Consider the following 72,089-nt stretch of genomic DNA (forward strand, 5'->3'; position numbering starts at 1 on the left):
CAACACTTGTTGTATTCATTAACCCATTAGCTTCACCTTCATCTTTGATCTCTTTTAACTTTTCATATCTCAAACACCTAATCAATAGGTGTTATGGGTTAAAACAACCAACCACTGTGATCCGGATACATTTTGGGATCTACAATTTGGTATCAGAGCCTTTGTGCTCTTGGTTGTTGTGTTCTTGTTGAGATTTTTCATTGTTTTGAAGGTTTTTCAAAGTTTCAAGGTTTTTCAAATTTTTGAACTTAAAATGGATTGATTTGGTGTGTTTAATCGATAGGTTGTTGTTAATACTTGATTAGGGAGTCATTTTGGACATTTTGATTCATCAAAACATGGTTTTTGAGCTGTTTTTGAGTGATTAGAGGGTTTTAGTTCGTGTTAAACCCTCTGTCCAGCGAAATTAGCTTGAAGTCAGCGAACAATTTTTGAATATAGCGAAATAATTTTTGAAGATAGCGAACATAGCGATTGAATACAGCGAATTAAAACAAATCTTTGAGAAACTTATCGCTGAATCACTAAATTCGCCGACCATCATTCGAGCGAAATCACTGATTATTAGCGAAATAGTGTCCAGTGTCCCTTGAGCGAACTTATCGAAGGCGACTTCGAGAACTGTGATACTGAACCACAGCGTTCTTATCACGGTTATCGGCGGAATTAACCTAACTGCTGTCTGTGTTGTGTTTTGTCAGCGAAATTACCGTGCTCGCTCGTGCAGGACTCCCCAAGATACTAGCGAAGGTTGAGGATCTGTCAGCGAGGTTGATCAAGCGTCTTCGGTCATCAGCGAAATTAAGTTCATCACCGGTTTTCTGTGATTTGTCAGCGATTTTAACTCCTGATCAGCTCAAATTTGTCTAACACAAGCAAAGATGTCGTTGAATCAACTAAGTCCAATTGCTCAAGCGGAACTTGAGACTAGAACTACCACTCGACCACCAAAGTTGAAAGGTGCTGAAGATTTTAGCACTTGGAAGACTCGCATTCAATCATTCTTCGAGTACACGGACTACAATCTGTGGCTGTCTATCACCGCTGGACCCCACATACCAACGGTTGTTCGAGGAGATGCAGTAGTTGCTAACAATGATGCAACTACCTTCACTGATGAAGACAAGGCACTCATCCAACGTGATCGTCGTGCTCATGCTGCCTTAACCATGGCACTATCAACCAACGACTGCAACATGTTTGAAGAACACCGAACTGCAAATGCACTCTGGAATGCATTAATTGAGTACTATGAAGGAAATGAAGAGTTGATCGAAAGCAAGAGAGACATGGTGCAGAAACAATATGACATGTTCTGTGGAGTTCGTGGAGAAAGCCTTTCTGACCACATCAGTCGCTTTCTGAATATGATGACCAAAATGAAGAAGGCGGGAAATCCTGTCACAAATCGTGCTGCAATAAAGAAGCTACTAGATTCACTTCCCAAGGAATGGAGCCTACAATGCATGATGATCAAAAAGGATTTCCTCAACAATCCAAATCCTGTCACTTTGTCCGATCTGATCAATACCCTAAGAGCCTTTGAAATGGATGTCAACAAAAGAGAAATGAACACCGCTGGCTACCAACCAAAGTCAACTCAAACCTCCGTTGGATTGAAAAATGTTGCATTCCTTGCTTCAGGGGGTTCTACTCCACAAGCTTCCGACTTAATCTATGCAAATGCTTCCGCAAGCGCCTCAAAAGCTCCACAACTTGTTGAAAAGACTATCACTGTTGACCCTCAAGCATTGAAAGTGTCCACTGAAAATGTGGCACTTTTCAACACATTTCTGAGCAGCTATGAAGCCCTGATGTCTGGGGAACTGAAAAAGGAGATGTTCACTGCTGAAGACATGTATCAGGTTGATCCAGATGATATGGAGGAAATGGATCTGAAATGGCAAATGTCGATGATCACTTTGAGACTAAAGAAATTTCAAGACAAGACAGGAAAGCGTTTGGGTCTTGGAAAAGCTGGCTTTGACAAGTCTAAACTCAGGTGCTACAACTGCAAAAATCTAGGACATTTCAAGCGTGATTGTCCTCTGTTGAAAGAAGGAAACAGTGAAACCACTTCAACTGTTAAACAAATCACAGTTGAAGAAAACAAGAACAATGCATCTCCTAGCACGCCAAAAGCCTTAGTCGTCGAAGACTATGATTGGAGTGAAGAAATTACTGAAGCAAAGGAGCAAGTCAACAAAGCCCTGATGGCCAAAATCTCAGGAGAATCCTCTTCAAGGCAGTTTGAGAAGCAGACAGCTGGAATTCCAAAAGGAGACAACACTGCTGACAAAGGTTTGAAAAGCATTCTGACTTCAATGGAGCCTGAAAGGGAAGAAAAGTGTGGTCAAGCTGAGGAGAATGTTTCGAAAGAGGCTTCTAAGAAGGGCAAGGAAAAGGTCCCGGCAACCGCGATGAAAGCAGACTCATCAAAGGAGAAGGCTGACAAGGACTTGGTAAACAGTATTCCACTTAGTTTCAAAGAAAAGTTATGCACACCTGCATGCGTTGATGTCGTGGCACATTATAAATTCTTAAATCTAGAATTCGAAAGACAAAAAGATAAAGCTTTAAAATTTAACAACGAGCTTAAACAGAACGAGGCTGCATATCAGAGAAAGTTGAATTCAACTTTGGCTGAAATGCAAACTCTTAAAGAATTTGTGTTTAGAAAAGATTTTATCATTAACGATCTTACAGAAAGGTTAGAAAAAGCTTTGAACGAAAACAATAAATTACAGATTATAATAGATAAATGGAATGTCAGTCAAAAGGCCTTCACTGACATTAAAAACTGCCAACGACCAACGTTTGTGAAAGACAGGATTGGGTATAAGGACAGGCACGGAAATGAAAGAAAACTTTTCTTTCCTCCGCATAGCAAAAACTATGTGCCCATGCCAACTCCTCATCCCAAAAACGATCTTATCAATGAAAAGGCCTCTGTTGAACAGAATGATCTTTGTGAAAATGAGACTAACTGTTTTAAAAGCAATGCAGATCCCATTGTCTGTAAAGAAGATGTGTGCGATGAGGATGGAGACTGCGGCGGGTCTAAAATAGGAATTGGATGCTCAGGCGACAGTTATTCCACCGTTAACTGGTTCGCCTGGAACTGTTCTAGGAAAAACATTGTTAAGGATGATTGTAATAGTTTAATTAGGATGGATGACTGTAATGGCCGAGTGCCTAAAGTTAAATCTTCGGATGACTGTAAGGGCCATGTGCCTACATTTGAGACCCGTGATCGTGAACATTGTGTGTCTAAATGTCATGATTTAAATTATGCGTTTTGTGATGATAAAGTTGCTTGTGAATCTCCTGTATTTGTGCCAGAATTGAAAAAGAATAGTTTCGGAAAATTCCTCATTGAGGAAATTCCCGAATTTATTCCTTCTAGAACAGGTGTGATAGATTCAGAAAAGAGTGTCACTGAAGATCATAGCAATGAAGATTCAAACCTTATAGCCTCAGAAGACGAGCAACGATCAGAAAGTTCAAGTGAAGATTTAATCGACCAATGATGAAAGCTTCGAATGTTCAAGTTCTGAAACCATTGAAGATCAAGATTCAGAAGGTCTAAACAAAGATCAAAGTTACAATGAGTCAAGTTACGAAGCAAGTGAAGAGCAGAGCTCAAGTGAGGACAACATGTCTGAAAGCTCATCCGATTCAGATAATGATGACAAACACTCAGAAGATGAAAGTAGAGTGGACAAGAAAATGAAGAAAGCAGAAAGCTCAAGACTCTCATCACATACATCATCTTCTAACACCAAACGACCCAGACATAAAAGATGCTTTCGCTGCGGTCATTTAGGACATACAGCGAAACATTGTAAAACCAAGAAGTTTTCTAAACCAGAACATGATTTTCTTACAAACGTCACATATCAATTAAATTATCTTAAGAAATCTGTTAAAAATCTGGTGGAGTCAAATGCCTATTTTTGGAAACAAAAAGAGGGCAAAGCGGGTCAAAACCATGATAGATTCGAAATGAAGCAAATCTGGGTTCCTAAAATGAACTAATTTGTACATATGTATATTTGTGTATGTCAGAATAAACTCCAGAAATGGCTCCGCATGCTCATGGAATATATCTGGCATGTGGACAGCGGATGTTCAAGACACATGACTGGATTGAAGGATCTTCTGAAGAACTTTCGCTTCATCGATGGCGATTTCGTATCTTTCGCTGGAGATGAGAAAGGCGGAAAGATTGTTGGAGTGGGAGACGTTGTGTCTGAAGCACTCATGCTGGAGAATGTAAATTATGTTCCGGAACTGTGCTACAATCTCATGAGTGTCTCACAAGTCTGTGATAAAGGAATATCGGTGCTCTTCAATGACATGGAATGCTTATTTCTGAAGCCCGGCTAAGTTGTTCCAGCTGAAATGATCATGCTTGCTGCTCCAAGACAAAACAACACATACGTGCTCAATATGAAGAATCCCAAGACAAATGACAATCTAACCTGCTTGATTTCTAAGGCATCAGAATCGGAGTCACTGCTTTGGCACAGGCGATTGGGGCATGTTAATTTTAAAAATATGAATAAACTCTCTAAGTTAAACTTAGTAAGAGGTCTTTCGGTTAAAGAATTCCCGTTTTCTGAAAAATGTATAGCATGCGCCCAGGGAAAGCAACACAAGAAATCGCACAAGTCCAAAGCAGTGAATACGATCACTGCGCCTCTTCAATTGTTGCACATGGATCTTTTTGGTCCAATTAGTTTTAAAAGTCTTGCTAAAAGTTCTTACTGTTTGGTAATCACAGATGATTTCTCTCGTTTTTCATGGGTCTATTTTCTTAAAGCAAAAAGCGAGACAGCTGAAGTCCTCAAAACATTCATCCCGCTGATTGAAAATGTGACCAAACTGAAAGTGAAGTCGATCAGAAGTGACAATGGGTCCGAGTTCAAAAATCAGACCTTCATATCATTCTGTGCTGAAAAGGGAATTCATCTCCAATACAGTGCTGCCAGAACTCCTCAACAAAATGGAGTCGCTGAACGCAAGAATAGAACGCTGAACGAAGCTGCACGAACCATGTTGGTGGACTCAAAGCTTCCAATCATCTTCTAGGCAGAAGCTGTAAATACGGCATGCTATGTTCTAAACAGGGTATTAATTGTAAAACCACACGGAAAGACTGCATACGAACTTCTTTTCAAAAGAAAGCCGCCCATTGACTTCTTCAGACCATTTGGCTGTTCGTACACCCTTCTTAACACACAGGAAAATCTCATCAAATTTGAAGCAGTGGGTGATATCTGCTACTTTATGGGATATTCATCTACACAGAAGGCCTACCGTGTTTACAACAAAAGAACAAAGATGGTGATTGAACCCGACTATGTCGATTTTCAAGAAGGAAACTACACCAACACCGGAAGTACGCCTGACTGGTTCTATGATGTGGGGGTAATTTTTAACACCTTTGAAATTCCAGATATAGTTCCGGAAACTGAGCCTGTTGAAGACACTCAAGTTGAACCACTGTTTGACTCATCTGACATTGGTTTAACTCCATTTACCACCCGCTTATCTCCATCATCCGCTGACCCTATTCTGGCTGTCAATGAAGCAACTGGTGACACTTCGCCTGAGAACACCAAAGACAATGGTGCTTCTTCACAGGCGAATGTGAATGAGCCAACTCAAGAAGATGATCCACCAGTGATTTACGTGGACGAACATTTCACCAACCTTCCGCAACAGATTGAATCTCTGACAAATGCCGGATACAAGACAAATAGAAATCATCCTCTTGAAAACGTTATCGGCGCTGTAGAAGGAGTACGTACACGCGGGTAGCCGTCAAGCATCAACAAAGGTCTCTTCGCAGCTTTTCTATCACAATCAGTTCCACGTGACATCGAAGACGCTATTCAAGACTCCAGTTGGGTTCAGGCAATGCAAGAAGAGCTATCTCAATTTAGGAAGCTAAAAGTTTGGGAACTAGTAGATTTACCTGAAGGAAAGTTTCCAGTTGGCACTAAATGGGTCTTTCGAAACAAGATGGATGATCGTGGAGTGATGATCAAGAACAAGGCCAGATTGGTGGTACAGGGTTTTCGTCAAGAAGAAGGAATCGATTACGAAGAAGTATTTGCTCCGGTTGCAAGACTAGAAGAAATCAGAATATTCCTGGCATATGCATCTTATAGAAATTTCAAAGTTTTCCAAATGTATGTCAAGAGTGCTTTTCTTTATGGGAAAGTAAAGGAAGAAGTGTATGTATGTCAGCCTCCAGGGTTCGAAGACCCTCATTTTCCAGGACGATACTTCAAGTTGGACAAAGTGCTCTATGGTCTTCACCAAGCTCCACGTGCTTGGTACGAGACTTTGTCCACATACCTGTTAGAGTGTGGATACACCAGAGGAAAGATCGACATAACTCTCTTTACCAAAAAGATTGGGGAGGATGTAATGCTGGTTCAAATCTATGTCGATGATATTATCTTCGGGTCAACTAACGAGGCGCTGTGCAGAGAATTCGAGACCGTCATGAAGGCAAAATTCGAAATGAGCATGATGGGAGAGCTGAATTTCTTCCTAGGGCTAGAAGTGAAGCAAAAGGAGGATGGGATTCTTATTCATCAGGCAAAGTACATTCGGGATATTCTCACGAAGTACAACATGAACGATTGTAAAGTTGCAAGCACCCCGTTCGCCTCTCAGACAGAGCTCACTCTAGATCCTCAAGGAAAACTAGTAAACAAATCCTTTTATCGCTCGATGATCGGTTCTCTGATGTACTTGACGGCTAGCAGGCCGGACATTATGTGGGCAGTCTGTCTTTGCGCTCGATTTCAGACAAATCCCAAGGAATCTCATGAAATTGCTGTAAAGCGCATCTTCCGCTATCTCAAAGGAACTCCGAAACTAGGTCTTTGGTATCCTAAAGATAGCAACTTTGATCTTATTGCTTATTCTGACAGTGATCATGCAGGTTGTAAAGTAGATCGCAGGTCCGTATCAGGAGGATGTCAATTCTTGGGAAATCGTTTGATCTCATGGCAAAGCAAGAAGCAAACAACGGTGTCCACCTCGACCGCTCAAGCAGAATACACCGCGGCCTACAGCTGCTGTTCACAAGTTCTCTGGATACAAAATCAGTTGCTGGATTATGGAATCAACATCATGAAGACTCCTATATTCATCGACAATGAAGCGTGTCTAGGAATTGTGAAGAATCCCATACACCACTCAAGAACAACGCACATCGAGATTCGAATTCACGCAATTCGAGACGCTTACGAAAAGGGATATATTCAAGTGGTGCCAGTGGATACAACACAGCAGCGGGCCGACATTTTCACGAAAGCCTTCGATAAAACCCGATTCAACCAGTTGGTAACCTGGTTGGAAATGGTCAATTTCCTTGACTGGAAATGAATCTTGTGATCAAAATGTTGTTAAAAAAAACGTTTGTTGAAAGTAAAACAAGTATCGGAAAACGTTGCCCACCAAAAATATTTTCTTATTAAAATTTTATTTTCGGGCAAATGGACTCACGAAAATAAAAATAGGGGGGATATATTCAGAAAATCCAAAAACGAATGCTTATGTCTGACTCCTGCTAGAGGAAGTGATAGAAAATTGCTAACACTTTGTCATTTCTTGCAAACACAGAAAACAAAAGGAAATCAGGGTACCAAGCAACGACGTGTCGGTAGATTCAGCAACACCAACGAGTAAATTGCTGTTAGGGAGCAAAACATAATATCTACACAAGAATTCTGGCTTTTCTCAGGCATTACGCATCTGAGTGGGTAACACGTTGCGGCATATGGCTTAATGGTCTTGAATCTTGCTTTGATAGATTGCCAAAATCTGAGATTTCGGGTCTTTATATTGGTATTTCATTCGGAGGATATCATAGTCGTTCTTCTGCTGCATCCAGATACATGCTGACCTAGACGCTATGATATTCTTTTAATAATAAGTGCCTTAAAAAAAAGGAAAGGCCAAACCCTTCCTAATAAGCGCCATTTTTGGCCAAAATCCATAATAAGCGCCATCTTTGGCCAAAATCCTTTGATAGATTAGTTTGGTAACTCTGCTGTACGGTGGTACTGACCTGTTCACCGAACTATCTATCTTAACCCTCGATAGCTCTTGGGATCTCTGTTGTACAAAAGTACAGACCTGATCTCCGTTCTATCGTTGAAGAGAATGAAACCAATATACTCACCCGTTATGAGGAATCTTTGTGCATACCTTGATCGCGGGGGTATGTCCTGATGTGGGACTCACGAGGGCGTAATGATTCTATTCTCAATAGCTTGTGTGGGGGCCATCGAAGACTTGTCAATATTACCGAAAACATGATAAAAGCGCTCTCCGAAGGCACGTTGAAAGAAGGATGCATGGATTTAAGTGGACAAACATACTGGCAGCTTTTCTTGTGCCCTGGTTAGTAAGACTCCCACTGAAGTTCGCCAATTTTTGGGTTTGGCAGGCTACTACCGCAGATTCATTCAGGGATTCTCAAAGATTGCACAACCCCTCACTACACTTACTCAGAAAGGCATCGCCTACAAGTGGAATGAAGCGCAGGAATCTGCTTTTCAGAGGCTTAAGGATAACCTCTGTAGCGCTCCTATTCTCTCGCTACCTGAAGGTACTGACAACTTTGTGGTTTACTGCGATGCGTCTATTCATGGGCTCGGTTGCGTGTTGATGCAACGCGAGAAAGTTATTGCCTACGCCTCTCGACAACTTAAGACGCACGAAAGGAACTACACGACGCATGACTTGGAACTAGGAGCAGTGGTTTTTGCTCTTAAGATATGGAGACATTACCTGTACGGTACCAGGTGCACCATTTACACCGATCACAGGAGCCTTGAGCATATCTTTAGGCAAAAGGAATTGAACATGAGACAACGTCGATGGGTCGAGCTCTTGAATGACTACGAATGCGCCATCAAATACCATCCGGGCAAAGCCAATGTCGTGGCAGACGCCCTCAGCCGAAAGGACACTATACCAAAGCGCGTGCGAGCACTACAACTTACCATCCAGTCTAACCTCCCTACCCAGATTCGAAATGCTCAAGTTGAAGCATTGAAGCCGGAAAACATCAGGGCTGAGTCTCTGCGAGGATCGAGACAGCAACTAGAACAGAAAGAAGATGGTGCTTACTATGTAACAGGGCGTATCTGGGTTCCACTCTATGGAGATTTACGTGAACTTGTGATGGATGAAGCCCACAAGTCCCGCTACTCAGTACATCCTGGTTCGGACAAGATGTACCACGACTTGAAAACTACATATTGGTGGCCTGGTATGAAGGCCCACATAGCAACATACGTCAGCAAATGTTTGACTTGCGCGAGAGTCAAGACAGAATACCAGAAGCCGGCAGGCCTACTCCAACAACCAGAAATCCCGAAATGGAAATGGGAGCAAATTTCCATGGATTTTGTTACAGGGCTACCTAGGTCTCAACACGGAAATGATACTATTTGGGTAATCGTAGATCGACTGACCAAGTCCGCGCACTTTCTGGCTATTAAGGAAACAGACAAGTTTTCTACCCTGGCGGAGATCTACTTAAAGGAAGTAGTTTCGAGGCACGGAGTGCCAACCTCAATTATTTCAGACCGAGATGCTCGATTTACCTCGGAGTTGTGGCAAGCTATGCACAAATGCTTTGGCTCACGTTTGGACATGAGCACTGCTTATCACCCGCAAACGGATGGACAGTCCGAACGTACCATCCAAACTCTAGAAGACATGCTTAGAGCGTGTGTGATCGATTTTGGCAAGAACTGGGAGAAGCATCTACCGCTAGTAGAGTTCTCTTACAACAACAGCTACCACACTAGTATTCAGGCAGCACCTTTTGAGGCATTGTACGGTCGTAAATGCCGGTCACCTCTCTGCTGGGCAGAAATCGGTGATAGTCAAATCACGGGCCCAGAGATGGTGGTAGATACAACGGAAAAGATTGCCCAGATCAGACAACGCATGGCGGCAGCCCGTGACCGTCAGAAGAGCTACGCTGATAAGCGTAGGAAACCATTGGAATTCCAGGTCGGTGACCGGGTTCTACTTAAAGTCTCACCCTGGAAGGGTGTGGTTCGCTTTGGTAAACGGGGCAAGCTTAATCCGCGATATATCGGACCATTCGAAATTACCGAAAAGATCGGTAAGGTTGCTTATAGATTGAACCTGCCCGAAGAGCTGAGCGCGGTACACAACGTTTTCCACGTATCTAACCTGAAGAAGTGTTTGTCGGATGAAACACTTGTGATTCCTTTTAAGGAACTAACGATTGACGAACAGCTACACTTTACTGAGGAACCGATTGAGATCACGGATCGAGAGATCAAAATCCTCAAACGTAGCCAGATACCTCTTGTACGAGTTCGTTGGAACTCGCGACGTGGCCCAGAGTATACCTGGGAGCGGGAAGACCAGATGAAGCACAAGTATCCCCAGCTGTTCCCTAACGAAAATCCCAGCACTGAAGCTACAAACGAATTTCGGGACGAAATTCCAAACTAACGGGGGGATGATGTGACACCCCGTTGAAACGCTTTCACTTACACTAGCTTGACAGTGGCTGCCTTAACTTTCGGGACGAAAGTTCCTAAAACTTGGGGATAATGTGACACTTCGGAATTTCCCGGACGATCTTTCGATGTAACATGCGTGTACGTATACTATTAAATGAAAAAGTTGTGTATTGTTTTGATGTTCTATGTGATCCTTGCTTTGTGTGTATGTATGCTATGTATATATATATATATAGGTATGGGTGTGCGTTATATATGTGTAGGCCGAGACCTCTAAGAACCCGACTCGAGACCACGGTCTCGAGTGAACAGTAGCAATGGGCCGGTTTGGGCCTTGTGACCGAGAAACCCAAGCCGGAATCCCCACTAGCCCAATTCGGAACCTTATATAAACCAACCCACCCCTCCCTTAACCATTTTTACAACACTCATTTCACTACACTCTAACACTCTCCTCTCATCTCTCTCACTAAAACCCTAAAACCCTCAAAGAATCACCTTCCTCTCCTTTCCTTCTCCTTCTCGGATCCGACCAACAAGAGCACCCTTTGGATTAGCTTGGAATCATCACTCGAAGGCTTCAATACATCACCAACTTGAACACCTTTGTGTCACTCTTGAACCGGTTAGTGATGATGATGTTGTTTATAATTGCTTGTTACTAAATGATGCTTGATTATTGTTGTTGTTGTTGTTCTTGCTAGACAAAATAGAGTGTTTTTCCGGTTGTTATGATGTTTGGTTAGATTGGTTATATGTTTCGGACTAAGTGCTAGCTATGTGATTCATGTACTAATAAGAGGATATGTTATATTGTTTAGGTTAAATGGTCTCCTTTGTTTATTGTCCGATTGATATTAAGGGCTCGGGTCGGGGACTTTAGGCATGATTTTGGGTTATAAATGAGGAATGTGGTTTTGAATATTGTTTGAACATTGTTTGAATAAATGAAGAACATATATGAAGATGTTATGAACATTCAAATATTATGGTTTTTGATCTGTTTTGTGCACATTATAGACAAACAAACATGTTTAGTGGGTATAGTACATAATTCTCATGAAAATGAAATCCTATTGGCTAGTACTGTTTTGCAGGTTCTAGAAACTGTTTCATGTGCACGTAATCACGGTTGCGAGTCGCAACCTTTGGTTGCTACTCGAAACCACAGCAGGATTTGTCGAGACCTCCCGGTTGCGAGTCGTAATCAACGCGTATCGATCCGATTGCGAGTCGTAACCACAACTGCTTTGTCGGAACCGCCGGTTGCGAGTCGGAATCTCTGATTGCGAGTCGCAACCAAAGCATGACGAACCGAGACCTCGGTTGCGAGTCGCAACCTTGGTTGCGAGTCACCTCTGTCTCGACTGGGCTGTTATTGGGCCAATGTACTTGTTGGATTGTCTGTTAACTGGATTGCTTGTGTAACTGTTACTGTTTAGGCCCAATACCCCACTGTTTGTATATTGCATGATTATACGTGACTGCTTTGTGTATTGCCATAAGTGTTCGATATGTGTTTACTTGTACCCGACTTGACCCATATTTGGTAACCATGTTAGGACGTGGTGACCAACATACTTAACCAAGTAACGTATCATACCGAGCAACCCAAGGTGAGTTCACAACTTAAAAGCATGCGTCCCGGTGGTTTGGGACACGAGACTAAAACAACCCTATCCCCTTGTAAAGGGGATACCGTCTACATTCCTTCCCTAGATATTGGGAACAACCTTACTTCATCTTCCCTTGTATTGGGAAACCTTTTTAGTTAATTACTGTTTATACGGAATGCAACCAACGGCACTAAACGCAACTCTATCACTCAAGTCCCTACTACATAATACCGATTAGTCGCCGGTGCCAGGCGAACGGGTTATTAGTTGATAGCGCTATTTAGGTCTTACCAGCCTCACACCGTGCCATGGTATGGGATCGGTCGTGAACTAATGTACTCAGGCATCCGTCAATGATGATAGAACATTGACATCGGGGCATCCTGCGGAAACGCAAACGGTTACCTAGTGTTCGGTATTGGAAAAACAGTTTAGTCGCTAACCTTTGGGGTAGCTCCCCCTGGCATGTATAAACGGATAAATTAACTGGTGAAACGAGTTTTTGGTAATTAAAACTGGACAACTAGTGAACTCACTCAGCATTATTGTTGACCCCTTTACTGCATGCTTTGCAGGTGGCCAGTGACTGGAGCAGCTGCTTGGGATGTGTAGTGGTCGTCTGCCCGTGTGTTGGGCATTTATTATGCTTACCTTATGAACACTGTTTAAAACTATTTAATTATGCTTCCGCTACTTGTTACTGTTTAAACTTGAAACCTTAAACTCTGAACTTGATATTTGCTAATCTTATGGTTAGTAAGTATTACTTTTTATTAACAACTTAATTAGTCAGTATAATTGGTGGCTGGATCCTGGTCAGTCACGCCCTCGAAGCGGGTGTTATCCGCGGGTGGAGTTTGGGGGTGTGACAGTTTGGGAGTCTAGCTTCGAGAAGTCCATTTCCTCGGCCATGTAGTTAATAAGAACGGAATTCACGTCGACCCCGCCAAAATCGAATCGATAAAGAACTGGCCTACACCTAAGACTCCCACTGAAGTTCGCCAATTTTTGGGTTTGGCAGGCTACTACCGCAGATTCATTCAGGGATTCTCAAAGATTGCACAACCCCTCACTACACTTACTCAGAAAGGCGTCGCCTACAAGTGGAATGAAGCGCAGGAATCTGCTTTTCAGAGGCTTAAGGATAACCTCTGTAGCGCTCCTATTCTCTCGCTACCTGAAGGTACTGACAACTTTGTGGTTTACTGCGATGCGTCTATTCATGGGCTCGGTTGCGTGTTGATGCAACGCGAGAAAGTTATTGCCTACGCCTCTCGACAACTTAAGACGCACGAAAGGAACTACACGACGCATGACTTGGAACTAGGAGCAGTGGTTTTTGCTCTTAAGATATGGAGACATTACCTGTACGGTACCAGGTGCACCATTTACACCGATCACAGGAGCCTTGAGCATATCTTTAGGCAAAAGGAATTGAACATGAGACAACGTCGATGGGTCGAGCTCTTGAATGACTACGAATGCGCCATCAAATACCATCCGGGCAAAGCCAATGTCGTGGCAGACGCCCTCAGCCGAAAGGACACTATACCAAAGCGCGTGCGAGCACTACAACTTACCATCCAGTCTAACCTCCCTACCCAGATTCGAAATGCTCAAGTTGAAGCATTGAAGCCGGAAAACATCAGGGCTGAGTCTCTGCGAGGATCGAGACAGCAACTAGAACAGAAAGAAGATGGTGCTTACTATGTAACAGGGCGTATCTGGGTTCCACTCTATGGAGATTTACGTGAACTTGTGATGGATGAAGCCCACAAGTCCCGCTACTCAGTACATCCTGGTTCGGACAAGATGTACCACGACTTGAAAACTACATATTGGTGGCCTGGTATGAAGGCCCACATAGCAACATACGTCAGCAAATGTTTGACTTGCGCGAGAGTCAAGACAGAATACCAGAAGCCGGCAGGCCTACTCCAACAACCAGAAATCCCGAAATGGAAATGGGAGCAAATTTCCATGGATTTTGTTACAGGGCTACCTAGGTCTCAACACGGAAATGATACTATTTGGGTAATCGTAGATCGACTGACCAAGTCCGCGCACTTTCTGGCTATTAAGGAAACAGACAAGTTTTCTACCCTGGCGGAGATCTACTTAAAGGAAGTAGTTTCGAGGCACGGAGTGCCAACCTCAATTATTTCAGACCGAGACGCTCGATTTACCTCGGAGTTGTGGCAAGCTATGCACAAATGCTTTGGCTCACGTTTGGACATGAGCACTGCTTATCACCCGCAAACGGATGGACAGTCCGAACGTACCATCCAAACTCTAGAAGACATGCTTAGAGCGTGTGTGATCGATTTTGGCAAGAACTGGGAGAAGCATCTACCGCTAGTAGAGTTCTCTTACAACAACAGCTACCACACTAGTATTCAGGCAGCACCTTTTGAGGCATTGTACGGTCGTAAATGCCGGTCACCTCTCTGCTGGGCAGAAATCGGTGATAGTCAAATCACGGGCCCAGAGATGGTGGTAGATACAACGGAAAAGATTGCCCAGATCAGACAACGCATGGCGGCAGCCCGTGACCGTCAGAAGAGCTACGCTGATAAGCGTAGGAAACCATTGGAATTCCAGGTCGGTGACCGGGTTCTACTTAAAGTCTCACCCTGGAAGGGTGTGGTTCGCTTTGGTAAACGGGGCAAGCTTAATCCGCGATATATCGGACCATTCGAAATTACCGAAAAGATCGGTAAGGTTGCTTATAGATTGAACCTGCCCGAAGAGCTGAGCGCGGTACACAACGTTTTCCACGTATCTAACCTGAAGAAGTGTTTGTCGGATGAAACACTTGTGATTCCTTTTAAGGAACTAACGATTGACGAACAGCTACACTTTACTGAGGAACCGATTGAGATCACGGATCGAGAGATCAAAATCCTCAAACGTAGCCAGATACCTCTTGTACGAGTTCGTTGGAACTCGCGACGTGGCCCAGAGTATACCTGGGAGCGGGAAGACCAGATGAAGCACAAGTATCTCCAGCTGTTCCCTAACGAAAATCCCAGCACTGAAGCTACAAACGAATTTCGGGACGAAATTCCAAACTAACGGGGGGATGATGTGACACCCCGTTGAAACGCTTTCACTTACACTAGCTTGACAGTGGCTGCCTTAACTTTCGGGACGAAAGTTCCTAAAACTTGGGGATAATGTGACACTTCGGAATTTCCCGGACGATCTTTCGATGTAACATGCGTGTACGTATACTATTAAATGAAAAAGTTGTGTATTGTTTTGATGTTCTATGTGATCCTTGCTTTGTGTGTATGTATGCTATGTATATATATATATATAGGTATGGGTGTGCGTTATATATGTGTAGGCCGAGACCTCTAAGAACCCGACTCGAGACCACGGTCTCGAGTGAACAGTAGCAATGGGCCGGTTTGGGCCTTGTGACCGAGAAACCCAAGCCGGAATCCCCACTAGCCCAATTCGGAACCTTATATAAACCAACCCACCCCTCCCTTAACCATTTTTACAACACTCATTTCACTACACTCTAACACTCTCCTCTCATCTCTCTCACTAAAACCCTAAAACCCTCAAAGAATCACCTTCCTCTCCTTTCCTTCTCCTTCTCGGATCCGACCAACAAGAGCACCCTTTGGATTAGCTTGGAATCATCACTCGAAGGCTTCAATACATCACCAACTTGAACACCTTTGTGTCACTCTTGAACCGGTTAGTGATGATGATGTTGTTTATAATTGCTTGTTACTAAATGATGCTTGATTATTGTTGTTGTTGTTGTTCTTGCTAGACAAAATAGAGTGTTTTTCCGGTTGTTATGATGTTTGGTTAGATTGGTTATATGTTTCGGACTAAGTGCTAGCTATGTGATTCATGTACTAATAAGAGGATATGTTATATTGTTTAGGTTAAATGGTCTCCTTTGTTTATTGTCCGATTGATATTAAGGGCTCGGGTCGGGGACTTTAGGCATGATTTTGGGTTATAAATGAGGAATGTGGTTTTGAATATTGTTTGAACATTGTTTGAATAAATGAAGAACATATATGAAGATGTTATGAACATTCAAATATTATGGTTTTTGATCTGTTTTGTGCACATTATAGACAAACAAACATGTTTAGTGGGTATAGTACATAATTCTCATGAAAATGAAATCCTATTGGCTAGTACTGTTTTGCAGGTTCTAGAAACTGTTTCATGTGCACGTAATCACGGTTGCGAGTCGCAACCTTTGGTTGCTACTCGAAACCACAGCAGGATTTGTCGAGACCTCCCGGTTGCGAGTCGTAATCAACGCGTATCGATCCGATTGCGAGTCGTAACCACAACTGCTTTGTCGGAACCGCCGGTTGCGAGTCGGAATCTCTGATTGCGAGTCGCAACCAAAGCATGACGAACCGAGACCTCGGTTGCGAGTCGCAACCTTGGTTGCGAGTCACCTCTGTCTCGACTGGGCTGTTATTGGGCCAATGTACTTGTTGGATTGTCTGTTAACTGGATTGCTTGTGTAACTGTTACTGTTTAGGCCCAATACCCCACTGTTTGTATATTGCATGATTATACGTGACTGCTTTGTGTATTGCCATAAGTGTTCGATATGTGTTTACTTGTACCCGACTTGACCCATATTTGGTAACCATGTTAGGACGTGGTGACCAACATACTTAACCAAGTAACGTATCATACCGAGCAACCCAAGGTGAGTTCACAACTTAAAAGCATGCGTCCCGGTGGTTTGGGACACGAGACTAAAACAACCCTATCCCCTTGTAAAGGGGATACCGTCTACATTCCTTCCCTAGATATTGGGAACAACCTTACTTCATCTTCCCTTGTATTGGGAAACCTTTTTAGTTAATTACTGTTTATACGGAATGCAACCAACGGCACTAAACGCAACTCTATCACTCAAGTCCCTACTACATAATACCGATTAGTCGCCGGTGCCAGGCGAACGGGTTATTAGTTGATAGCGCTATTTAGGTCTTACCAGCCTCACACCGTGCCATGGTATGGGATCGGTCGTGAACTAATGTACTCAGGCATCCGTCAATGATGATAGAACATTGACATCGGGGCATCCTGCGGAAACGCAAACGGTTACCTAGTGTTCGGTATTGGAAAAACAGTTTAGTCGCTAACCTTTGGGGTAGCTCCCCCTGGCATGTATAAACGGATAAATTAACTGGTGAAACGAGTTTTTGGTAATTAAAACTGGACAACTAGTGAACTCACTCAGCATTATTGTTGACCCCTTTACTGCATGCTTTGCAGGTGGCCAGTGACTGGAGCAGCTGCTTGGGATGTGTAGTGGTCGTCTGCCCGTGTGTTGGGCATTTATTATGCTTACCTTATGAACACTGTTTAAAACTATTTAATTATGCTTCCGCTACTTGTTACTGTTTAAACTTGAAACCTTAAACTCTGAACTTGATATTTGCTAATCTTATGGTTAGTAAGTATTACTTTTTATTAACAACTTAATTAGTCAGTATAATTGGTGGCTGGATCCTGGTCAGTCACGCCCTCGAAGCGAGTGTTATCCGCAGGTGGAGTTTGGGGGTGTGACAATTTTAAACAAAAATGGTCATGTTTTACGAGAAAGTTTGAAATCAACGAGCGAATTTAAAAGATTTGGAAAATATCTCCACGGGTGGCGAAATTAAGATGCCAGCGAAATTATTATTTCGCTGGCTATCCAATTTTCGTATAAAAACCCCAAAAACCGTTTCATTTCAAACTTTTCAAAAAAAAAATAAAAAATATTCATCTTCTTCAATATTGTAACCGAAACACTCTCAAACTTTTGGAGAAATTACGTTCACAAGATTTGTTTCTAATCAAGATTATCAGGTAATCGCATTCAATCCATCACAGCTTTTACTTATTGATCGGTTCATATTAAAGATTCCTGCATTGTGTGGGTTTCGGATTTAAGCATTATGTGGGTTATGGGTTGTTCTTGTTACATATCAAATCTGGTAGTTGTGTTAGATGAGTCAAGTATGAAACAGAGTAGAATCCGACACAAAAATGACTTCATACACTTAGATTTGTGCAACACACTTGCTTGATCGGTTGATATAAACTGTTAGGGTTTTAAAAGGGTTTTATAAGAAATTTTTGAAGCCAGCGAAATTAACGATGAATGCAGCGAAGTCAGCGAAATAACCTATATCGCTGAAGATCAAAAGTCTCGAACGCGAGTTCGAGTAACTAGGAAGTCAGTCTAATCCGCTCGCATAGCGATTTAGCATGACTGTCTTCGCTGGTAAACAGTTTCCGGAAACGAAACCATGTCTTCGCTAAGTTCGCTAGCGAATTTAGCCAACCGGGACTCTAGCTAGCTCTACGATGACACGAACATGGTCGATGAGCGAACTCAGCGGTGACAAAAAAAAACTTGGTCAGTCAGCGAAGGCAGCGAAGACGACATATCATTGCTGTTGATCTGGACTTTGGTTATCGATAACCGGCATCAGTCAACCAAGCGAAGTCAGCGATGATCAGTCTTCGCTGACTGATCCCGACAACCAGCATTAGCGAAGACAACCATGTCTTGCCAGCGATTTTGATTTTTTTTATTATTTATTTAATCTAACATTTTACATAATTTTGTTTAATTTTTGTATATAGTTTCTCGTGCATAGCTTCCTGTGTAAATTTTCATTCTAACTTGCCTCGTTTTACGTGCAATGTGCAGTATGGTGAAGATCATCGAGTGGGACAAAACGTTGAAACATAATCAAAGTATCAACCTGGATGAAGTGCCTCTAGACTTTGAAGATGTATCGAGATGGGTACGTTCCAGCAGAATCGGGTATGCTGTGGAGACAGCAGTTAAAGTTTACAAGATTCACATACAAGAGTTCTGGGAAAACGCTAAAGCAGAAACCATCAACAACAAAAGAGGGATAGTGTCGACGGTTCGCAATAAAAGAGTAAAGGTGACTGAAGACCGGATACGCCAGGTTCTGAAGCTACTTGACAATGATCAAGATCCATTAAGCATGAGTCAAGATGATGTCCTGGATGGTTTTTGAGGGATGTGTTATGTTGGAGACTTCCGCCAAAAGAAAGAGATCAAGAGAGGAGGACTCACCAGAGACTAGAGGTTCATTGTTCATGTTATTTCTATGAGTCTAGCTCACCGAAAGGGCGGTTTCGATGGTTTGAACTTGGAATGGTCGGCGGCGATGCTGAATCTATGTCTTAATCAGAAGTTTAATCTCTCTGGCCTAATATTTAACCATATGCTTGAAAATGCAAGTGGAGCTACGTGGGCGATGTATCCAAGATTCGTTCAGATGCTGATAAATGATCAATACAAGGATCTTCCAAACGATGGAAACCTTTACAAATTTCACATCCCCACTAGCCGTCAGTACACCGAGATCAAAACCAATGAATGGGTATTGTTGCATGATTGGATGTATCGAGCTGAGAGATTACCTCTTGTAAAGGAAGCATATAAAAAGTACAAGGAAGTTGTTCGAGAAAAATAACAGCGAGCTGCTCAAGCTCAAGCCGAAGCAGTTGCAAAAGAAGAACGAGCCAAAGGAAAAAGGAAAGAAAAGCAGGCGGCTGAAGATGAGCCACCCAAAAAGAAAAGGGCGTCGGAAAGCACTGAGCGATTTATGGAGGCAGGCATAAGGGCGGGGTAGTCAGAAGAACAACGCCAGCACATTAAAGATTTGAAAGCGATTCATGCCTTGCAAGAAAAGGAGAAAAGAGAAAAGAAGTTGAAGCGAAAAGAGATATCATCCTCAGAAAGACCAGAGACGGTGCCTGAGGAAGTTCAAAGAATGAATGAATTTGTTGACACCTTACTTGTCGATCCTGATGAAGTCCCAGCAAGTCAAGGCCCCTCCAAAGTGTCCCCTGTGAAGCCAACAAGGATTTCAAGGCCTCCAGTACCTCCACAAAGGGTTCGTCCCTTTCAAGAACTTTATGACAAGCTGATCAAAGATACCGGGCCGTCAGTTGCCAAAGAAATCTGTCTGCTAAAGAATCAAGTAAACGACACGAATCTTCTGGGGGAAAAGATCAAGGATCAGAGGAAGAAAAACAAAGAAATGACTGCATACATGGCTAAGCAGTCCAAGTTTATCAGATTTCAGCAAGCAGGGTTGGAGAAAATGTATAGAATGATGCGAAATATGTGTGAGAAAATGAAAGTCAAGCCCATGTTCACCTTCGAAGAAATCTTTGACTTCGATGCTTTCATAGAAGAAGAAACAGCTAGAAAAGAGAAGGAGGCAGAGGCGAAGAAAAAGCGTTTGGAATCGGTTGAAAGAGTATCGGAAGGAAACGAAAGTGATGAAGAGGAAGTAGATCGTGATGATATGCCGGCTAAATTTCTTGAATGGGGTCTTGAAGAAGAAGTCCTTTATGAACAAGAAAATGGAAAAACATTCTCTCCTGAACACCCTGAATGGTTCAAGAAAGAGAGAGAACGACTCCCGGATTTCTATCAAGTCATAACATTAGAAAAGACTGAAGCCACTGATAAGATCATCAGCTGGATGTACGACAATCTTCGAGGGATGTTTGTGGTGAAAAGACGTGGTGGCATTATGCAGTATTTTCAGACCGGCTTTGATCTTTTCTCACTTCCTAGGTGGGATCTACGGGAACTTGGTCGTCTAGACATATTAAACCCTGAAGAAAGAGGAATCGGGAGGGATTTCGAGCGAATAATTGCCAAAGAAAGTAACAAGGGTTTCCCGAATCATGCTCCTCAGCATCCTAGACGCAGAGTGTCAAAAACCACCATCGATCCAGTAACCGGAAAGGGAAAAGTGACGTGGGTGATCAACCCAGCCAAAGTTGTCACGAGGATTAAGCTCCCAGAAGAAATTCCTGTCGCCCTCAAGGAGTTCAAGAAATGGTTTTACGACAGTAGAACCGGTGAAGCTGTAATCAGATCGGATGAAAACGTGGATATTCGTATTCTGGATCCGATGGATGTTTTTATGTTTGGGCTCTCAGATCTGACAGTGTTAAACGCTAGCCGTATAAACGTTGGAGCTGGCAATGCCAACATGGAGGAGGCAGCGTTATTTCAGAGAGCGGTGGAGCGAGCCTGGAGGTTGAAAAGAGAAATGCTAGATTTGGTTGATAAAATTGAGAAGAGGAAAGAAAAGGAAGATAAGAAAAAGGAAGCAAGAAAGAAGAAGAAACACGAAAGAAAGAAAGAAGGAACTTCTGCTTCTACAGCTGAACCCACCACCACATCACCACCTCTGGCCTCATCCACATATGAGGCCACTAAGGAGGACCAACCAACTTGTGAAGCTACAATTACTCAAGAGACTTCGGTTACACCAACCGAAACTCAAGCACCACCAGAATCGACAGCACGTGAAGATAGCCCCAAAGAGCCTGAGAAGCAAGCTACGGAAAATCCAGCGGCCACAACTGAAGAATGAAAAGACAAGTATGCAACGATCTAGGGGGGATATTGTTAGAACTTTTGAGATCGTTGATACTTGTGCTGGATTAGTTTAGTAGTAGTTTGTAGCTAATTAGAATGTGCAAGGGCTTGTTTTGTAATTATCTAATAGTAATGTTCCTGACCTAGTGTAGATAAGATTCCAGCAAATTTATAAATTTGCTGGCTGATCAGGAACACCCTATATATAGCCCATGCCTTGTAACAAACTCAAGCTTTTGGCTCTTCAATGAATATTGGTGTTGTTACATTCTTGTGTTGATCTTGTGCTCAAATCTGATATCCAAGGTGGTTTATTGTTATATCTTATTGTTTGGATTCAATACAACACTTGTTGTATTCATTAATCCATTAGCTTCACCTTCATCTTTGATCTCTCTTAACTTTTCATATCTCAAACACCTAATCAATAGGTGTTATGGGTTAAAACAACCAACCACTGTGATCCGGATACGTTTTGGGATCTACACCAACCTTGGTCTCGGCTGTGTCCTCATGCAGCGAGACAAGGTTATAGCTTACGCATCTCGTCAGCTCAAGATCCACGAGAAGAACTACACAACCCATGACCTCGAGCTAGGCGCGGTTGTCTTTGCATTGAAGATTTGGCGACACTACCTGTATGGCACTAGGTGTACAATCTACACCGACCACAGGAGTTTGCAACACATCTTTAATCAGAGGGAACTTAATATACGTCAACGCCGATGGGTAGAACTTCTCAACGATTACGACTGTGAGATTCGTTATCACCCAGGCAAGGCGAATGTGGTTGCCGACACGCTCAGCAGAAAGAGTTATGTTCTCAGTATCCGAAACATCCAAGCCCAGCACAATCTCGAAACCCTTATCCGCGAAGCTCAACATGCTTGCTTTAACGAGCGTACATTGAAGAAAGAGAGGATCTATCACTATGGAGCTCAGTTAGTAAGCAAATCCGATGGGATATTCTATTATCTGGACCGAATTTGGATCCCTAAGCGGACCGATTTACGAAAGATTATTATGAATGAAGCCCACAAATCCCGGTATTCTATTCATCCCGGTGCAGATAAGATGTACCAGGACCTTCGTTATAAGTACTGGTGGCCGGGTATGAAACGGGATATCGCTCTTTACGTTGGAAGTTGCTTAACTTGTGCAAGAGTCAAGGCTGAACATCAAAGACCTTCTGGCTTACTCGAACAACCGCCGATACCTATATGGAAGTGGGAGAGTATAGCTATGGATTTCATAACGAAACTCCCGCCCACGCCATCAGGTCACAACAGTATTTGGGTCATAGTTGATCGTCTAACGAAGTCAGCCAACTTTTTGCCGATACGAGAAGACTATATGGTAGAACGACTAGCCCAAATCTACACCGACGAGATCATTTGTAATCATGGTACGCCTCGTGACATCATTTCAGATCGTGACGCTCGGTTCACTTCGCAATTGTGGGAAACGTTTCAAGCGGCCCTTGGTACGTCGCTTAATCTGAGTACTGCGTTCCATCCTCAAACCGACGGACAGACTGAAAGAACGATCCGTACTCTTGAAGACATGCTCCGGGCGTGTGTCATAGATTTTGGCGGTAGTTGGAACAAACACCTGCCATTAGTCGAATTCTCGTATAATAACAGCTATCATGCCAGCATCCAAATGGCACCTTTCGAGGCTTTGTATGGTAGAAGATATCGATCGCCTATTGTGTGGCACGAGATCGGTCACTCGCAACTAACCGGTCCCGAGATTCTACAAGAAACGACTGACAAAATCCACCAGATTCGAGACAACTTGGAAAAAGCTCGGAATAGACAGAAAAGTTACGCCGATAGAAGACGCAAGCCCCTTGAATTTGACGTTGGCGACTACGTACTTCTAAAGGTGTCCCCTTGGAAGGGTGTAGTCAGATTCGGCAAGAAAGGGAAACTAGCGCCTCGATATGTTGGACCTTTTAGGATTCGGGAGAGGATTGGAAAAGTCGCCTACAGACTCGAACTACCGGAGGAACTCAGTAACGTCCACCCGACTTTCCACGTCTCTAACCTCCGAAAATGCCTTGCTGATCATGATCTAATCGTACCACTTGACGATATTCAGGTCAACGAAACCCTACACTTCGTGGAAAAGCCTGTCGAAATCATGGATCGCCAAACCAAGCAACTCAGGCGCTCACGCATCCCTATCGTGAAGGTCCGATAGGAAGGCAAACGAGGCGCGGAGTTCACTTGGGAACTCGAAAGCGACATGAAGCCCAAGTACCCGTAGTTGTTTAAATAGATCTGAAGCGTCAAATTGGTAAAATGACTCACGGTGATGTGCAGCTTCGAGCCTAATTTCGGGACGAAATTCCCTAAACAAGGGGAGGCTGTAACACCCCGTGTTTTCGAATGTTAAAGTCAAAGTCAAAGTCCAAGTCAACTTTGACTTATTTTAACTGTAGATAGTTTATTTATGTTTTAGTTGTATTCTGTGGAGTAAGTGCTGTAATCAAAAGAATCGAAGTAATCGAATGTTTAATCAAGCGACCGATTTACGACTGGGAGTGGTAGGAAGTAACAATGCGATAAAGTTAATCAATCAATAATCAAGTTAGTCGACTCATCAATCAAACTCGAGGCTCGAATTATGCGAATTTTGGTATGGTTATACGTGTGTGTGTGTGTGTGCCTTATGTGTTACTTGTGCGTGTTTACTTTATGTTTTGTGTGGTATTCAAGCGAATCAATCGAAAATCGAATCGAAACACGAAGGACAATCGAACTCAAACGAAACCGACATCGAAACGTGACTCATGGAAGATTGTATGTTAGATATAGTAGTTGAAACTGAAAGTAATTTGACTAGGAACTCTATCGTATTCGTGCCATCCTCCATCGAAACCGAAACATCGAAAATCGTCACGAAATACTCGAGAGGGGTCACGGATCGAACAGGAGACATCCTGATCGAACAGGCCAGCCGATCGGCTAGCATGTTCCTAGCCGATCGAGCAGCCCATCCGATCGGAGATCCTGGCCAGTCGGCTGACACTTTCCTCTTTTGGAGCCTATAAATAGGGCTGTCATTGTCACACTTTCTATTTTTGGAAAGCTCTGACCGAACCAGCCTTCTTCTTCACCTTTTCTCAGATTTCTCTCAACTCCGGTAAGATTTCACTCCAATTCTTGTACGTTTTCTATCACTACATGATTCTACACCTTTCTATCTTTCAAAACTCGATTTCTAACCGTGAAATCACCAAGATCTAAGTGTTCTTGGGTGATGTCATCATGGTGTTCTTGAAGAACATCATGCTTTGGCCTCATTCAACCGTGAATAGCTTAGATCTGACCGATTTCCACATAAACAAACAAAGATCTTCCATAGATCTGAACATTTTCACATAAATCCAAACCTTTTAAAAGGATAAAAGAGTTGAAGGAAGTAACTACAAGTTTTTCTCAATCTTTTGCACTCAAACCTTAAAACCGATAGAAACGGAGCTCGAACCGACTAACTAATCATCCTAACAGTTAAGAGGTTCAAGATCCGGATGCTATCTACGAGGTTCACCGATTTCGGGTTAAACATCAACTTACCGTTCCGAACAATTCACCGGCCGGACTTGGGTGATTCCTGTCCAAACCGGAGAAACAAGTAAGAACCCGTGTTCTCTGGTTTAACTTGCTATCAAAATGCCTCAAAATCATATCAAAACAACCAAAACAGCTAAGTGGTAGACGACAGGCCGACCAGGTCAGAAATGCTGGCCGAACGGTCGGGCCAGCCGATCGGCTAACACTAGGTCCCACACTTTTCAAACTTTATGAAGTATGCTATTGACGAGGTGATGTTCGATCGAATATGCTACTCGATTGGTAAACATTACTCCTCGGATCATGAGATACTATGCTTCAACACTTGACCAATTTTACAACTCGTTCGTAGTAGGGAATGCCAGCCGATCGAACAGGCTGTTCGATCGAGCGACATCCTGTTGAGAACTACTCCTGAAGTTCCTAGCCGATCGGTTAAGCTGGCCGATCGAACAGACCGTTCGATCGATCGACCTGAAAGGTAAGAACACCTTAGTGTTCTCATATACTACAACGAAAACTTCAAAAGTTCAAACCATCATACACAAACACACTAGAGGAATAAACAATCCACTCAAATGGTCCAGCCGACCGAGCCTACCGGCCGATCGAGCAGGACTGTTCAAACAGACTTACCAGCCGACCGAACTGCCCGTTCAATCGAACCTGCTGTTCGATCGACCAGGCCACTCGATCCATTCACACTTGTTTGCATTTCCACGTTACTCACTATTATGCTATCGAACTATTCAGGCTAATCCTACCCTCAGCGCTCCCTTCAATCCATAATCAATCACTGTGACTATACTCGATCCCTTTTTGCTTTTAGCACTTTTGGGTGTTACATACGTTGCTTATATCAAAACACAATCGATCACACTACTCAACTATTTGAACGCTAACCAATATGCATGTATTACGTGACTTAATGAATGCTTGTTGATTGTGTTTACACGTGGAATGTTGTCTACCTGCCTTAACGACGTAGTACTATAGTTTGGACTCAGCACCCGTTCACACGGGGGTTGTTAAGGACAATTACTTGCATGGATTACGGTGGTAATCATGTATTGCGAACCATCTCGGACGGTCAACCCGCAGTCATTGGTATCGATAGGTCCATGTCGATAATTAACATGCTTCGTTTTCCTCTGTGTAAGTGCTGGTTATGCGTAAACTATTCAAACTCTATATGCTATTATCAAACTTGTATGCTCACTTTTACATTATATGTATTGACTTTATTTTAACGTATGTGACAGGTAATTAGGATGCTTATTTGCTAGGAAAGCGAGGCTAGAATAAGTTTCTAGAAGCCCCCAACAAATGGTTGTCTGCCAAGAACAAGCGTCTGGGGCATAGTTGTCTGTAGATCTTGTCCTCTGGCAATACAGCCATAAAGTCAACAGAATAGGGGTCTAGAAGCAGATAAACAATTGCTGTAATAATATTTGAATCTGAGTTGTCGAAACATAATTTCTTGTTTGGATGTTATCTGTAATAATATATTTGTTTATTCGGGATACGGTATGGGACGTATCTTTAACTGGATCATATGAATAGTTGTTATGGAAACTTCTGGACAATCTGTTTCGCTCAGTGCCATGCCCCGATGATTCCGCCATCGGTTGGGGTGTGACAGTTATGCCCTTGTTGAGGCAGAAACAACACAAACCAGGAAATGGTTTTTGCAACTGTTGAGAGATGACGTAGGGTGTACGGTTAACTCTTGTTTCACCTTCATCAGTGACAGACAAAAGGTAATAAGTTGTTAAGGTCATATTGTCTTAATTAAAACATTGCAAAAAAATTTTGTAGCAAAATATTGTCATTAATTGCATTTTGTATCACAGGGTCTGATTCCTGCTATGCTAGCTGTTTTTCCTAATGCTGAGCACAGATTTTGTTTGAGGCACATTCATGAGAACATGAAATCCAAGTGGTGTGGAGATCTTTACAAGAATTTGCTTTGGTCAGCCGGAAGGAAGACATCTATTCCATACTTTAACAAAGCTATGGAAGAAATTAAGACAACAGAACGAGCTATGTATGACTGGCTGAATGAGATCCCATTCACCGCTTGGTCAAGAGCATATTTTTCTGGAAGAGCTAAATGTGATATGTTGCTGAACAACATATATGAGGTTTTTAACAGACAAATCGTAGGAGCAAGGGACAAGCCGATTATCACATGCCTAGAATTCATTCGGGAGTACATGACCAAGAGAATAGTGAATGTCAAGAAATTACAAGCAAAGTGTATGGGGCCACTCACTCCTCATGCCACTGAGGTCTTCGATGAGATCAAGAAACAGGCTGCTGAAATGTCTGTTTTAATGGTTGATTCGGACAAGTATCAAGTCACAGGTCCGAGATCACAGTGTGTTGTGAATGTTAAAAATAAAACTTGTTCATGCAGGAAGTGGGATTTGACAGGGATGCCTTGCAAACATGCAGTTGCAGCCATATGGGATATGTCAAGGAATAGCATTGATGCTGGCATACCAGAAGAGTGGGTGGATGAAGTGTATTGGCTGTCAACATGGAAGAAAGTTTATTACAATGTCATAGAGCCAATCAACGGGCTGGAGATGTGGACTCCTTCAGAGTGTCCAACAATACTCATCCCACCAAAGCATCATACACAAGTTGGAAGGCCAAAGAAGAAAAGAAAGAAGGCATATGGTGAAAAAGAGCTTGAGCAGGAGTTCGACAAAGGAGGTAAAATGACCAGAAAGGGTTGTAGCATCAAGTGTGGTAAATGTGGGAATATGGGTCACAATGTCAGGAGCTGCAAAGGACAAGGGGTTGAACAATCCATTGCTTCACAGGAATCACACACTGCCACTCAAGGTGCACCAGTTTACAATCTTGATAAGTGATGGATGGTTTGTAAGTTTAGACTATGTTTGTTTGTTTGTCAAGTTCGTTCAAGACAATGTTTGGTTTGTACCTTTATGTTTCGTTTGTTCAAGACAATCTTAGGTTTCTACCTTTATGTATGGTTTGTTCAAGACAATGAGGTTTGTCAACTTTGGTTTGTACCTTTATGTATGGTTTGTTAAGTTTGTATTTTGGGTTCTATACAAATATGGCTGCATGTTGGTTTACAATCATGCTGTTTGGCTGCTTTAGTACAAATAAGAGGCAGAAACTGAATCGATTACATTACATTGCAACATTTAGTACAAATAAGAGGTCCAACATACAAACTTAAAACAAAACAAAATCTAGCCTATTTCCAGTGACAATCATCCAAACAAGACCAATCCGAATCAGAACCATGCTCCCCTTCATATGGGTCAAAGTACCAATCATCATCTTCATCCCAATATGTGTAATCCCATGCATGTTCCAGCACTTCAGGGTCATAATCCTTTGTCGGATCTCCGAATATCTTTTCATAATCAGTTTCTTGCTCCATGTAAGGTCTGAGTATCTCAGACTCTTGATCCTCAAAGTAGACATAACTGTCTGGTTCTTCGGCTACAACGACGTCTTCATCCTTACCAACATCTTTCTCATTGTCAACATCCTTACCTACAGAATTACAACCAGTCTACCAAATAAACATATAATAAGAACTTGAACAAGACCATTGCATCACAAAGTATAATTAACCGAAAACAGTAGAATAATCATCTCTTAAAGTACATCAATTCATACTCTTGTCCACATTAAACTACTTAACCAAAAACAGTAGAACAATTAACACCCAACTAATCACAAAGTACATCTTCAGTTTCAACACATCTCCATTCTTGTACCGACCCAACTGTTCTTTGCACTTAGCCAACTCATCAATTAAACCAGGCATTACCTCTCCGCAAACCGGACATCCCTGTTCTTCACCTTTGTCAGCCCATCTTAGGAATCCACATCCTCCAACCTATTATCGGACATTATAAGCAAGACTTTCCAACAAAGTTAAGATTTAATAAGCATAAAAGAGAAGAAACTTACACATCGAATATACCAACGACCAGGATTAGCTTTCGATTCTGATTGTTTCATCAATGTTATCGCACCACATGAACATATGATGTCTGAATGTTGAGTTTTGCCCTTCAATCGAAGCACAGATGACGAAGATGAAGACATGTTCAGGGCACTGATCAGAGGGCAAAGAATTGAAGGCAGTGAATTGAGGGATTGAGGGCAGTGATTGAGGGATTGAGGGCAGAATGTTAGCGATTTAGGGTAGGATGAGGATACAACCTATTAATGGGGAAGATGAAGGGTAGTTTGGACTTTTCACTACAAACTAACGGTAACAATAACAGAAACTTGGTCCAGGGGGTAAAAGTGCGACATAACCCCAAACAGTGGGGGGTAAAATTGCAATTATTTCCTTAGGGGGTAGACATACCAATGACCCCTAACCTCAGGAGGTAAAATTGCAGTTTACTCTTTTAAATAATATTGTCCTCTTTTTTAAATAAGATTTGTTTTATTCCAATAACTACACAATTTCCAATTTATGTTCATTACTTACTAAATACCAAATTAATTCAACATAAAGTGCACCACAAATGTCACTTCACCCACATTGATAAAATTTCAAATTTTAATGAGGTACAACTCACTTTCCCATAATCACTCTACAATTTTTTTTTTGTTGTTTTACAAATTGAATATTATATCAAATTTCTTTTGTAATATTGCCTATTCTATCAAGAACTAACAAAACGATGGTTGGCAACCTAACAATCCAACATAACCGGTCTCGACGTCAGTCAAATGAAGGAATCAATCAAGCAACGAGCCACATGAAAAAGGTTGACCAAAGGGTTAGTGAAATTGACGCCAAACCATAAGTCCAAAGCATGATTACCGAACAATCACTCTCACCCGCACCAAATATTTGTGTTATTGTACCTGTAACAAATTCACAAACAGGATATATGCAGGTATTTTAGTATATATTTATTTTAGAAAATTTAGAAATTGTTGTTAAAAAAATCTGAAGGTATATCCAAAGCTCATACCGATATTCATGGCGGGTGGAAGAGCAAATTGAAGCAGAAGAACAAACATGTAGAGAGGGTCTCCATGTACTAGTCCGAAATATAGAGCTCCTTTAACTATTAGCATGCCGCAAAGTGGCAAGAAAATATAGCGAACCGATGCGATCCCCAACACAAGTGGTATCGAGACACCAGACCCTTTCAGACCTGAAATCCATATGTGATCTAGTAAGATTAAGAAACCAAAACCGAATGTACGAATATGAACTTATTCGCCAAACCTACCTCTAACAAGGTTGCCACCTACAATCAAAGTTACAACCGGAACCGCTGCTTCCCTGAGAGATCAGGGTCCATTCGTTTACTATGTTTTCATTGTTTCATAAACGAATGGTTAAGAAAACGGTTTAAAAGATTTTACCCTATTAAAGATGCAGAATCTTGAATCGCTCGCAGCGGAGCTGTGTCGCCGATCAGTAAACGGCGAATTGGCGCTATTGTTCCGATAAGGAACCCCACAATCTATTGCAATAAAAAGACATAATACAATCGATAAATAATTAAATGGTGAATTGGATTTTAGTAATTCAAACTATCATTCATCAACCAATAATAATTCATTATGGCGATGTGACTGATGCGACATCCGTAGGTAGCATTGCGCGATTAATTATTATCAGTCGCCAACAGTTTTAATTAGTACAATCTAATTTATCGAGCTAAATCAAGACCTAGGAAAAGCAGTGTACCGCTCCGCTGGTAGATGGGGCGAATATTGCCGACAAGTTAACCCGTTTTGAAAATTTCCGCCAGTGTCGCTTCATAGCTTTCAACATCACCTAATGCAAACAACATTTTGACTATTAAAGTCAAACGTACATGTAAGTCAACTGAAACGGATGTTAAATTCAAAAACCAACCTTCATCTTTCCCTCGGTTGTAGTGGAAGACTCAGCCTCACTCGAAGGAAGCAAAGGTATGGTTAGATCTTCTTTTACGGTCTCGGTCTTGTTGTTACCAGAATCTTCGGAGAAAACACGTACTAGATTGTAAACATACGACCACAAAAACACCGCTCCAATCTGAAGAATTTGTCGTCATACAAGTACACAACAATTAGTTGGTCGCCAGGTACATACATTGTTGTTTAATAAAATTATACGCAGCAACGAAACCAGAACTTTATTTATCTATGTGTTATAACTAAATGGTCCAACTTACGTTTTTTCTTAACTCATTTTCTTTAAAATCGAACACCAACGCCCCCCTAAAATCTATCCTTAAAGTTCATTGTTTCCCTTTTGTGGAACTCGAACCCACACCACACAGTAGACACCAAATGCCGCTAGGCCAAAAGCCCATAGTCTTTTAGAAAGAAAAAAAAAAACTAACATTTTATATTATAAAAATCTAACAGTCCCCCAAGTAGTGGCGTATCTATGATTTTTTTTCCACCTTTTGGTAGATTCTCACTGTTTTTTTTTTCAAAAGAGTTAAATGTCATTTTAGTCCCTGTGTTTGAGCCATTTTACCAGTATAGTCCAAAGATTTCATTTTTCGCCTGTGGATCCAAAAAGTTTTCATCGTTGCCTTTTTAGTCCACTGGATTAACTTCATTCATTATTTCTGTTAACGAGAAGGGCAATTCGGTCATTTTATATGGCTGAGTTGCCCTTCCAGTTAACAGAATTACGTGTAAAGTGATTGAATTGCTCTTCTCGTTAACTAGAAAAAATGGATGAAGTTAACCCAGTGGACTAAAATGGCAGTAGTGAAACATTTTTTGAACCCATAGGTGAATAATGAAACCTTTGAACTAAACTGGCAAAATGGCACAAACCACAGGGACTAAAATGACATTTAACTCTTTTCGAAATTATACAAAGTTTTCACTTTTTTTTCCCAATTTTTTTCAAACCGAGGGGTTCCAGAAACCACAAAACACCCTTAGATCCGCCCCTGCCCCGCCCATAAGTTTGATTAAAAAACTGCAAGTGGTAATAATAATACATACAGCCATGGATAATGAAGCATATGCCATGCCATACTCAGAGCAAACATCGGAGTCTCCAAAGGGAGTGCCTTTTTCTTTGCATACAGCTGGTACGATAATCAAAAGCATGTTTCCGAGGTTCCCTGTTGATTACAATTACAATTACAATTACAATCTTAGATCCGTTAAATCCGTCATTTTAAATTTAACGCGTAACAGACCACCGGTAATTTCATCGTCGTGCTTACAGGCGGGTGGGTTACCAGATTTCCCCCGGAATTAATGGTGGACTCGGGTTACTCTTCGAGTACTCCATTCGATCCAGTGGGTACCCCGACGAGAGTAGTCGAGATTGATTTTGTTGATCATTAAAAAAAAACAGAGTAAAAGTTGTACAGTACAAGTAAGTTATTACCGGCTGAACAGGTACCAAGTACGAGTCCCTTTAGATGTTTAGGCGGCTTAGCAATGAGTATGAGCAGCCATCCGAGAACTGATCCGATTATAAATGTTAGGAGAATATTAACCGGCATAAACCACCTGCAAATATCAACCGTTTGATCTTTAACAAAACATGGTTTTCTTTTCAACCGTTTGATCTGTTATTTTATTTTAATAATACGTTTTTGAACTCACCGAAAAAAATAACTTACAGTGATATTAGGCTTTCATAGGTGATTGTTTTAGCTAGATTGCTTCCAACAAGTGCTGGATTGAATACGAAGAACACGAGCTGATCATATCACAAACATTACTTTTTAATAATTAATAATTAATACAAAAGAAAATAGATTTGTAATCAAACTACAGTTGTTAATACCCAAAAATTTAAATAAAAAATTAATGTGTAATGAAACTTACTTCATTGACATGTTTTCTTGAGCTTTGTCCTAGAATGTTAATGGAGTCAAGAGCAAGAAATGAGCCAATTGCAGTGACAATAAGCACTTTAAGAACAGGCATAGAAGCAGCAGAAAACAGATCAAGAAACCCCATCTTTGAATCAAATTGTTTCCAGAAATTAGAAAACAAATTATAAAGTTAAGATTTAAGTTTATAAAATTCGTAGCACTGGTGCATGAATATATATATAAAGAATAGAGAAGGTGTGAAATTGCTACCTACCACGCTCGGGTGGTGGGAAGTTGAATATATAATTAGTAATATGATTATTAAGTACAATTGACCAGATTTATTAAAAAATAATTGGTGTGATTTTATCAAATTAAATATTTCTGTTTCAAACAGTAGTAAGGGGATACGGTGTGGGACGCGGCAATGCTCGGCAAACGTGTTTGCCGATCGGCAAACACCGCCGCCGACAATCTTGCGACGCGGCAAACAAAACAATTCGGTGATGGATTGCCGATTCGAGAAGAAGAGAGAGAGTGAGGGAGCAGGAGAGAGAGAGGGAGTGTATGGGAGAGAGGGTGTTGTGGGGTGGGGTCCATGCCATCTCTCAACCAATCACACCTTTTTCCTTTTTTTTAAAAAAAAAAAGTTTACCACTTCACCAAGTGTTTAAACCATTGCCAACACTTTTCACCAAAGTTTAAACACTTTTCACTGATTGACGTGGCACACTCTCATTGGTTGATTTTTTAGTTTGCCCCCACTCCAAAGTGTTTAACCACTCCTTACACCCTAACTCAAATAACTTAATAATAAATAGGGGAATTGGCCTGTAATAATCTTACCTAGACCTTATTGGCCATTAATAATCCCACCTCAGAATATTCCCCCCACCAGTCCCATATTTCGCCTATTTTTCCTACAATGGTCCCCCGTTAAAAAAAACTTAACGGAGTTAAGTTTTTTTCCAAATTCCAAACAGATTTTTTAGGGCTTTTGATCAGAACGATGATACGAGTCCATTGATGTAAAACTTACTTCGAAATGGTGCTCCAAGTGACTTGATTTTGGTTAATTGGAAATTTAAACACCCGAATTGAAGTGTCGTTTTCATCATTTGGAGCACCGTTTCGAGGCAAGTTTTACATCAATAGACTCGTATCATCATTCTAATCAAAAGCCCTAAAAAATATGTTTGCAATTCGGAAAAAAGCTTAACTCCCTTAAGTTTTTTTAACGGGGGACCATTGTAGGAAAAATAGGTGAAAGGTGGAACTGGTGGGGGGAATATTCTGAGGTGGGATTATTAATGGTCAATAACGTCTAGATGAGATTATTACAGGCCAATTTCCCTAATAAATATCGGAAGAAATTATAGGAAGAAATCTCTATAATTTACTAGATATTTATTCTCAACGTATATTATAAGAAGAAATCTCATATTAGTTAACAAAAGTTAAGAAATCCAAATAAATAGACCTTCTTTAGCTACATGTTACACATTTTTTCAGACTATGTTATGTATAACAATCAGGGGCTAACACGTGTTACATGTAACAGTTTTTGTAGACTTTCAGCTTTTTCTGAAAAAGTAAAAGTTGTTACGTAACATGTGACAGCCTCTGTGTGTTACACGTAACACGTCCGTAAAAAGATGTAACACGTGACCAAAAAAGGTCCATTTATTTTGGTTTTATTAGTTTTCTTAACTACTATGAGTTTTTTTTTTTTTTTTCAGTCAATCCCCTCAATCTCTATCTCTATATGTAGATAGATGTATGCTAGATGGAGAACAGAAAAACTTAGGTGATACCTGTGTCACTACGTGTAATAGAAATATGTTTATTCGTATAAAGTTAAGTGTTTAAATTTTATAGTGAATAAAATAAGTAGATTTAGAAGTAAACTTAAGTTAGTTGTTTTAAGAAAAACGTTTCAAAAACTATATTTCAACTTCATATATTTATTATTGGTAGCCAACAAATGTAAAGATAGCTAAAAATATAAATTCTTCGTTAATCATGTATTTACTTCTACTTATAATGAACAATTCGTTACAAATTTGGAGTGAACAATTCGCTACAAATCATGAAAACAAATTATTATTATTATTATTATTATTATTATTATTATTATTATTATTATTATTATTATTATTATTATATAATAGTAAACCAATTGAAATGAATAGTAATTTTAATATTATAATAATATATTGTTTTTTTAATACTTTTTTTATTTTAATAGGCAAATTGGAAAATAATAATCCCAGAAATTGGCCGATAATAATCTCAAGTCAGTTATTAGCCAATAATAATCCGACCTCGCCAATTTTTTTGTAAAATAGTCTACAGTTAAAATAAGCTTAACGGAGTTAAGTGTTTTTCCGAATTACAAACCGATGTTTAAAGGATTTTGATCAGAACGAGGATACGAGTCAATTGATGTAAAACTTACCTCGAAATTGTGTTCAAAATGGCTTGAATTTTGTTAATTGGAAGTTAAACACCCAAATTGAAGCATCGTTTTTGTGGGTTGGGGGCAATATTTCGAGGTAATTTTACATCAATCGACCCGTATCCTCGTTTTGATCAAAAGCCCTAAAACATCGGTTTGTAATTCGGAAAAACACTTAACTCCGTTAAGTTATTTTAACGGCGGATTATTTTACAAAAAAAAATGGACGAGGTCGGATTATTATTGGCTAATAACTGACTTGGGATTATTATCGGCCAATTTCTGAAAGATGGGATTATTATTTTTCAATTTGCCATTTTAATATTATAATAATTATTATTATTATTATTATTAGTATATAATAGTAAACCAATTGAAATGAATAGTAATTTTAATATTATAATAATATATAGTTTTTTTTATTACTTTTATTATAATAATAATAGTTATTTTCTTTACTTTTTAACTTTAATCCTTTTTTATAGTAATTTTAATATTATAATAATATATAATTTTTTATTACTTTTATTATAATAATAATAGTTATTTTCTTTACTTTTTAACTTTAATCCTTTTTTTAGTATCAGGGGTTGGTATAAACTTGGTGTCAACCGGTATCGAAAATACCGAGACGGTCCTGTTCGGTATCAGTACATGAAGATAAAAACCGGCACTAATACAGAAAACGCCAAAAGTTGGTGACGAATTGATATTGGAAATCTTTTGGTTCGGAAAATTCAGTCCTGTTACCCGGTACCATTTGCTCATCCCTAATGGTTACCGTACGAACAACGGTACAGTACAACCTTTTTTTGTTGATTTTCTTCAACTTTTAATTTTTTCTTTTTTTAGTTTCAGGGTAGGGATGAGCTCGGTGCCAACCGATACAGAATCGATACTGATACCGAAAATATCGGTTACGGTACCGGTATATGAAGGTAAAAAACGATAGTGAACTGCTACCAGGAACGCCAAAAGTCGGTACCGAATTGGTACTTAAGATCTTTCGGTTCGGCAAATTTGGTACCGGTACCCAGAACAATTTGCTCATCTTTGACCACGGGTTTCATACGAACAATATCGTTACCATACAACTTTTTTTGGTTGATTTTCTTTCGGTTATCTTTTAGTGTTTTTTTCTACATTTTCTTTTTATTCTTATCAGCAGTTCCGTTCGTAACACGCTTGTAGTAATTTCAAAACACATGTAAACACAGACTAAATAACAAAAGAAGTTCGCCGCGTTGATGCGAACTTCTTTAAACCTAGTAAGCATTGAAAGTTTAAATGACATATAATTTTGTTTCACATTATTTTTTAATAACATTTTTATATCACTTAATCTAAACTACTCTTGGTGAGGAATACGGATAGGGGTGAAAAATTAAAAAACGTATTTATATATCTATTTTTGTATTTTTAAGTAAAAAGAAATTAGCTCAAGTTTGGTTTTGGTTATTAACCAAACTAAACTGAAAACCGACAAACTAATCGAATAAACCGGACCAATCAACTGAAAACTCATTGATTAACAAGATAGACTAGCCAATAACTTCGGTATTGATTGTGATTGAGGCTAATAACTAAACTAAACCAAACCCTGCACACTCTAGCTTATGTAATATGCAAGTAACTGATTTTGTGTAAATACTTGGTAGGCATTATGAAAGGACTCAAAATAAGGTTTTGTGAATTTATATTTAAACATAAAACGTATCATTATATGTTGAATGACTTATATATAGAATTCGATTCAATTAAAAACCATCACGAGTTATGAGAACCATGAGAACTCATACTTTCCGCGCGAGTTGGGTCACCATCTTTTGCACAAACCTAAACGAGAATGTTATAAACACATCTGTAAAAAAAAAAAAAAACATAAAAATTTGTTGAGTCGGTAGTTACACTCGATGTAAATTTTATTTACGCATGATGTAAATTTTCTTTATGACGATCTAAATTTTTTTACATCCAATTTAAATTGTTGCATGCGATATATATATATTTTTATTTTTTAGTTTTGCTGGAACAAGTGATTTTTTTAAGATTTTTGAGAAAAAAAAGAAGTTTGAAAAAAAACTTTTGGAAGGTCTAATTCTCATGGTTCTCACAACTCAATTTAGTTCTCATTTTACCTTTTCCCTATATATATCGACGTATCGTGCTTTTATATATAGTGAAGGACCTTTTCGCTATGTGAGTGTGTTCCCTGTTATTTTCTATTAGCAAACCTAATTTTTAAAACAATGTGACCTTAATATCTGATTTTTGTCCCTTCAAATCATATTTAATACATGTCGTGTACAAGTTGTAAGACCCCTACCGAACTCCCTATTCTCCATTTCGATGTAAAATAACATAGTTGATAAAAATGCTTACTATGAAATGAATAAAATTAAATAAACTTTATGGAGTTGAATGAAGTTAAATAAACTTTATGGAGATATGGTTAGGTAGGTGAAGTCAGAAGTCTCAACATTTTTTTTTAAGAATACCTAAGGTTCGTATTATTGAGACAATTTAAAAAATTAAATCGAAACCACTAATACGCATCGTATAGACCAATACGATACGTATTAGGTTAAATTCAATTTGCAAAGTCAGTCGAAAGCTGACATTGTCTCCTCATACGGACTAATACGCATCGTATATGCCTATACGATACGTATTAATCCTAGGTTGTCTTTCAAAGCTGATAGATATGGTTCACATTCAAACCATATACGGATCGTATAGGCCTATACGATCCGTATTATAGTACGAGGTTGTTTTCTGTCACTCAATAGTGACATAAAGTGATTGACGTTAGCCCTATACGGGTCGTATAGGCCTATACGACCCGTATTGGACTGTGAATTTGCATTCTGGTTGGCCTTTATAAACGATGAAGGAAGACGAAGACAATTCATATTCTGTGAATTTGTCTTCATTTTTTCTTTATATTACTAACATCGTGTCTTGGTTCAACCTTAATTACATTTTCGGTGAGTCATCCGACACAAACACGAGCACGTTTATTCTGAAAAGCAGTGTGGTATAGCATTTTTTAACTTGTTTTTTTTTGTTTATGAAATACTTAGCACACCGTTTGTATAAGGAGGGGTCTGCCGCCCCTGATTTTTATGATGGGAGAGGAAATGATGATCACGCGGAGGAGGTCGTGTCCGGCTTTCATCCCCATCATAATGAATCGTTGGTACCAGACCTTAACGAAGTAAGTATTTATTTACTTTTTTCTATTCGGTGTTAAACTTACCATTACCTTTTACTCGTTGTTTTTTTAGTTTGTTGTGCCCCGCCAACCGTTATTGCTAGATCTGAACGAGGTAAAAATATATTTACTCATTATTATAAAAGCTTTTAGATGTGCCGTTATGATTTAACCGTTGTTTTTTATTTCAGTTTAGGATGCCTAGCGATGATCATGGTTATGGGTCTCCGTATTATGAAGCCGGTTACGGTGCCTCGTACGGACAAGAAGAATATGGCAATAACTTTTTCGTTAGTTGTGCCTCGGGCGTACAACAAGACGTTGGTGAGCCTTCTTACGCGCAAGAGTCATTGGGGGACGAGCAACCCGCTTACCCTAAAGTTTCGTACAAAACCGATCAAGTACGAATGATATATATTTTTGTTAAATGTTATATTTTTTCTGTTAAAAAATTATTATAAATGTTATATATTTTTTTAAATGTATTATAAATGTTATATTTTTTTTGTTAAAAATTATAATAAATGTTATATATTTTTTCACTTAGCATTTTATATACCGCGATGATTTGGAAGGTTAGGAAAAAAGAACGGGTTTAGCAACGGTTCAAGGATCATTAGATGTGGCTCCAATGTTGTCGCAATGGTGAGCATGAGTAAGGCCACGGTTAGGAAAACCGGCAGCAAAAAATGCGCATGCCCTTTTATGGTGATAGGTCGTCTCAATCAAAGTCGTCGAGCTTGGCAGATAGATTATCTGCACAAAAATTTTAACGAGCAGCATAATCACGGCCCTGCTGAACATCTGGAGCGTTACGCGTATGCAAGGAGACTTACTCCTAATGAGTTTAGACTGGTGCAAGAGCTCACAGATCAAGACATACAGCCCCGTACAATCTGGAAGGCCGTAACCGAACAGAACCCTGAAAACAAATGTGTTCTAAGGACATACACAACGCTCGCCAAAAGATTTGAGCCACAAAGTTCGACAAAAAAATGACTCCCATGTAAAGACTGGAACAAATCCTCCAAAGAAAAAAATATGACATATTACATATGTCAAGATCTATTATTAATTAAATTAAAATAACTTAATAAAAATCCATTTCGTAATACATGAATGCGTCAATGTAAGCGTATGATCCTTTCATCATATACCGTATTTTTTTTTATTACAATCAACATGGGTAAGTACACATGTATACTTTAATCTAAATGACGTTAGAAACAAGCAAACAACACAATTAAATAACATGTCTAGAGTTAAAAAGTTATCTTTAATTATAATAGAATAAACTTCCATTTTGCTCCCTGTGGTTTGGTCATTTTAACGGTTTTGCCTCAATCCTTTAAAAATAGTCATTTTACTCTCTGATCTATAAAGCTTATCTCTATTTCACTCCCCACCTCTAACGCCATCCAATTCAATTGTTAAGTCATGGTCACATGCCGCTCACATGAGGGGCATTTTAATCTTTTTTCACTCAAACTTATTAATTTCTTTATTTAATTTTTACACACTTTCTCTCTCTCTCTCTCTATTCCCCACACCTTCATTATCCCCAATTCTCAAACCCTAATGTTTCCTTAGCAAGTTAACAAATTCTCTGATGAACAAGGGAATTTACCCACAATTGAATCAGATACAGATACAGATAATAGACATTGTATATGGCAATTCAGTTTCCGAGCATTTAACATGAAAGATGATGTTTAAGCGAACGATTCGGTCAAGCTTTTGAGAGAAAGCGGTATAGATTTTAAGAAAAACAACGAAAAGGGTATAGATGTTGGGAGATTCGGGAGTTGTTAATGTCTTCCAGCATTGTGTTGAACGACAGTGTGTATTGGGTGACGTTTCACAGTGGGTATGATTTTGGTTATTTGTTGAAGGTTTTGACTTGCAGGAGTCTGCCCGACACAAACCGGATTCTTTAATTTGATCAATATGTTTTCCCGACCGTTTATGAAATTAAGCATTTGATGAATTTTTATAACCAGTGAGGATTAAACAAGCTTGCGCAACTGTTGGAGGTGGAGAGAATTGGGATCTGTCATCAGGCGGGTTCGGATAGTTTGCTTACTTCGTTAACCTTCAGGAAGTTGATAGAGAATTTCTTTAGTGGTTCATTGGAGAAATATGCTGGTATTTTATGAAGTAAATACTAAATAGCAGCTACAAATTGTATCAATAAAGCAACTCTAGTATTGAAGGTGCAATTACAGGGGAATGGCGTAGAGAGAGAGAAAGTGTGTGAAAATTAAATGGGAAATTAATAAGTGTGAAAAGACTAAAATGCCCATCATGTGAGGGGCATGCGACCAGGATTTAACAGGTTGAATTGGATGGCGTTAGGGGCGGGAAGTGAAATAGAGATAAGCTTTATAAAACAGTGAATAAATGGCTATTTTTAAAGGATTGGAATAAAACCGTTAAAACGACCAAACCACAGGTAGCAAAACGAAAGTTTACTCATTGTAATAAGTTAAATAAATAAGAAGCAAAATAAACAAAAGAATTCAACTTATAAAAATATAAAAGAACAAAAACTTGTTAAAAAGAAAAAAATATTAACTTCATTAAACTTAAAGGGCCGTATTATAACTCTATTAATGTTCGGGGGTCGAAACGTAAATTGTTTATAGAAAAATTATTATTATTAAACTTTCGTATGATAATGTATTAAAGTAGGGATATAAATGTAAAGCGCATAGAAGAAATTTTTTTAGAGTTTAGGGGTCTTATTCTCACACCATTTTCACTCTATCTCTCTATATATAAATATTTATGTATATACAGAGAGAGATTTTGTGTAATGTATTTAATTTTTAATTGATTTGTCATGCCCACCTCTCGGTTCAAGCCACTAGTCCGAAATGAAGCCGTTTATCGCTCCAAAAATCCTACGGTCACAAGGGTCATCGAGGAATCCAAAGCGATGAGTTTCTTATGGGTCACAAATCGAGCTAAAAGGGGATCGATTTCATTGGAGGACTGGAAGAAGTTTAAATTAGACGGGCTGGACTAGTTGGTTTTTTCTGTTCTTATTTGTCTCGGTTGTTTAATTTTTTTGGTTGTAATATGTCAGTTTCTTTCTCGTTTTCGAGGTAATAAAAGATTTGTTTTGTTGGTCGTTCAAAAAACCCTCTTCTACATATGACGTTCTAAGAACATTCACATTCAACCCCTCAAATTACGTAAGGAAGGTTTTTATTTTATGAACAGTGGTTATAGGTGGTTGTGAGTAGAGGAGGGAAAATGTTACTGTTCATCTTTAAATTTGAGAGACCATTGTTCATCATTTATAATTTTTTAATATATTTTGAAAGTGTTTGTGAGTGAAAGAAAGAGAAAATGTAATGATAAAGGTATTAAAAAAGTATTATTTAACTGAAAATGAGAGAGAAAAATTAATGATTTTTAATGTAATATAGGGTAAAACTGAGGGGTTAGATGTGAATGCTTTAAATTCATATAGATATATGGTAAGAGAGAGCGAGAGAGAAGAGTAAGAATCTTACCGTGAGACTAGCCCATTTGGTAGAGACTCATATCTTTTAAAGGGAGTTCTTAGATTCAATAACAAGCAAGGAGTAAACATTCTCATTAAAAAAAAGGTTAAGAATGTTACTATGGCTAATTGGTAAAAAAAAAAGTAATAAATGGCTAAAGTCTACCTACCACGCACGGCTCGTGAAAAGTTAAGAATGTTACTAAAATGGCTAATTGGTAAAAAAAAAAGTGAGTAAATTTGGTTTACAATTAAATTTGGTGTAGTAAGCATTTCCATTAAAAAAATGTTAAGAATGTTACTAAAATGGCTAATTGGTCAAAAACAAGTAATAAATGGCTAAAGGCTACCTACCACACACGGCTCGTAAAAAGTTGAGCCAATAAAATTATCATACTTAATTCTCAAATAAAATATGCTAATTCTTAATAAAAAAAAATAATGTGTCACACCTAATTCTCAAATAAAATATGCTAATTCTTAATAAAGATATAATGATATATTTTTCTTTGGTATGAAAGCGACAAATAAATTTACTAAGGAATTGCAAATAAGTTCAAGTGAATTTTAATTTGGGAAAACAAATGTAATGATGAGGAATGATTAGGGGAAAAAGTTTAGAGACTGGAAAATTTTGAATTTGATTATTGTAGTTGTAACTGGACTTTTTTTTATAAATGGCAAATTGGAAAATAATAATTCCACCATTGTGAAATTGACCAATAATAATCCCAAGTTAGGAATTAGCCAATAATAATCCCACCTCGTCCATTTTTGGAAAATAATAATCCACAGTCACTAAACGACAAAAGTGCCACGTCAGCATTTGGAGTATTATTTTCCAAAAATGGACGAGGTGGGATTATTATTGGCTAATTCCTGACTTGGGATTATTATTGGCCAATTTCACAATGGTGGGATTATTATTTTCCAATTTGCCTTTATAAATTTATCTTTTGGAGTGTATTTATTGTAATATATATATGCACGGAAGAAAACAAATTGCATCATGATAAATTGACAATCTACTTAGGGTGGAGGGGGCGCCAACTTAGACAACCTAGTGGATCCCTGACCATTCTCTGGGTGTGACCTAAAGGGAAATCTTAAGGGTCGTATGAAACTCATCAGTTGGTCGAATTACCTCTCAGTCAATGTACCCGAAAAATAGATTACCTCTCAGTTTAACTATCTCAATACATCCTAAGATGCAAGGGGTAACCTAAAAACAATCGATAAGACACGGACTAGCAAAGATACTAAGAAATCTAGGGAAATCTCCTCTCAGAGCCTTAACACCTAATAACATAGACTAACCGACTATTTATCACCTCATAGCTATCTAGATAGGTAGAATACAAAGTCTCAATAAACTCTCAATCAATGTTTCAATGGATTACTACGTCTAATAAAACCATAAACTAATCACAAACACACAGTAAGTGACCTAATTATGCAACTATAGATGAAAGACATTCAACGAGAAGCATACGGAACCAAGATTAATCATAAATCAGATCTAAATACGCATACACATCAGATCAGTTGCAAATAGGTTTTTTACATTAACGTCAAACCATCAATAATAACCAAAAACCGAGAAATTACCAAAATTCAACAATCATTCATCCAAAACCTAGGTAGTTACAAAACTTAAGCCAATAATCATGTTTGAAAGCAGTAAACAAGTCATAAAAATCATCAACATGATATTTGAAAATCTGACTAAATAAAAAGAATTACAAGACATAAACTGAATAAGCATGACTGACTCGATTTGCGACTCCTTGCTTAACTTCTTGATCACATCCGGTGTAACACCTCGAAAATTCATGTCCAATAATGTATTGACACGTGTCATAAGCTTTGAACGTGTGATAGATTACGTATAAAGGACTAAAGTTGACAAACAAGGAAAGTATGTGAATATAAGGGTTCAAAATGTCAACAACGGATAAATATATCTTTCAATAACCCTATATGATGTTCATAACCTTAAACGAATAAATCATGGATCATACGAAGCTAATTGTGAAAGAAAGTGAGGAATTACAAACTACAAGGGCTAAATGTGTCAACATGTTTAAAGTATACCTCTGAGTGATCTTTTAGCAGACCCGAAGCTTTGTAATGATAAATTATACTCACTAGAATGAGTGATAAAAATTTCACAAGGTTTCGATAAAGTATGAGAAAGTTATGACAATATTCGTATACGAGGGATTAAAAGCGTCAATATCAAAATTTAGGACTTTTCGGTGAACGTATGAATAACCGGGGACTAAAAAAAGTTGGGTTATGACTTGGGGTCCTTAAAAGTCAAGTTTGGGGGTTTATAGTGCAAGAAACCACCTTAAAATCAAGTTTGGAAGGACCAGGGACCAAAACTGCAATTATTGAAACTTTGTAACCGGATCAGAGGGGTCACGCGGCCCGCGTAAGATCCTTATGAATCCTGAAGCGGGCCGCCTGGGACTACCAGATGCAGAAAATCAGGACAGCTGGCTGTTAAAGCTTTGTAACCGACTTAAAATGGTTGTTTTTGATTCTATGGGCTTGTTTGCTGGTATATTAAGGCCTAGGGACACTTGTAATGATCCCATGTCATCCATAGACCTTGTTTGGCATGATCTTGATGATCAAAGAAGCCTATATAAGGGCCATAATCTTGGGTTCTTGATTGCTCATTCATTTGGAACTTCACAACTCTTTGCTTGGAGGTTCCTGGAGCTCAAGGCTCATCCTTAGTGTTCATTAGTCGTGCTTAGGACTATTGTAAGTATGCTTATCCTCCTTTAATCCAGTTTTGCTTAGTTTATTAGCGTTTGGTCAAACCGTCGTAATTAAGATTTGACCTCGTCATTAATCTTAATTGCTCCAGTCAAAATTCAATTTGAAAGTACCTATGAGTTGGTAATTATGTGGGCATTAAACCTTTAAAAGGTCACCCTCTGATTCCCACTCTAATTAGGTCAATTGTCGAGTCAAACTTGATTATAAAAAGTCAACAGAAAGCTAATTTTCGAATAAATGCATAATTAGCAATATAGAAGCTATGCAACCTGTTTTGACATTAATATAACTTGGTAATTAATGTAAGAACATGTCTAAACATGTTCAACTCGACAATTTTCAGTTTAGGCTCGGTTCGGGACCGAAAGTCGCATAGTTTGAGTTATGCTTTGACTTTCAGTTCTGACCCGTTTGTGCATGATTTAGGAATGCCTTAGAGCCTTATTAGGACCAAGTTACCTATAAGTATAACCCTCTGTGATTATACAACTTGGTTCATTAGTTATCCAATTTATATGCATGTTTCCGTTAATCGCCTAAATGTTGACTATTATGCCCTTATGACCTTAAAGCATGAATTTTGAAAATGTAAAAGAGTAGAAACCTTTGGTACTGATTTATAAACTTGTACCTAGAATTTGACATCAATTTGAGGTCTAGATTAAGAGTTACGCTCAATAGCGTAATTAGAAAGCTTTTTAGTAATTAAAAGGCGTAATTAGCATATAGCCTATCTAAACCCAATTTTTTTGATGCCAAACTTTATACCTACTGATGTTTTAAGTAAATTTCTATACTTTAGCAGTAAGTAGAAATTTGGAAGTCAGATTTCCAGATTTGGCCTTTAAACCTTAAGTGAAATTACCAAAATGCCCTTAAGATGCATAGTTTTGTTTTAAGTGATAAATTTCACATATAGGTTATACCCTACTGATATAACTTAGTAAATTAAGTATTTTTACTGATTTCATCAGACCCGAAACTCAGAATTATATTTAAACTCTTTTATAACCTTTTAAATGACCAAAATACCCTTACGGGGCATAAATTGGTTTTAAATTCGTTATGGGCATAATAGAAGATATCTTACTGATGTCACAACATATTTAAGGCATGTTAACTTAGGAAACTTGTATATGACTCTTATGGTTACTCGTTACTCGTTACGCACTTTTCGCGTTCGGATCGGCTTATGTGACTAGTTTGCATATATTAGCCGAAACGGGTTAAACCATATCGTTTTCATCTCAAAATCCAGAATGTGTTTAAGTTACCCATATTAAACAAGTATGTAAGCTTGTTGGGTCAAAACCACATTCTAAACCGGTCTTCGCTTTATCATGCGTTTGAACCGTGTCTTCCTTTTGAAAACTAACCGGTCTAAGTCTAAGCTTAATTAAAGACCCGTTAGGATTCTAATAGGTTATTAAAAACCTTCGTTCCAGATTAGGAGCCCAGTAAAAGATACGTGCACTTGCTGTATTTGATTTATACATTGCTCAGGTAAATACTCTTAACTTATTTTCCCTATACGGGCTTGGGATACGGTACTATAAAAGTACCGCTTGGTCGGGTGTATGTAGTCATTTAAATCGTATTGTGATTGATGTATTTACATAACCTGTTTGATATGTATTATTTGGTGTATGGTCCTTGGGGGTTAAATGATCATGTCCCGGATATCCTTGGCATCATTCATAGAAATGGCCACGACCTAAGCACGGGGTGTAGGCGTACACCTGACAGTTGCATTATGTAAAAACTGGTATCCCACTGTAAGGAATCAACCTTGTGGGCATTATACCTGTGGCGTGTCAGTTAACTTAAGTCCGGCCTTGCAACCGGCCCTAATGGACGACAAATGAGTAAAACTGTATACAAGATTATTTTGAATAATTGTCCCAGGTTATAAAATATATTTTTGTCTAAGTGCACTCAAATCAATTTTCTAAACATTTTCAAAATGAGTCAGTTAAGTTGTATTTACCAGTGCAAACTGACGTATTTTCTAAAAAGGCTAAGTGCAGGTACTATACGTAATAGGCTGGCTACTCCAGTCATCGTTACTCAAGTCTCGCAAGCTTTAGATGTCAAAGTCTGTTGAACAACTTTCCTTTTTATTTGATCCGCCTGTGGATCTGTTTCGACTGTTTTGTGATACTTAAACATTACAATTTATTCAGTTGCTGTGCATTTATATGTTGTGTTGTTTGACTATGATGATATCAATTACATCACGATACTCCCCACCGGGCCCACCGGTGACACGTGGAAATTAGGGGTGTGACAGGTTGGTATCAGAGCCAACACTGAGTGAATTAAACACTAGCCTTTTGTGTTTAATCTCAGTTACACAATTGCACATACCATTAATCAATTCTTTAACAACAAAATATAAACAAGAATATAGAACGTGTGTACCTAATAATCTAGAAACCACAAGGATAGAAGTAGACATGTTTTTATTTCATCGGGTTCCCGTTAGGGTGTATGGTTAAGATGTTTTAGGTGAGTTGAAGAACGGTAGGTAAAATAAGCATGGTAAAAAATCAATCTTGTTTGACTCGTTCTCTTTTGAGCAAAACTTGTTATCGAATGTATATAATAATAAGCATATTGCAACGGTATATATGGAATTTTGATAAAATATTACATTGTATTATTAGAGTAACGAAAGGGTAATTGACGTCATTTTATACAAAAAAAAAATTAAACCTTGAGGTAGATTTGATAACATACAAATTTGAGCTTCGATTACTTGTACATTACTACTCGTTGCTTATCTTACTTATATGTTACTCCTCACAACTCTGTTTTGGATATAAATTTATATAGAGCCGTAGATAAACATAGGGATGTCGCAACATACACTTGGAATTTAAAAAAACACATTGTGTTTTACAAGTTATAAAAAAAGAGGTTCAAAATTTATTATAATAATATAACTACAAAAATATAAAAATAATTAAACTAATATATTAACTACTAATAAAACAATACAAATAGAAAAAAAAAACTAAACCATGAGGTAGTTTTGATAACATGTAAATTTGTGTTACGATTACTTGTATATTGCTACTCACTGCCTCGATTGCTTGTACAATTTTGTTCACAACTCGAGTTAGAAAAAAGATTATATCTAGGCGTATATAAAAATAGAGACCTTGCAATGTATACTAAGAATCTTATAATACTCCATGTTTTAAAATCTGTAAGAGAAAAAAATATGTTTAAATTAATTAGGTAAATTGGAAATAAATAATCCCACCTATCTAACTTTGGTCAATAATAATCTCAAGTCAGTTATTAGCCGATAATAAGCTGACCTCGTCCATTTTTTGTAAAATACTCAACCGTTAAATGAAACTAACGTCGTTACATAAAAGGGTGACATGGCTGCCACCTATGAAATGAAAACTACGAGTTTTGGGTCAAACTCAGATGACCAGGAATGTTTGGATAAGCAAAGAAAGAAAGGAAAACTAAGGAAAAAGAACTTGTCAATTGAACAAATAATGCAACAAATATTTGAAGATAGAAAATTTCAAGAAAAGAAAGTGATCAATGAATTTGCATCTGAGAGTAAGGTGGATGGTTTGAATGATGAGCGTGAAGAACCTGTTGAACAGGTTTGTTACAAACAATTGAAAAGAAAGAATAAAAACAGGTCATTGATAGAAATGGAAGAGTTGAGAGTGCTATTTGGGATTCAAGACCTTGGCGGTACAAAGTTAAGAAAGTTTGGGCCGAGTTTTTGGATTAAGGAGGAATGTTGAAAGTTAATCCTAAAACTCGTATAAGTTGAAAGTTGAAGGGCCAAAATGAAAGATTGATATAATTAGTTTTTATTAAAGATTTGTTTATTTTAGGTAATTATATTGTAATTGGTTTAGGAAAATATTTAATTGTTTTGGAGAGCAAATTTAGTAGTACTATAAATAGGGGTCTACGTTAACGTTTTTTATTTGTCCCATTTCTTTGTAAGTTCGTATGTTCGTTTGATTAAATAGAAAGAGTCGTGGGGTTTTCTCCCCAATATCTCGTGATCGTGTTCGTGTTTGTTGATATGATTGTTTGAACCGGCTGGGCCAACAAGTTTCAGCATTATTAAAAATGGTATTGGTATCCGTTTTTATGGTTATCAATCGAAGTAAAACGCACCGCTAACGTAACAACCCAATCCAAAACCAACAATTGCTATTTGATTTTATGGTTTCGACCATCATAAGATGTGTGCCAATATCCTTTTAGGGATATCACGACTTTATTTTTGTGTTACAATATTTAATATAAGCCAATTTTAATATTTCTGATATTTTTTTTTCACTATCTATGGGAGGTTTTATTCCGGCATCAGCGTCGGAGACACTCCATGCAATTAGACTGGAGTTAGGTGTTCAAAACTAGGTTTGTTGAAGCTAATGATTTTGTTGAACAAGTGAGTTTTATAACATATTATAGTATTAGTTTAGTTTATTAATAAAATAAAGATGCGATGAAATGACAATAATACCCTCACATATTTTGTATGTGAGGGGTGTTTAACTGAGTTTTTAGACAATATTAGTTGTAAATGTTATAAGATGTAACAAAACATGAACATAAATGTTGGATTTTACGGATTTCATAGTAAAAGTTATGAAGTGCAGTTTAGGTATAACATAAAGGTTGATTTGCGCAATTTTGTCTAAATTATTTAATAGTATATTACTTAATTAGGAATTTGTATGGGAAAATTTCTATGAGGTAAAATGTGATTGTGATATGCGCTCAAGTTTGTCAATCATTTCTTAGGTAGAAGGGATTTGCTTATGCAATTTAGAACCAGTTAGAAATCAATGTATGACTGGTTTTACTATTTTCCTTTTTGGAAAAATAGCGAAAAAGACTAAAAAAGTAATTGCTTCCTTTTTGTTCTAAAATATTAATATCAACAGGCATAGAAGCAGCCCAAAAAAAAAAAGAAGAAAGAAAAGAATTCTAAATCAAATCGTTTTCAGAAAATTTAAAAAACAATTAAAGTTTTGATTTAAGTTTATAAAATTCAAAGCACTTTTAAAAACAATTAAAGTTTTTTTTTAATTAAAGTTTTGAAGAATAAAAAAAGGTATGTGAAATTGCTACCTACGACGCACAGGTGCTTGAAAGTCCACTGCTGAGACAACAAATTTACATTTATATTTGCGTACCTAACTTTACTTCTAGATGTTATACGTGTCGCCTTTATGAAAGCAACAATTCAATTTACATAGGAGTTTCAAGTGAAAAATTATCGGAAAAAACAAGTCGCCTTTATGAAAGCAACAATTTAATTTACATTTTTTTTTGGAAGGCAAACAATTTAATTTACATAGGAGTTTCAAGCTAGTGAATAATTATTGGAAACAAAAAAACAAAGCATTACGTAAAAGAAACTTACGACTTGCGAGACTCAACCGATATATAAATATTTTTCTTATTAATATTTAACTAGGAATATTACCCGCGGACGTCGTGTTGCGGGTTCATTGCAAACGTTGAATGGATAAGTTCACATATTATGTGGTACGGTGTGATGTAGTCAAAACATAAATTTATTCGAATTTACATCCTCGAGTTATAATATATAATATGTGACCAGACTATTACGTAAGAAACGTCGATTTATAATATATAATATGTAACCAGACTATTACATATGAAACATAAATAAAATTAAACATGAAAATGTACACAAGATTACACTAAAATGTACGATACATACAAAAAAGAAATTCGCTGAATCTAGTTGGTGTCAATTCGTTTCGTTACGACAACCTTACCACGCTACAATAATAATAATAATAATAATAATAATAATAATAATAATATTCAAATCCTTTACTCCAACAAAATGATTTACTAGAAAACGAAAATTTAGATTCTGAAGTTGATTTTGATGAAAATTATATATCTGACGAAGATTTTAATTTTAGTAGATATGAATGGACGAGTTCTGATTTTGTATATGATGATACCGATTGGCAATATAATTCATCTTAATGGATAACCATAATTTTAATAAACTAAAAGAAAGTGAAAATTCTTTAAAAATAGATAAAGATTTGATAGTATTATTATTATTATTATTATTATTATTATTATTATTATTTGTACTTCTATCAAATCTTTATCTATTTTTAAATAAATTTCACTTCCTTTTAGTTTATTAAAATTATGGTTATCCATTAAGATGAATTATATTGCCAATCAGTATCATCATATACAAAGTAATTTAAACTTTATAATAATAATAATAATAATAATAATAATAATAATAATAATAATAATAATAATAGTAACAATAATAATAATAAGTAGTAATAGTAATAGTAGTAGTAGTAGTAATAATAATAATAATAATGATAATAATAATGATAATAATAAAAATAATAATAATAATAATAATCATAATAATAATAATCATAATAATAACAATAAGAATAACAATAACAGTGAATAGTTTTAGAAAGGTATATGAATTCATCCATTTTACAAAATTTTCAAGACCTGTTCGGTATGAAAAATCTTCTTTATCAAAAGTTGTTGGACACAACCAAAAGGTACCAAAACTTCGTTTGTTATATTCAATAACCAGTGGTGAACTAAGAAAATATTCTCAAAAGGTGCAGATGAAGGGTTTAATCAAATTTTCAAATGGCGACGACAATATTTTGCTCTATAAAATACAATAATTTTTTTTTCAAGTGGTGCGTCCACTCATCCACACCACTTAGTAGGTCCACCCGTGTCAATAACCATTGATCGTAAAGAAGATTTTTCATACCAACTTTTAGATATACTTCATCCCAACTTTAAGAAATACATATGCTTTGGATATACATTGGGATTGAATTCATCCGCTTTATTGATAAATTTTCTTTCTATAAACTTCTTAATAAATTTTCCATATGAAACTCTTCTTTATAATTTAGTAATTACTATATATTAACAATTCATGTAGCATCTTTGATTTTAAAGATATTTAAAAAAGTATCATTTGAGTATCATCAAACACATTTTAGAGAATTGGATGGGTTTTTTTATTTTTTCTTTTTGTCATTAGCATATATTACATATTTTGTTCTTTGTGTTTTTTTTCCTTCGAGTCTTTAAGTTAAAGTTTTCTCAATAAATTTGAGTCGTTTACATTTTACGTCAGTTTGTTATTATTAAATATCATTAGTGGTATATAATGTATTTAGTTTTATAATTTAGTAATTACTATTAAACATTATTAATGTTACGCTCCACTTGTGGTGTGTGCATGTAATGTATATATGTATGGGGCCCTCGAGGGGCAAAAGTGAAATTGCGCTAATTTTAAAGTTGTGTTACTAATTTTTGAAAATAACGTTAAAAGTAGGGAGCGGTTAATCATGCTTCATGTGGTGACATTGATAGCCGAAGACACGGGGATACATGCACTAATCGCCCTTTATCTCAATTGCTAAGTGTCATGTGCCTTATGTTCATCAAGGCTTGATGCAAAGCTACTTTCAAGTAGGGGGTCTCACTGGTAGCAACTTATCTATTCTTACGGAATAGAGTTAACGTTGTCTACGTCTTAGTAGGATTTAGTTAGTATGATGTTGATGGAACATTTTTAGTACTATTATTATTATTAATATTTATTATACACTATATAAGCATTAATACCACTAATCGTATATACTAATAATAAACAAAATTACAATCAATGTTTTAAAGTTAAAACAACATTTATTATATTATCTGCTTCTATCATGCCTAAAGCACGTCAATCGTCACTAGAAGCTTCGAATGCACTTGGCGGGTACTTGCGACCTAGGGCTGTAAACGAGCCGAGTCGAGCTGAGCTAGACCCAGCTCGAGCTCGAGCTCGGCTCAAACTCGATTCGAGCTGAATCGGCTCGAGCTCGAATTTCAAATCGAGCTGAGATTTGAGGCTCGAGCTCGACTCGATTAGAATGCGACGTAGGGCTGTAAACGAGCTGAGTCGAGTTGAGCTAGACCCAGCTCGAGCTCGGCTCGAACTCGATTCGAGTTGGATTGGCTCGAGCTCGAATTTCAAATCGAGCTGAGATTTGAGGCTCAAGCTCGACTCGATTAGAATTCGAGCTAGCTCGGTTCGGCTCTAACTCGATTCGAGCTGGATCGGCTCGAGCTCGAATTTCAAATCGAGCTGAGATTTAAGGCTCGAGCTCGACTCGATTAGAATTCGAGCTAGCTCGGCTCGGCTCGATCTAGCTGGAACTAACAAAGAATCGCAAATCTCATATATGTGTGTGTGTGAGAGGACTAGTTTACTTTTCACCCGTTATAATTTTCACCTCCATTGTACAACCCCGCCGCATAGCGCCCCCGGGACGGTGTTGCCCGGCGCTATACGGCGCCATATCCAGTGCTAGTACGGAGGGTCTTAGAAGTTTCACCATCTCTACATTTTCATTTGATGTGGACATTAAGAAAAAAGTTGCACAAATAAATATCTAACAAGACCATGCATAGTCGTTGGGGTGAATAATGCCCCATCCTTGGGCGTTGTGCACCATATGGCAGCCCAATCAGCAATGATGCGTTTTTCTAAAATGGGTGTAGTGGGGATGTAGGCATTATCTTAAAAAAGGAGTGTAAATAAAATTAAATAAAAAAACATCAAAAAACTTTATTGGTCAAGAAAAAGTAGAATATCACTGATTGGCCAAAAACTTTTGAACATAGGCGTGGAAAATAATACGCTAAACAACAAATATTCAAAAAAAAAAAAAAAAAAAAACGCCCCGTGAACCATGAATGGGCGTGTTTGAGCGTTTTGGGCCAAAAAACGCCGCAATTTCTCACCACTACAGGTGTTCTAATAGGATTTTAACAAATTTATTGTTGCCCATAGTAAATTGTGTACAATCTTAAAAACTAAAGTAATGGTGGTTTTTCCAACAAAAATTATTATATAAAGGTTGAGATTCATAGTTACACGCAATATTCAAAGCTGCCACGCCAAGAGTTTTCTAGTGCCATTAGAATGAAGTAAAGAACAAAAAACAACATACTAGCAAAACAGCAACAAAGTTGCATCCTTTGCAAACCAGCAGAAGGGTTGAGGGTGGAGGGTATGGTTAATCACTCTAGGGTGATTGAGTGAAATTCTACCCAATAATATTATGCCATATCAACTCCTCATTCCACTCCCTATTTTGCACTCAATATAGTTAATCACTCTAAGGTGTTTAAGTAGGTTAAAAAATAAAAAAATTTGATTGGTTAATTCTCTCCTCTCTCTCTCCTCCATCACTCCATCAATCAATTCGGTGAACTAATACTGATTATCATTCCCTCTCTCCAACTCACCGCACATCTTCATCAACAAGGCATAGTCACCGATCGGTGACTATAAGTCCCCGCTCAAGTCCCCGTATATTATACCCTGTACCCTGATACTTGATTTAAGAGGCATGTAAGTGGTCTAAGTAAACCATACGTGAGAGACCAAAGCAACCCAAAATTAAAACATGAAGGACTAGAGCCGTTTGATTAAATCACCAACGACAAATCACACCAACATATATCAACTCATGGTTGCACGCAAATAACAAAGCTGTTGCCCAAAAAGTTTTATTTTAATGAAGAACCAAAATAGCAAACCAGCAACAAAATGATTAGAATTCCATCACACTCTACTAACTTTGGTTTTTTGTCTAGTATATAGCAATATCCTAAGCCAACAGCCGTAACAACAACAGATCAGAATCCTCAATACAACCCAAGTATTCAAAATTTGGACACGTTTTCTAGGCTCAACACTCATGGCTGCAACTTAATAAAGCTGCCTCGCCATGAATCAACGAACATCATTGTCCAAAATGACAAAAAAATCACTTTCAATCGTAAACGCCTAAAAAAGAAGTCAAACAAAGAACCCTAAAAGAAATAAGGGAAGAACCAACATAATGAACAATCCAAAGTCAAAATGACATCAAAATTCACAAAGTTTCACGTTCAATTGTAAACGTTGGATTTGTAACAACTTCGTCGGAGCCAAGCCGAAGAGAGAGAAACCACAAGAGCAAATGAGGGAGATGGGCACTGCAAGGCATTTTTTTTTAAAGTAAACTTCATTAACGAAAAAGCCGACCTAAACTGTGCCGACAAAACACAAAGACTACACAATTACATATTTACAAACGAAACCCACCCTCCCATTCTATCCCTTTGTATTTCGACCTATTTGAGAACCAAAGAAAACTCAAAGCCTTGACCTCACTTAAAATACTATCCATCCTAACCGAAGAACCAGAGAATTTAAAATTATTTCTAGCACGCCACAGACTCCAGCAAAAAATCTGCAAGGCATTTAGAACCCTAAAAACGTGGAAGTGGTCTAATTGTAAACTAAATGAACCAATCTTGGTCATTGATATTTTTGTTTGTAACTAGTAATAAATAAAGTTGATGAAAAAATTATTATCAATGGGTAAAAAAACATATCGGTTTGCAACGTTGACTTTGATCAATGAAAGGGTACACACCGCTTCCCTATGTTATTTTAATAAATGAGAGGGTACACACCGATACACTATGTTATTATATTATTTATACATATTAATACAAAGTTAGACTGTAGGGTATGGTGAGGTTTGGGTTGGGGCATGAGTTAACACGTGGTTTGGGGGGCAGACATGGGCTGACCCACATCACACACGCTATGGTGGGGTGTGGGTTTGGTGGGCTTCGCTGGGCTGACCCGGGGTGGGCTATTTGAATATTTTTTAAAACAACAAATTTAATTTTTTTAATATTTTTAAATAAAGAAAATTACATAAAAAAATTCCTAACGTTTATATTTGTTTTTTTATCTCTTCTCTCATCTCCAAGACTAGTTGCAATTCGTCACCCTCTAGGTGATCAATGCGCTCGGATAGAAATTTCAAATCATCCCGTCTTTGTTTCAGGGCATCTCTAGCGGCATCTCTAGCTTCTTTGCTCTTTCGTTGTTTGACCCTTTGTTGTTGAAAGACGTTGAATGTATCTAACTTGCATGCAATGTCATCTAACTGATCGCTGTATATTCCCCTACGCGAGCCCGAACTCCCAACTGAAGGCGATGCCGTACCAGATCTTGATTTTTGAGCACGCCTTTTTTGCCGCATCTCTTCCATACTCAGGCCGGTTTGGGCTTGACGAATCATCCAAAAGGTCCTCAAACTCTTGATCTCGTGCATCAGATTGGGCTTGGGACGAGGCCCTTGACCTTTTGGAAGACGTGTTACTTTCGCTACCACTGGGGATATTCGTCCACTTTGGATGGAACTTACAAATCTCCCAACAATGCATGAAACGGAAGTCGGTCCCCACATTTGATTTGAATGCAACCAATGCATTTGTCACAATGCCGGCTTCGGTTTCACCACTTTTTGGGTTTTGCTTTGCTTTATTTAAATACTCACTATATTTTGTAAGTTGGCCGCTAATCTTGCTCCACTTCGAGGATAAGCTATCGTTTTCACGATAAGCCTCCCTTCCCAATTCTTCATGGAATACTCTACTAACCGCTTCCCACAAATGGGTTCGATGTTGAGAATTTCCTATTTTAATAAAAACAAAATGTAATATATTACAAAGTTATATAAAAAATAACCATTAATAAAAGCAAAGTTTAAGAATACCTAAACTTGGATGTTGAGATTGTTGCCACCAAGCCCTCGCCAATGCAAGTTCTTCAGCAACGACCCATTTTTGTTGTTTTCGTTTGACGGTTTCAAGTGCTTTCTCCGCCTCGGTTTTTTTTCTTATGACTTCTCTTTTTGATGGGTTTCCTCCGCCTCGGTTTTTTTCTTATGACTTCTCTTTTTGATGGGTTTCGATGCGGAAGGACCATCGTTGGGTGGTTGAGTTTCGGGGACGGTTTCGGTTTGTGAAAGGTCGATGGAGGTTGGTGAAAGGTTGATGAGCGTTTGTGTAAACGGGGTAGGTATCGAATCCTCGGTGTGTGGGAAGTTAGTATACAAACGATTCCCAAGATACGATGCATAACTCGCTTCAACGGGCATAGAAGATTGTATGAAAAATGGACGAGGCATTGGACGATTGGGTGGTGGGCTAGGATTATTTTCTTGGAATGCATACGGGTTGTTCGGGTCAGAAGCACGGTTATGAGGATGCATTTTTTCGTTTTGTAGAAGAAGAATTGAAGATGATTATAGAAGATGTGGTTGAATGTAGTAAAAAAATGGAAGAAAAATGTGAGTTTTATAGTGGAATTTTTTTTAACATAGCCGTTGGCCAACGGCTAGCCCAACGGCTAGTTTTGTTTGTCCATTGAGAGCCTGCCATGTCAGCTTGTCAAGACCGCCCCACGCCCGGCTTGAAACCCAAGCCCCAAGGGCCACGCCCCAACCCAAGCCCACCCGGGATGGTGGCTTGGGCGTTTTCCCCCAACCCACGCCTCAACCCAAGCTCCATACCCCATAGTCTTAGCATGAAGAGTGTTTGTAGGTTTTAGTATTAATTCATTTTAAGTTTTAATTGATTTATCATAATCTCTTTAATTGATTTCACATATTTTTTAAATTTAAACAAACAATTTATTATTCTTTTGATAGTAATTGATAATTCTTAATATTTGTTTTTTTAATCTTTTAATAGTAATATGGGTATTTAGCATTCAATATGATTTTTTAGTGATAACGTAAGTTCGTTAACCTTTCAAATAAAAAAAATGGAAATATGTATCTATGTTTATTTATTTTTTTAGCATGCCAAGTTATTTTCCCGCTCATTATGAAGATACGTTACCGCGAGAAATTGGATTGTTATCGGTTCGTTACAGTACTGGAACGATTCATGCACTAGGTATAGAAATCAATATGTGTTTTATATCAACCAAAAAACGATAAACCGAACACGGGTACCCACACCGATGTTGTTCGAAAGGTATCGGTCAGTCTAGATTGTCACGGTACTAATACCGATATTCATTTATCGTCACAAATAGAGTTGTATTAATGAAAGATTTCTGAAACCAAAAACCATAAAAATGAATATAGGTATCAGTACTGATGTTGTTTTGTACGGTACGTTAGCAATACGATGTCAGTTTATTGAAAGAAAAACAACAAAAAAAAATCTTAGTACCGAATTGTTGTTCTTTCGGTTTCAGTTCGGTTCATTATGATAGCGGCACGATATTTGTTATTAAACAAGAAAACATAAAAATCAATACATACCAGTACGGTTGTTCTGTTCGGTACGGTAGCGATACAATCTTATTTTATCAAAAGTAAAAGCAACAAAATAAATACAAGTACCGATACAAATGTTGTTTAGTCGGTTTTGGTTCGGTTTGTTACAATAGCGGCACAATAGCCTTTTTCATTAAAATTTATATGGCAATGTTGAAAAAAATAAACATAGAACGCAAACCAACCAAACTGATACCAACTAAACAACATCGGTAGCAGTATCGATATTCGTTTTTATTGTTTTCGATCGATGTAAGCTTTTCTCTTTTGATAACTATAGCTAATGTTGATAACGTAACAAACCGAATAAATACTGACCGAATGCCCGCCGCGAAGCGCGGGGAAAATCACTAGTTTTAATAAATGAAGAATCAGTTTACGAACCCACACGATGTTACCACATCCACAATCTATAATTGCCACCCTTAAAAGATAATTATTAACCGACGCGACCTTTAAATGAAATGGTACAAATCTTAAGTGATGAAAGGACATAATCCAAGTTGTTTTTTACAGTAACATATAATTTGTAACATAATTTTGTATGCAGACCTTTTTGTTTTCTCGTCTGAATACTTGTGCCCCCCACATTAATTGGTTTTATCTATGACAGAAAAAAAGATATTACTCATGTAACAAATAGGTTTTTTTTGAAAGGTAAATTTCATTAAAAAGTACGATCAACCTCAAAACGAGGGGTCCAACACAACAAAAAAACGCTACATAATTACAAATTTACACCAGTCCTGCCAAGAAATGTCTTTGAACTTAGTCCTATTTTTTTTTTTTTTTTTTTTTTTTTTTTTTAAAAACAATGTTATTTCATTCCAATCATCAGAGCAAATTACATAAGGATAGCAGGTAGACGAGCAACAAACTGCGCCGCCATCCCTTTTTGAATAGAAAACCCTAATCTACTAAAAACAAAGCCTCGCCCCTGAGGGGTCGAAAAGTTGCTATGGACCACACGCTGAACTCTAGACAAGAACCGAACTGCCTCCGGCGCCAAGGAGCCGAACGTGTCAAACGCCAGGGGGACAAAGGCATGTTGATTATCCTCACAAGCTTTCGCGTGCTTTTCCACCTTCTTTGACTCTGCTTTCAGTACCGCTTGCCCCGCCACAAATCCATTTTCCCGGAACCCAGCTAGTGGGGATACACCTGTGAGATCGACACAAGCATGTTTCCCGCCCTCCCAACCAAAAACTAGCACGTCAGCTGGGCGTAGGGTGGATCTCCCCTCCGACGGGTCTGTAAGAAAATTAACCGGTGCCTCTTTCTTCGCCGCGATCCCTGCTCGTCTGAGAATATCCATTAACGCGTCTCGCACAAAGTCATGGCGATACTTAAACCCCGGCAACTCTCTACAGTGTAACGCATGCTCCCCGTATTTATCTAGGCATGCTTTACGGCAGACTGGGCAAGTTTCATCATTCGGGAACATGGGGATCATCAAACGGTACTTAAGGATTGACCGGTACTCCACCGCTGACATTCGTTGACCCAAACCTTCAATAGGAATAACAGTTAAGAAATCCTGAGCGTGAGGCCTCTGTAGGCATTCAATGACGGCTTTCTGGCGGGGTGACAAATGGAAATCTTCTCCCAAACTTTGTGCGATTCGACAACAAAGGGCATTCGCCAAAGTTTTCTGTGGCTTTTTGGGGGCGGTGTCCTTGTTAGAGAAACCGCCGAGATCAAAGTCAGGTAGAGATTCATGCAAGCGTTCCAAGGCGCTGGCATAATCCGGATCAATGTTAGCAACCCCACTGTTACGTAAGATGTGGTCCTGCAACTCCCAAGATTGAGACCTGGAAGCCACAAAGGCATAGGCAGCCACATCCCGGGCCGAGAGAAGGCCCAACCCACCAAGCCTCATTGGCAAGGTTACGATTCGCCACTGTAGATCACCAAAAAAAGGACCCCCACATACGACAATGTCTTCTATTGCCTCCCGAAGACCTTTATCAAAACATGAAACAGCATCATCCACAAAAAACCCATCGCTTTTATTTCACTCATAATGTCTCCGATTCTGACTTCTTTGGTTTCAAATCTAGCTCTGTTTCTGGCCTTCCAAATGCACCAACATCCGATCCTCATGATCCCTTTAAAAGCCTCCTTCTTATCATCTCTTAGCCCCACATACTCATGTATTTCCGTGATATCTTTAAACCGAAAAAGAACAAATTCTGAATTTTGCACCACTAGCTGATTTGATTCACCGAAGCCACATAACAAGAGGAAAAATTATGCGCCACCGAGTCTTCTCGATCTCTACACAAAGCTCATCTGGCATCCTGAATTTCCATGTTAAAGCTTCCACCATAGTAATTTTGTTCATAGCCATCCTCCAAATAAAAATATTACATTTCTTGGGAAACCATTTACAAGTCTCCGGAATACCGAGGTTATTTTGAATTCTGTCTTCATTTAACAATCGCTTCACCGCTCCCACGTTGAAAATTTTATTGTTTGCTCCTATCCATTCCCAAACATCTCGGCTGTCCTCTAAGCTGAAGCCGTACATCATGCTATATAGTTCGATCAACTCGTAGACTTCAACACCAGTTGATATGTTTCTGTTCCAAGCCCAAACATAACCAGGTTCAGCTACCTGCCCATCATTATTGTTGTTAATCCGGTCCGACACCTTGCATCTTTTCTCGCTTTCCAATTTGAAGAGCTTAGGGAATTTATTTTTAAGCAATGGGTCCAACCAAAAAGAGGGTTCCCTGTTTCCAACTTCACTTAAAAAAAAAAAAAAAAAATCCTCCAATGGCTCCCACTAATAACAGTTCTAAAGAGCACATTAGCGATATTGCACCACACCCCGCCCATCGACTTTCTAGATGGAATAAACTCGCAGCACAATCTCGTTTTATGGATAGCTTCCACCACTCTAACCTATAATTTCTTCTTGCCCGACTTTACCCTCCAACCCCACTTCGCCAAAAGCGAAATATTAATACTTTTTAACTTACTAAGACCAAGCCCTCCAACGTCTTTTGGTAGCGTCACCGTATTCCACGCCACCTAATGAAGCTTGTTATTTACATCATTGATGACTGTCGTAAAGGTCATGCAAAAACCTAACTAAACTAAGTAGATAGCATAAGTAGAGTATCGTATCCACGGGGAATATGTGGTTAGCGTTTAACTAGATTATGTCACACCCCAACCGATGGCGGAATCATCGGGGCATGGCATCGAGCGAAACAGATTGTCCAGAAGTCTCCATAACAATTATTATTACTATTCAATTTATATAATACGTCCCATACCGTACCTTAAATAGTAAACAAATTATTACAGATAACATCAAGTCAAATATTCTGTTCCGACGACTCAGATTTAAATATAAAAATTGTTCAAATGCTTCTAGAGACTCGATCTGCAAGATCTACAGACAACTATGCTCTAGACGCTTATTCTAAGCTCGCCTTCCTAGCAGATAAGCATCCTAATTGCCTGTCACATACGTTAAAATAAAGTCAGTACATAAAATGTAAAGGTGAGAATACAAGTTTGATAATAGCATAATAGAGTTCGAAATAGTTTACGCATAACCAACACGTACACAGAGGAAAACGAAGCATGTTATTATCGACATGGATCTATCGATACCAATGACTGCGGGTTGATTGCCCGAGGCGGTTCGCAATACATGATTACCACCGTAATCCATGCAAGTAATTGTCCTTAACAACCCCCGTGTGAACGGGTGCTGAGTCCAAACTATAGTACTATCGCCGTTAAGTCAGGTAGACAGCATTCCATGTGTAAACATAACAACAAGCATTTATTTAGTCACGTAATACATGCGGTAACGGTTAGCGCTTGAAATAATTGAGTAGTGTGTTCGATTGTGATTTAGAATAAGGAACGTATGTAACACCCAAAAGTGCTAAAAGCAAAAAGGGATCGAGTATACTGATAGTGATTGATGGATTGAAGGGAGCACTTGAGAGTAGGGTTAGCCTGAATAGTTCGATAGCATAACGATAAACAACGCGTAAAACGTAAACAAGTGTTGGAGGGTCGGATAGCCCGGTCGATCGGACGGTATTCGTTCGGTTAACCAGTCCGTTCGGACAGTCTGTCCGGTCGGCCAGTAGGCCGATCGGATGGACTGTTCGAGTGGCTTGTTTCTTCCTTTGAGAAGGATGTGTTTGTGTATGATGGTTTGACCTTTTGAGGTTTTCGTTGTAGTATTTGAAAACAGTGAAGTATCCTTACCTTTCAGGTCGATCGATCGAACGGACCGTTCGATCGGCCGGCTTAACCGATCGGTTAGGTACTTTAACAACAGTTCTTATCGGGGTGTCACCTGGTCGGACAGCTCGACCGATCGGGTGGCACTCCAACGTGTTGAACAAGTTGAAAATCGATTAAGTGTTGAAACATAGTATCTCATGATCTGAAGAGTGATTCAAATTAGACCGTAGCCCGATCGAACAGCACTTCGTTCAATACTAGACTTCATGAATTTGTTAAAGTGTGGGGCCATGTGCTAGCTGATCGGTTGGCCTGGTCGATCGGCTGGCTTATCCGATCGGCTGGGCTGGGCTGTCCGTTCGGACAGCCAGCCCGATCGATCAGCTTCCTGACCTGGTCGGCCGGTTCGTCCAACACTTGGCTGTTTTGATTGTTTGACGTTATATCGAGGTACTTTGACAACGAGTTGAACCATAGAACCCTCGTTCTTACTTGTTTCTCCTGCTCGGACAGGAATCACCCAAATCCGGCCGGTGAGCTGTTCGGAACGGAGTTTAACGTTTAACCCGAAGTCGGTGAATCTCGTGGATAGAACCCGAATCTTGAACCACACACTACTAGGATGATAAGTGAGTCGGTTCAAACTCCGTTTCTACCGGTTGAAGGCATTGAGTGTAAAAGAGTTAAAAGAAAGTTAGAAAACATTCTCTCAATCTTTTTCACCTAAATGTTTAGATCGATGATAGATCTTTGTTTGTCTATGTGGAAATCGGCTAGATCCAAGTTATTCTTGGTGGATTGAAGCCAAAACATGAAGTTCTTCAAGAACACCATGATGACATCATCCTTGAACACTTGAATCTTGATGATTTCACGGTTAAAAAGTAAGATTTGAAAGATAGAAAGGTGTAGGAGTGTGTATAGATCAAGAAAGTACAAGATTTAGGATGAAATCTTACCGGAATTGGAAGAAATCTGAGAAAAGGAGGGGAGCACGAGCTGGTCGGTCAGAGGTTTCCAAAAGTAGAAAGTTTGAAAGTGACAAGGGGTATTTATAGGCTTCCAAAAGAGGAAAGGGCTGGCCGATCGGTCAGGCACCCCGATCGGACAACCTGTCCGATCGAACAGCAGTCCGATCGGCTGGGTTGTTCGATCGGCTGGGAGCCTCATTGTTCAGCTGCCTGATTCGAGCGTTCGGTGCGACGATTTTCGATATTTCGATTTCGATTGAGGACGATGCGTGTACGATAGATTTTCCTATTCAAATTACTTTTAATCCCAACCACTATATCTAACATACAATCACCTATGTCTCGCGCTGTCTTTTCGCCACCAATTATCATAATTCGATTTTGATTGAGTTCGATTGAGTTTCGAGTTTCGATTCGAGTTTCGATTGATTACCACACATAACATAAAGTAAACACGCACAAGCAACACATAAGGCACACACACACGTATACTAACACCAGAATTCGCGTAATTCGAGTCTCGAGTTCGATGATGATTAGATTAGCTCGATTATCGATTAATTGACTTTATCGCATTGTTACTTCCTATCATTCACAGTCGTTTAGCGTTTCGCATTGATTTGATCATTCGATTACTTTGATTAATAACACTTACTCCACATAATACAACTAACGTAATTGCAAACATAAAGTAGACTAACTATGGTCAAAGGAGTCAATCTTGACTTTGACTTTGACTTTGACATTCGGTAACACGGGGTGTTACAGATTATCTAGTTAGTTAACTATTAATCTTAATTTGGAGGTTTTGATTGATTTGAAGGAAAACTTTAAACTAATTAAGAGAAAAGATATCAGATTTATAAAACATAACCTCCTCCAAACTTCAGGTTCTAGGTTTCACAAAACTCAGTTTACTCAGTTATTTGGCCACCAGATAGACATGATGCTGGAAAGTTGGTTAATAGATGGTAATAAAAAATAGGTCTTTGTCATCAGATCTTTTATAGTTCGATTAAAACTATTCACTAGTGTGAGTCAACCTACTCTATGTCACCCAACAAACTACTAGGTTTTGTCATCAACCGAACAAGTTGTAAAGCAAGAACTCAAACACATGCAAATAGTTTAAATAAACCAACACATCAATGTATTCATACAACTTTATCAAGGTCAAAAATACATCCAAACATGAGTATAAACTGAGAAAAGTAAAAACCTAAGTGGTCCGCCTGGAGGAAGCCACAGAGAGCCTGGCGCTCATGCTTGTTTTGCACCTTCTTGATTTCCGTTCCAATCAGCAAAAAGGCTAATGTATACGAATTATCTTTTTTTAAAACAACCATCATTCCCTTTAATTCCATCATCCACTGACTTTTCGTCTCCTAACGGGCCCAAGACCTGTGAACTAGCGTCACCAAACCTCTTGTTCAATTACCTCTTGCGATGCCATGGCCCAACAACCTTTTTGATTCAATTGCTATAATATCTTCTCATGAGCCCACATTATCCAAAACTTTCTAAAGTCGTTATGTGCAATTCTGTGAAACAAAAGAATTCAGTTATATAATAAATGTATGGAACAAATAAATACATTTACAACAAAGATGTTCATGAATGAGATTTAAGTTATAAAACGTTTTTTTATCACCCCTTCCTACAAGGACTTTTTTTTTAATATTTAATTACATTATTTTAACTCATATTTACAATAACATAAAAGAAAAAAAAACCTATTAAAATAATATTTAGTTACTAATATAAATACATTTTATTTTGAATAAAACATATTAGAGTGTACATATAATATACCGATCACATTCCCACACTTATCTTTTTTGTCCCGAAAACAATATTTGCGATGGAATCACAATCAAGCAGTTGGTTCTTAATTTATTCAATTACTTATTATCAAATCTAATCATGTATTAACTAGGATTGTAGGTATACGATCCACTTAAACCTAACCGTCGGTTTTCAAATCCTTATTCACAATCCGTTAAGTTCGAGTGCATTATTCATCTATGGGTCCCACATTCTGAAGTCTACAACGCTACCTAATCTCGCTTCAAGCTTATGAGATTAAAAGATTACTATCTACTGTCTTATATACAAACTTTTATGTAATTCCGATTAAATTTGTGATGGATAATGGATGATGTTATGAGCTTCAACATTTTTTTGCTTACGAACCGTTTAGCGGACATACCCCACCCGAGTCACCATTCCAGTGGTTAATGTCATAAGCTTTACATATTTATCATTTTTTTTCTAACTCCACCTAGATGATATGTACCACTCGAGTCACCATCCCAGTGGCAATACCATAGGCTTCATTATTAAACATCTAGCTCAGATAAATGGACGAATGAGATTTTTTTCTGGTGCCACCTAGTTTTGGATTTATTTTCATAAACAGAAAAAGGTGTGCCATTTAACCGGAATACTTATAAGTTTTTATTTATAACGGTACCCCTTATACTCTTCAGAATTTCGGTTTTGCTATAGCTCCTAAGGCGAGAACCCACAAGAATCCTAATACTTAAGTATATTATATCAATCCTAAGGAACCTTTCAACCGGTTGGGCCTACCCACATATCCTAAGTTATATGGGTGCTCAACCGTTCATTATCTCATATATATAGTAACCGAAAACCAATGATCCAGTTATACCTATCATTTTCCATTTTGTGCAAAATTTTAACGAGGCATTTTCAGAATTTTCAATTTTTATGGATTGTTTTTCTTTTTTTTTTGTTTTGTTTTTTTAACGAAAACGACTAAAAACTAACTAAGACACAAACGAGACCCTAGTTTCCCCTCTCCACACTTAAATTCTGCATTTTCCTCAATGGAGCGAGAAACTATCTACTAAAAAAAACTAAAAATAAAGGGCTGGGGTGCGGCTTGGTGGCCAGCTGTCGCGCCCTGCGACAGACTTTCCTGTCTGTGTCGCGCGCGAGCGGCCTTAAGGTTTGGTTTTATTTGATTTTTAACGAAATAAAGGTATTTCGGGGCCGTTTTTCGTATACGAGGTGTATTTTAAGACGTATAGGATATGTTTAAGAGTTTGGGAGAGTTGTTATATCATCCCCACCTTGTTTTAGAACTCGTCCTCGAGGTCTACTGGAACAGTTGTGGATATTTCCTTTGCATCTCTGATTCGAGCTCCCAAGTGTATTCTGGTCCTCTCTTGGAATCCCATTTCACTTTGACTAGGACAAATCTCTTGTGTTTGAGATTCTTGATCTTTCTGTCTTCAATATGTAGAGGTTTCTCTACAAACTTAAGTTTCTCATTTACCTCTATGTCCTTAAGAGGTACCACCAATGACTCATCTCCTAAGCACTTTTTAAGATTACATACATGAAATACACCATGTATTCCTGTCATTTCCTCTGGCAGTTGTAGCTGGTAAGCTACGGATCCTATCCTTCTAATAATCTCAAAGGGTCCAACATACCTGGGGCTTAACTTTCCTCTTTTTATGAATCTGACTACTCCTTTCCATGGAGAAACTTTTAGTAACACTCTATCTCTGACTTGAAATTCCAATAGTTTTCGCCTGTTATCCGCATAACTTTTCTGGCGATCGCGTGTTGCTTTTAGTCTTTCCTTAACTTGAATAATTTTGTCCGTTGTCTTTTGAACTATCTCTGGTCCAGACAGTTGCTTTTCTCCAATTTCTGCCCAACAGACTGGGGTTCGGCACTTTCGTCCATAAAGTGCTTCAAATGGAGCAGCATTGATACTAGTATGATAGCTATTATTGTAGTAAAATTCTATTAATGGTAAATAATTGTCCCAATTTCCCCCGAAATCAATTAAACAAGCTCTAAGCATATCTTCTAATGTCTGAATTGTCCTTTCGCTTTGTCCATCCGTTTAAGGATGATAAGCAGTACTTAGGGTCTGTTTGGTATGACGTAATGGAATAGACGAGGGAATGGAATGGTAGAGGGAATGGAATGGACGATGTAATGGAATGAATCATTACCATTCCATGTCTTGTTTGGTATCCATTTGAGAATGAAATGAATTATTAATTTGGGTTGTTTGGTAGGAAAGAACAGATGTAGGAATAAAATCGGTGGTGAGTGATGGTAGTCGATGGTGGTGGGTGGGTGGTGATAGGTGGCAGTTGTAGCGGTGGTCGGAGGTGGTGATAATGGTGGGTGGTGGCTGGGGCAGGGGTAGGTTGTTGGAGCGGAGGTAGGTAGCGGCGGCGACAATGGTGGTGGGTGACGCCGGCGGTGGTGGTTGGTGGTGGAGGTGGTGGCGGGTGAAGGCGGAGGTGAGGGGATGGTGGCTGTGGCGGGGGTGGTAGGTGGTGGTGGGTGACGGCGGAGGCGGATGTGTCGGCGGTGGGTGACAGCAGGGGCGGATGTGGGTGGTGGCGGGTGACAGCTGGGCGGAGGTGGGTGACGGCTGGGGTGGAGGGGGGTGGTGGTGGTGGCGGGGAAAGTGAGTGACGACGACGGTGGATGGCGGCAACAGTAGTAACGATGGTGGTTGTGTCGGTAGTGGTGTCGCCCGTTGGTGGCGGCGAAGGTGGTGGCGTGTGACAGTAGAGGTAAATGACGACGGTGGGTTATTAAAGACGGCAATAATAATAATAATAATAATAATAATAATAATAATAATAATAATAATAATAATAATAATAATAATAATATATTTCTTTCCATTCCTTGAAGGAATGAAAAAAAAACACCACCTTATAGAGGAATGAAAAATGTTATATTTGGAAGGTTTGCATTACTTGTGGAATGCTCCATTCAATTACCACATGATAACCAAACATGTTTCTTTTCATTCCATTAGAATGATCAATTCCATTCCGCCTTCTATTCCTTCATACCAAACACTACCTTAGATTTAACTTGGTTTCCATTGCTTTTTGGAAACTTGTCCAAAAATGAGAAGTAAAACAGCTATCTCTATCAGAAACAATAGATAAAGGAATTCCATGTAATGAAACTATTTCATTTACATATAACTTGGCCAATTGTTCCATACTGAAAGTTTCCTTCATTGGTAAGAAATGAGCAGACTTGGTTAATCTATCTACAATCACCCAGATTGTATCATTACCTTTTCGTGTCTTGGGTAATTTGGTAACGAAGTCCATTGTTATCAATTGCCATTTCCATATTGGCATTTCTAGTTGCTGCAATAAACCTGAGGGTTTCTGATGTTCAGCTTTAACTTGTGAACAGGTTAGACACTTAGCAACATAGGTGGCTATATCGGTTTTCGTTCCTATCCACCAGAAATTCTTTTTTAAGTCGTGATACATTTGTCACTTCCGGGATGTATCGTATACTTAGACTTATGAGCTTCGTCTAAAATTTGGTGGCGTAGGTTTTCTTGTTTGGGTATCCAGATTCTTTTTTTATGGAATCTCCAAATTCCATCTGTCCCTTGTTCTAATTCCTTAATCATTCCTTTTAGTTTTTCAGTATCGTCCTTGATTACTAGTTCCTGTACTTCTCTAATTTGGTCATTTAAATTTATCTGCAGATTTAATTTGAGAGAACGTACTCGTCTTGGCTTCTCATGATACTTTCGACTTAAAGCATCAGCTACTACATTAGCTTTTCCTGCATGATACTGGATACTACAATCATAGTCACTAAGAATTTCCATCCAGCGTCTCTGTCTCATATTTAACTCTTTTTTGCCCGAAAACATATCTTAAACTTTTATGATCGGTGAAAATGATAAACTTACTACTGTAAAGATAATGTCTCCAAATTTTAAGGGCAAAAATTATGGCTCCTAACTCTAAATCATGGGTTGTATAATTCTCTTCATGATTCTTAAGTTGTCTAGAGGCATAGGCTATAACCTTTTGACGTTGCATCAACACACATCCATAACCTAACTTAGAAGCGTCACAATAGACTACAAAGTCTTCAGTTCCTTCTAGTAATGCGAGTATGGGTGTGTTGGTTAATCTTTGCTTAAGAATCCTAAAGGCTTCTTCTTGTTTTGGTCCCCATTCAAACTTAACTGATTTTATAGGTCAGTTTTATTAATGGAATAGCTATTCTAGAAAAATCTCGGATAAACCGTCTATAATATCCTGCTAATCCAAGAAAACTTCTTACCTCTGTTGGTGACTCAGGGACTTTCCATTTCTTAATAGCCTCGATCTTTGTGGGATCCACATGAATTCCTTCATGATTAACTAAACGTCCAAGAAATTGTACTTCTTGTAACCAAAATTCACATTTTGAGAATTTAGCATAAAACTTTTCTTTTCTCAGCAATGTAAGGAGTGCATGCAGATGCGCTGCATGTTCCTCTTTATTCTTAGAGTAAATTAGAATATCATCTATAAAGACAATTATGAATTTATCCAGATATGGTTTTGTTGGTGCACAAAATGTCTGTTGACTTCGTCTGCATTAAGTCTTAGGTCAAGATAGGTCAACATAGGAGCTTGAAAGTCAAATTAGGTCTTAATGTTGTAGTTTCGCTTTTATGTACATAGGTTAGAAGTAGTTCCGCTTATATGTACATATGGTTCCGCTCATGTGGTCATCAGGTAGTTCCGCTTATTTGTCACTTGGTAGTTTCGCTCATATGGACTGCCATAAGAGCGAAACCTACAGTCCTATAAATACCTGATGTGATCATTATTCGTGTACGTTGGAGCGAAACTTGATCATTGCTTGTGTAACCAAACTCTGTCAAATTTGAATCAGAAAGCATAAATAGAGAAGGAATTGAAAAGGAAAAGCTGTGTAACTTCATGTGCATTGATTCCGCCTTTGTATGTGAAGATGAACGTTCTCAATTGACTGTTTAGGGTCGCAAACCGGTCCAACAAGTGGTATCAGAGCTCAGGACGAGGAGTTCATACTACTACAGCTTGATTCTACAGAATTCTCTCATTTCTACTCACTTTCTCTCATACTTTTTCGATTTGAACTGGTTCCTACGGTTGAAATGGTCTGATTTTTTAGTATAAAGTGTGAAACATACAATTAACAAACCCTAGAAAGATTCAGGTTAAAACACGGCTTAAAATTGGGTAAAAACCAGGTTTCGCTTATTCGGACATCACAAGTTTCGCTCAAAATTACCTAGTTTCGCTTTTACGAACCTGATAGTTTCGCTCATACGGACGTATAGTTTCGCTCATACGAACCATAAGGTTCCGCTTATTCGTACATTGTAGTTCCGCTCATTCGTACATTGTGGTTCCGCTCATTTGTACATTGAGTAGTTCCACTTATTCGGACACTGATAGTTCCACTTATTCGGACACTGATAGTTCCACTTATTCGGACACTGATAGTTCCACTTATTCGGACACTGATAGTTCCACTTATTCGGACACTGTTAGTTCCACTTATTCGGACACTGATAGTTTCTCTTATTCGGACACTTGCTAGTTTCGCTTATAGTGACATACAGATTTCGCTTATTTGTCACTTTCAAGCTGATTTCGCTCTTTTGTCACATTTTTCAAAAATTTCGAAAATTTTTCTAAGTGTTTGCTGATTTTGCAGGTACATTCAACATGGATGATATATTCTTGAACCCATTTAGCGACATGTACGCATTTGCGGGAAATTCCGGAAATGATGATACTTCGTCAAACAACAACAATGAGAATCTGCCAAAAGAGAAGAAAAAGGAAGCTTGGGAATCTGAAAGTGCCTTCGGAACATTCAATAAACCTCCAAAGCTAATGGCTATCGAGGAATACCGTCGGTGGTCAAGAAAGTTTGAAGATTGGTTAATGGCATTCGCATTTCCCAGCTGGAAAAGTTTGAAAAACGGTTATGAAAATGGAAACAAAAATGGTGAAACGTTAAGATCAGCTGAGGAGATTGATTCATTTGTAGCTGAGCAAAAATGTGTGGCATTGTTATTTCAGTCTGTTCGGGAGGATATAATCTCTTTGATCGATTATTCAAATGCAAAAGATCTCTGGAAAAAGCTAGAAACAAAATGTTTAGGAAGTTCAGAAATTGTGAAAAACAAAAGAAAACTTCTTAGAAAAGAGTTTGATCTTTTTGGATGTTTAAAGAACGAGTCAGTTTGTAAAATGATAGAGATGTTTGGTCATTTGAAGCTGGAATTAGCAAGACATGATATCAGATATCCTGAGGATGAGCTTATCGACAAATTGTTCGATTCGTTGCCCGACGAGATGGATTGGAGATATTATGCGTTGATGCTGAAAAATACTATCAAGGATCCAGAAAAGTTGACTTTAGATTTGTTGATTGAGAAACTCGAGAGTCACGAGTTGGAACTGAAGAAGATGTACAAAGTCAATCACTCATCTTACCAGCAGAATTTGGATTTGTATTATCCAAAAAGCATGATGCCAAAAGCAACTTCTCCCAAAACGGCTTTTCCTGCTGAGAATGTGTCCACATCAAGCAAAGAAAGTCAAAGTGGTCAAAGCAGTGGAAATCACAGTGGTTATCACAATGGATCTTCATCATCTGCAAGTCATTCTGATGCAAAGAATCGTTTTCAATGCAACATTACAATAGACTTGAAGAATGCTCAGAATTTTGATGAGGAGTCGGCCAAACAGCAGATGATCTTTCTAGCATCGGTGTTGGAATCGTATGAAGGGTTAGTAGCTGGGAAGATAGGCAATACCAACTTAACGAAAGAAGATTATGATCAGATAGATCCTGAAGAAATGGAGCTGATCGATATTCG

The 72,089-nt window shown here is 38.6% G+C and overlaps 1 protein-coding gene and 1 pseudogene across 1 annotated transcript; one reads left to right on the forward strand and one right to left on the reverse strand.

Moving 5' to 3' along the window:
- Positions 1-29,699: 29,699 nt before the first annotated feature.
- On the reverse strand, positions 29,700-33,217 carry LOC110909207 (protein PIN-LIKES 3). Its single transcript, XM_022154236.2, has 10 exons — positions 32,999-33,217; positions 32,791-32,870; positions 32,553-32,677; positions 32,159-32,280; positions 31,065-31,226; positions 30,894-30,983; positions 30,566-30,666; positions 30,430-30,482; positions 30,166-30,351; positions 29,700-30,055 (listed from the first exon to the last, which is right to left on the reverse strand). The coding sequence occupies exons 1-10, from the start codon at positions 33,131-33,133 to the stop codon at positions 29,931-29,933; spliced, it is 1,179 nt and encodes a 392-aa protein (XP_022009928.1). The 5' UTR covers positions 33,134-33,217; the 3' UTR covers positions 29,700-29,930.
- A 5,116-nt stretch (positions 33,218-38,333) lies between these two features.
- On the forward strand, positions 38,334-40,816 carry LOC110907267 (annotated as a pseudogene).
- The last annotated feature ends 31,273 nt before the right edge of the window (positions 40,817-72,089 follow it).

This window comes from Helianthus annuus, chromosome 14, assembly GCF_002127325.2.
Source record: "Helianthus annuus cultivar XRQ/B chromosome 14, HanXRQr2.0-SUNRISE, whole genome shotgun sequence".
Lineage (NCBI taxonomy): Eukaryota > Viridiplantae > Streptophyta > Magnoliopsida > Asterales > Asteraceae > Helianthus > Helianthus annuus.

Coding starts and splice junctions, on each gene's coding strand:
- LOC110909207 (XM_022154236.2), bottom strand. CDS start 33,133: ATGGGGTTTCTTGATCTGTTTTCTGCTGCTTCTATGCCTGTTCTTAAA. Junction 32,281..32,552: donor ACTTGGTACCTGTTCAGCCG/GTAATAACTTAC, acceptor TGTAATCAACAG/GGAACCTCGGAAACATGCTT. Junction 30,056..30,165: donor TCCACCCGCCATGAATATCG/GTATGAGCTTTG, acceptor AATTTGTTACAG/GTACAATAACACAAATATTT.